Source organism: Xenopus laevis, chromosome 5L (assembly GCF_017654675.1).
Source record: "Xenopus laevis strain J_2021 chromosome 5L, Xenopus_laevis_v10.1, whole genome shotgun sequence".
Taxonomy (NCBI): Eukaryota; Metazoa; Chordata; class Amphibia; order Anura; family Pipidae; genus Xenopus; species Xenopus laevis.
The window spans coordinates 88,556,702-88,628,790 of record NC_054379.1 but is presented as its reverse complement, the minus strand read 5'-3'; the positions used below and the strand labels follow the sequence as shown (position 1 = coordinate 88,628,790).

At 39.0% G+C, this 72,089-nt stretch overlaps 1 protein-coding gene across 1 annotated transcript; it reads right to left on the bottom strand.

The window, feature by feature from the left end:
- Positions 1–18,219: 18,219 nt before the first annotated feature.
- On the bottom strand, positions 18,220–62,363 carry map3k7.L (mitogen-activated protein kinase kinase kinase 7 L homeolog; the record flags this gene model as incomplete). The annotated part of the gene is given in 17 exon segments (NM_001090890.1): positions 18,220–18,918; positions 19,800–19,915; positions 23,889–23,950; positions 24,435–24,549; positions 26,315–26,382; positions 30,691–30,771; positions 36,482–36,641; positions 37,085–37,236; positions 37,771–37,852; positions 38,169–38,299; positions 39,701–39,829; positions 41,323–41,447; positions 41,783–41,921; positions 45,233–45,278; positions 49,005–49,070; positions 51,912–52,022; positions 61,951–62,363. Coding segments are annotated over 17 exon segments (1,851 nt in total).
- Between the last annotated feature and the right edge of the window lie 9,726 nt (positions 62,364–72,089).

Below are 72,089 nucleotides of genomic sequence, written 5' to 3'. Positions count from 1 at the left end.
TAATCTAATCTGGATGTTCTGAGCCCCTTTATAAATGCATAATAATATTTTGGAAGTCAGTATGAACCTGTGACTATAAAACTGGCAAGAATGACGGTGACTTAGTTGACCAACCCAAATATTTAAAGAAAACATAGGAGCATTAGTCATTTTTAAAAAAAATTTAAACGTTATTTATGAAAATCCGAGTTTATCTCATTTTTTAATAAAAAAATCCATGACCAAACTCTCAAAGCTGATTTCACCTTACTTATTATTAAAAAAAGCATGATTTAATCAGTTTAGGTAAAAGTGAAAGCCTGAATCCCACGATTTTTTCAGAGTTCTTTCCCGCATTGCTTGATTTTTTTCCAACTTTTGCTTAAAGTCTATCTTAAGTCTAGCGCAGACCACAGACACTTCAAAATAGTTTAAGGACCTCTGCCACTGACTTATACACAACCTCGGCAGGTCTGAGATGGTGGATATAAAGTATCTGGCTTTTTGCTGCATGGGCCTTTAATACATCTTGAAAAATTATTTTAAAAACCCTCAGGAAAATTAGAGTTTTGCCCCAAAAAGCCAGACCAGAGTTTGGTAAATAACCCCCTTAATGTCCTCTAATATATAAATATGAGGGAAAGATTTAATTTTTTTGTTTTTCTTTAAATTAAGCATCGGCTTAGTAATACCAAATAGTGCAAACCAAATATTGGTTAAATTATAAGGGAATGAAGACAGTTTAAGGCGTCCATCCACTACTGTAAAATTAATCCTTATTGAGTTTAGTACTTTTATTCCACGTCAGTTGTTGCAGTTTCTAAAGAAACACATTTTGTATGATGAAACAAGATAAAGTACATTTGAATTTTCTGAAAACTAGAGATGTATGGAGATAAGAGTACTGAGAATAAACAAGTGTAGTTGGTAGTGTGATGTGGGCTTGTGAAGTTGTTTTTTTCTCTGAAGCAACCCATTGTGCCTTAGGAAATCCTGCTTAAAGCCTTGTGGCTTCCTCTTTCACTGAGAGTTTAAAAAGTTTTTCCAAGCTGAGCTGTATGTTGGTTCCTTATCTTCCCCTTATCTTCTCATCTTCATCTGCTGACTTTTACTAGTAGCATCTGTTTTAATTAGCACCCCTTTATGTGGTAAGGTTTCAGCCTTTTACCTGGGATAAATTAAGAACAGACAAACTGTTCGCTGTCTGGCATCGTAATATTCAGTGTGAAAATATGAAACAGAACATTTTAAAAGCTCTTGAACACAAAACACTTGCATGTTGTAAACTTACTGTACTAAATACAAACTATAGCCAAACTGTTCTATTCTTATATGCATGCTAGTATAGTTTATTGTAGTTCTAAATACAAGATAGAAAAAACATCTCAGCTGGTGACTGCCCATACCTCCTGGCAGTGGCATTCCTTCACATCGCCAGCCCCCCCCTGCAAAAAATCTTCAGTGGGACCAGGCACACACTCAATGGCCTTCTCCTGTCCGCTATCCCCCTACTAGTCCTGACTTACAGCATAAAAGAGAGTAGGAGGCAAAGTTTGTAGATGCCTGGAAGGGGAAACTACCATTCAGCATACCCCTGGATCAAGGCCTCCTTGTACTCTGGTGTATGGTAGTTATGCTGTCTCCTGGGTGACTAGGCCACTTCCCTATTAGTATCTTGTATGGGGAATGATTCATAATAATAATAATAGGGCTATAGGAGCTGAAAAGGAGAGTTGTCATCCTGTGCTACTACAAGTAACCAGTAAAAAAGTAAAATATTATCCATTGATGTGCTTTATGAAAAAGGTAATCTTATCAACACAGAGAGACGCTCATTTGTTGTGTATTGCCTGTGTTGATTAATGACTATGTATTAAATATTCTACAAACACACCATATCAATCAACATTCACTCCTGCTTACTTTACAGGGTTCCCAACCATGGATTGTCCACATTCACCAAGTTAAATGCACTTTAATAGAGGACATCACTCCTGAAAATTCTGGAGGGCAGCAGCCTAACAGCAATGTCTCAAATGGTATTCCTCTCATTATAAAGCTCATCACAATAGACACTGGCAATGTTTTTGGTGGTTATATTTCTGAATGTATGAAGAGATAATAGGAGACATTAACTTATGCCCATACGAAAATTGTGCCCCTTAGCAAGTCATTGATCTACCTTACTACTGCTACTGGGAAACATGCTTTGTGCATCATGAATAATTGTAATCTTAAATATAGTTACTGACAATTCAGTGATGTCACATTACTCACTAAAATGTGTGTATTATAAAAAAAATGTCCCCCTTGTTGTAACATATTAGGATATTGTATGTCATATTATATGTCACCTTGGAGTTGCATGACACCTTTAAAGCACCTGGGCCTTTGGTCGAGTATTTTATGTCATGGAACACCTAGGTGATGTATAATATCCTTTTTCCAATAGAGGGTACAGTATTCCCTATATATTTTACAATTCTATTTATTTATGGAAATGTTAATACAATATTATATCAGTTATCTGGAGAATATACAAATAGGCAATTATAGTATACAACTACTCCTTAAAATAATTGTGCTATGATAAATACAGATATAGTATCGGCACATGTGTTACTATTCCCCACAATTATAATAATTCAGCTGTATTATTTATTTCACTGCTGCTGGTTTTTGGTTTATTTACAGTTTGTTTTTAAATTTCTAGACAGCAACAAATTAATATTTCTTGTCAGATAGAATAAAAAGTACTATAGGATGGTACAAATTATTATGTGGTATTGGCATAGCTTGTCTGGCGACCTCACCAAACAAGAGGATCTGGCTGTTGGACAGTCAAGACTAAGAACAAGGCAGATTAGACTAAAAGCAGGGGCTGCCATCAGGGGGGACAGCTGTACCTGGACCTGTGGTTTTTAAGCTTTAAGGGGGCCTGGCTGTGCTGCATTTCCTGAATTAGCCAGGCACTCCTTCAGTCGCTGAAAGTCTCTTGGCCACAAATTTTTTTAAAAACGTTTAACAAGGACCCTGGCCCCCAATGTTTTTTTTAACTGATAGGGGAACCCTGGCCACCAAGTTTTAAGTTATAGGGGGGCCCTGGCCAACAATGTTTTTTTTTAACTTATAGGGGGTCCCTGGCCATAGCCCCCACAGTTTTTTTACTTATAAGGGGGCCCTTGCCACCAATGTTTTTTAACTTGAAGGGGGGCCATGGCCACCAACGGCTTCTGATAATTTGTAGGGGGGCTCAGGCCACCACAATTTCATTAACCTGTTGGGGGGTGTTTTTACTGTTTTAGCGCTGATGTCTTTGTGGCCTTTTTATTGTGGTAAGGGCTTGTCGGGATCTGGGGTGTAGCTTTGGGCTGGGGTGGGCAGGGCCCAAGGAGCCCAGAAAATTTTGTTGATGTTGAAAATTTCTGATGGTGGCCCTGGTTGTAGTAGAAATACAGGTATATTGCATGTTTAATCCTGCGGTGGCAAAAAAAAGTCATGGGAATACAAGAATTACAACAATCCAAAGTAAAGACCAAAAAGTGGCCTTTCTATGAGAACTGAGAATGTTTCTTTAGTCAAAGGCACAGTATATGTTACTTAAAGAGGCCATGAGGTAGAGAGTAAAGCTGGTCCTACACACTGATAAAATGTTGTATGTGATTTTTTGGTATGTGGATCAATATACTTGTACCATGGATATCAGATGGTTCATCGTTCTGTCAGGATTGACAATTTCATGTGCCAGAATATGGTGTATTGGCACATGAGGAAGTGCAGAACAGCTCAAATGAAAATATCAGATTTTTAAACCTGCTTGATCTAAAAAAGTGACAAATATGCATGAAGCAATATATCGGTTGTGAATTATCTGCCCAGTATAAACGAAAAACTGAAACTGTGTTGGTACAATTTAAGTGGTACGTGTATAGTCAGCTTTAGAATATGGACAATATGGGGAAAATGCTTAGAAAAGGAATAGAGAAATACAAATATACTGAGCTTCCATCTCAGAAAATAAAGGTGAATGTAAAAAAAACAAGAACATTTAAGGAAACCTATGATAAGAGAAGTTCAAGCATACATCTGTTTGTACTACAGCAAGAGAGTAAAGTTGTCACAGTGAGCCATGTCTTGGTGATTGAAAAGGACTTGTGAGCAGGAAATGATCTTGAACAGAAAGCAGTTTGTTCCAAATTACAAGCTCCCAAGGTATCAGGAGCAAGGCACAGCACTTGAATGAGGTTGCAGAAGTCTATTTCAGCAGGATAAAGGTTATAATATTGAAAAAATATCTATGAGCTAGGATGGATGCGACATGGTCGTATTCAGGAACATATACTTGAAGATAACAAATAAGCTGGTAAATAAACAAGCATGATATATTAAAGGATATGTATTCAGATAACAGCTTAGGTAAATAAAGCATTTGAATTAGTTGTATAAGAAAGGACTGATTCAACATGTTTTATTTGTGAAGCTATTATGCCATCATTATTTCCATGTTTGGTCCCTAACTGAACTTTAAAAGGATTCCGTCACGGTGAAACATGTTTTTTCTAAATGCATCCGTTAATATCATTCCTCAAGCAGCATCCTCTACCGAAATCCATTTTTCAAAAGAGCAAATATATATTTTAACATTTTATTTTGAAATTTACATGAGGCAAGCCATTTTTTATTTTCCCAAGTGCCCTCAGCCATGTGACTTGTGCACTGATACACTTCAATCTCTCTCTTTACTGCTGCACTGTAAGTTGGAGTGATGCCGAACTCACCCTTTTCGCCCACTCAGTAGCCTATCAACAGAACAATGGGCAGGTAACAAGATAACAGTCCTCCTGATACAGAAAGTTAGCATGGTAACTCCAAACATTATGTGCATAGAAGCACTGATACACTTATACTGCTTGGTTCCAGCTTCCTTTCATTATATGTTTTAACCAGTGGTAAGCCTAAGAATGTTACACAGTAAGGAAGAATCTGGACAGTCTGGTTGTGGAACTCATTGCGGCAGTTGGCTCTCACAAGTACATAAGTACTCACAATATCTCTTCTGAAGGCATCAGCTGCTTGAAACTGATAGTACAGTACCTTCATGTTTCTGAGCTGCTACAAGGACTGCTTTGGGCTCATAGCCCTGCTGGTAGAGGAACTTTATTCTCCAGCAGACCTCTGCACTGAAATCTGTTTTTCAAAAGAGCAAACAGATTTTTCATATTTAATTTTCAAATCTGACATGGGGCTATACATATTGTCAGTTTCCCTGTAGCCCCCAGTCATGTGACTTGTGCTCTGATAAACTTCAGTCACTCTTTACTGCTGTACTGCAAGTTGGAGTGATATCATCCCCTCCCCCCCCCTATCAACCCATCAGCAGAAATGGGGAAGGTAACCAGATAACAGCTCCCTGGTAGATATAAGAACAGCACTCAATAGTAAAAATCCATGTCCCACTACGACTCCTTCAGTTACATTGAGTTGGAGAAACAATAGCAGTTCCATAGTGCAGCACTGGCTCATACTGAAAGCACATTGCCAGGCTAAATGACCTGAGATGGTTGCCTACACAGTCCACACTAATATTATAACTAATAAAATACACTTGCTGGTTCAGGAGCTGGTTCGAAGTCGAAGGATTTACCGCATTTACTTCGATCGAACGATTCGAAGGATTTTAATCCATCGATCGATTTTCCTTTGACCAAAAAATGCTTAGAAAGCTTATGGGGAAGGTCCCCATAGGCTAAAATTGACGCTTGGTAGGTTTTTGTTTGGCGAAGTAGGTAGTCGAAGTTTTTTTTTAAAAAGACAGTACTTCGACTATCGAATAGTCGAACGATTTTTAGTTTGAATCATTCGATTCGAAGTTGAAGTGGTAGTCGAAGGTTGAAGTAGCCAATTCGATGGTCGAAGTAGCCAAAAAAAACCTTCGAAATTTGAAGTCTCAATATCTTCTTCAATAAAATGGAGCTACAACCCCACTAGTTGGAACAGCTACACAATAAATCAATATGGAAAGAGAATTGAATTTTTGTTTGTGTTGAGATGTTTGGAAATATGACTAGCCTAAGCATTATATACAGAATGCCCATACATTAGAACTGCACCATTTCAATAGTATAAAAAGGCAAACTTCTTTTTATATATTTATATATACTGTATCTTCAAGGTAACAAGCAGCCCAGTTTGAGCTACCTTTACTATTAAGATTATTTATACCCTATTACTCCTTAATTGATCTTGGTGTCTAGAAATGTGTAGGCATGCCTCTCCTTTTCCTGCTGGTTTCTTAGAAATACATGGGTACCTATATATTTATATAGTTTAAAGGGAGCTTAAATATTTTAAATGTTTAATATTTTGGTCACGTTTGTAATTGTGCTTGAACTGCTGTATTAGGTTTGGAGCCCAGTTTTATTTCTATGCATACATTAAACATTTTAGTGCTGTTAATGGTTTTTAATTTAATTTTTCAAGTTTTAATTGTTGCTGGGGAGATAGGCCCATTTATTCGAAAAGTTTGCCTTTGGTGTGACTCTAATGCATGGTAATGGTAAACAGATAAAGTGAAGAAATTGAATCAAGAGCTCACTCTTGTGGTGAAATGTGTAAGCACATGGATGCTAAAGGATTAATGGGCGTTCATTTAAATATATTTGTAATATCCTAGGAGAGGGGCTACAAGACACGCTGGTATGTGAGTGTTATTATAGGAAAGCACATGGGTCAAATTATAAATGAAAGGCAGTGTAGGCTTAACTGGTTTTATGGAGACTCTTATAACGAGCAAAATTCATTTTATTTTATGATTACTTATACTGTATATGTGTATAACTGCTAATGCTTAGAGAGGGAATAATGTATCAATTTATACTAATAAGGGAATTAGATATATAATCCACCGTATTGTAAAGGGGTTGGTCACCCTTAGTATGATGTAGAGAGTGATATTCTAAGACAATTGGTTTTTGGTTTTGTATATGTGGTTTTTGAGTTATTTTGTTTTTTATTCAGCGGCTAGGGTCCAAATGACCTATTGGCATATGATTAAGGGGTCTTATTGTTTTACAATGTTGCCACTGAAAAGCAAAACAATTAACTTCACCTTATAAGTGTTACCCTCATTCGGTATTAACCACTACCAAAGGGTTAAAGAACTTTCCGTAGAGACTTGTTTAGGTGGGTACTCACAAACATAGAATATCAACTTGCAAATAAAGAATCGTGAAGCACTTCTCCTGGTATGAACTGTAAATCGACATGCAGCAGCAAATAGTGTAAAAATACCTCTTTAATATTTTAAAATCAAGAATTAAAATGCACATTGGCAATGTTTTTTTTTTAAAAGCATATCTATGCATCGTCCTCCTGGAAGCTCCCCCTGTGTAAAACCGTCTGCACAAAAAGGTCCCAAAAGATCAAAGTTGCTTGGGAAGGTGTAAAGACGGCTTTCAGTGTCCTTTCCTCGTGTGCGATGCTGAGTGACGTCACCGCGTTTCGCCTTGCAACTTCCCACTTTTGGGAAGAATAATCTGTTCTTCCCGCAGACTAGAGCACAAGCCTCAGCCCAAGACACGGAGCAGCCAGGTGGCGGCACAGGCAGGACAAGGAGCTGAGGGCAAGCAGGAGCCACACAGGGAAGAGGAGGAGTGAGGGGAAGAGGAGTGACGTCACTGGAAGGCAACCAGCATTGCAACCATTACACATAGGGATGCAAAAAATACACTATTTTGGATTCGGCCGAACCCCTGAATCCTTTGTGAAAGATTTGGACGAATATTGAATCGACACCTAATTTGCATAGGGGGGTAGGAAGAGGTAAACATTTTTATTTCCTTGTTTTGTGACAAAAAGTCACACGATTTCCCTCCTTTCCCTTAATTTTCATATTCATTAGGATTTGGTTCGACTGGGCAGAAGGATTCGGACAAATCTGAATCCTGCTGAAAAAGGCCGAATCCTGAACCGAATCCTGGATTCGGTGCATCCCTAATTACAAATATTGTCCAAATTAGCCTAGCAACATTTGCATTGATTTGAATAAGAGACTGGAATATGAATAGGAAAGACCCTGAATAGAAAGATAAGTAATAAAAGAAGCAATAAAAATACATTTGTTAGCCTTACAGAACCATAGCAGGTCACTATATTCTTAGCCATTTTCCCTGTTGAATTATCAATGGGGGTGCAGAAGGAAATCACCAATGTATAATATGGTTTGTACAGAATAAGAGCAATTGTAGTGAGTACAACATGGTTGTGTACAGAATATGAACAATTGTAGCGGAGTTTGTCATTACTTCATATATAAGGATATCATAATAGCATAGGACAACTATGGGAGGATGTTGCAAGATACCCAGTGAATGGTAGAGGTTTATACAAATCAGCAGCACCTTCACTGAAGCCAATCATAAGAAAGGAAAAATAATTACACCTTCAGAAAACTAGGAAACATGAATTATATTTTCTCCCTTCATAAAGGTAAAATTAGAAGCAATGGCCCTTGAAGTTTCGTTGTAATGAATCAGACTTGGGGACAGGCTGAAAGAGTCCCTTTAAGATGACTATTACAGATACAGCTGCTAAATATATTGCTTTATTTAATGCCAGCACAAGCAGAATTTCAGCATCTCTCTTCAAAGATTAGTACTCATAGGGGATAAACTTTACTTAACCTAATTAATTTTAATCACTGACTTCAGATCTCCAACTGCGCAAACAAATACAAACTGGAACACATTAATAAATCTACAGATTACTCTGAGGGCTAATCACGCGCGGCACATGTGCTTGTCAGGCACTTTTAGCAATGAGGATAATTTGATTCTAAGTGCTGAACTTAGAAGAAAACTTACAGTGCCATTTAATAGTCAGGATTGCTTATATTTCCAAAGCAGTGCAATTCTGCAAGACACAGGGGTGGGGCAATTTCACTAACCTCCGAAAGTGCGCCAGCGACGGCTTCTCTCACAGTGCTACACTTCGCCAGGCGTAGATTCGCCAGGACAACGCTAATTCACTAAAATCCAAAGTTGCGTCCAGGGCGCCGAACGCTGGCGAAGTTGTGCTAGCATTACTGCACCAAGCAAAACTAAGTTATGCTAGCGTTGCCTAATTTGGATAGTTAAAGTTGAATGGACGTATATGTTGCAGCCAATACATTACTCTACACAAGCCCGGGAACCTTAATAAAATAAAATAGAGTTGTTATATTGCCCTACATATGAGCCCAGTGTATAGTTTATGTGCCATATGTTAGGAAATGTGGGGGGGAAGCGAGTTACCCCAAAAAAATTTACGATCTTTTGCAGCCTATCACCCTGAAAAAAGGAAAAGACGCTAGTGTTTTTTGGGACTTTTGGGAAAATGTTTCAACTATTTTTTGAGGAAGTCCTATCTACTCTATTGCACTTCGCCTGGTCTGAGGTGGCGAAAGGCAAGTCTGAAACAAGAGGTAACGTTCAGTAAAATCCGCATCTTAGTGAATTTGCGTAGTTACGTACATTTGCCAGTGTACAAATTCGCTAGGTGTAGGGAGCGAAGTACCGCTAGACTCTATCTCCTTTGCTAGCAAAGTTACGCCAGCGACCGTATTGTTTATCTATTTCTGTTCTCTAGTTCTGAGCCTTGAAACAATGTAGCAGAGTTCAATGCTCCTACAGGTCAGCTATATTGTTTCAGGAGTCAATCAAGAGAGCATTGAATATAACACTGCTTTCAGTAGCGATTGCATTTAAAAATGACCACTTGCATTTTTAATGAATGTATATTGAAAAGTTATTTATAATTATATCTTTTATTAGGAGGTGAAAGACACCTTTAAACACAAAACTATTTCAGCTTTCCGAGTTTGGACTGGACTTTGAAATTATTGACCAATCCCTCACTGCCAAAAGAGCATCCCTCTTTCTCCTTATGAGAGAAGGAAGATGGATCCCTGAGCTCTTACAATAACTGCAAACTGATGGGTTCTTTTCCAGTTTCTGCCATGCACTGGGTTGGTAATCTGGCTCCTAGCTCAGCGAGTAAATCAGGTCCCTGGTACCTTTAGACCAATGTGGTTAAACCATAACTACAGTGGCGATCCTAGACGGGGCGGGCCCTGGTGCGTGACGCACAGCAGGGCCCCGCCCCCTCTGTACGGCCGCATATGCCGGCATTCTCAGCGGCGAACGGACTAGGCCGGGGGGGCCCTGAGGGGGTGCGGGCCCTGGCCCGCTCGCACCCCCTGCTCCCCCAGTAGTTCCGCCACTGCATAACTAGTAAGGAAAACCATAACTAGTAAGAAAAACATTTACAATTTATGGCAAAGTCATCTCCCAGTGTTTGTTTTGAGCAAATAATTACTTTTATAATAATAATAATAATAATAATAATAAAACAGTACCTTTAACTTGATCCTAACTAAGCTGCATGAATCCATATTGGTGGCATTACTTATTAGTAAGGTTTGGTGATCCAAATGGAAAGACTCGTTATCTGGAGAACCCTGGGTCCTAAGCATTCCAGATAATTGATCCCACACACAAACCAATTTAACAGTGTATTTGCATTTGTGAACTATATTGCAAAAGCATTATTGTATATTATTTATTCTGCTTGAGCTAAGAATCCTTCCACTATACATTAAGTCATTGGTTTCAACATTAAATAAAAATAATTTGATGTAATTACTGTAGGTTTTGCTGCCGAGGAACATAATCAGACATTCACATGTCTGGCAGAACAGATATCCAACAGTTACTAGTCAAGGAATACAAATTGTGGATTCCTGATTGGCTCCTGGTTTTTAGCCCCACTGGGACAGGGACTAATGTGAACAATGCATAATCTTAGAAAAACACTGCAGAAATGTATTGGTATAATATAAATACCAGGAAATTGTTTTTAAGAGCATGAATATTTAAGAGCACCACTGGTGATTCTGGCCCCTGGAGATGCCTTCCTGAGCCACAAATATCATAGATTTTTTTTCAGTACACATTAAGGAGGAAAACCATTGGCTCTCTGTTTCTGGCATCCTCAGCATCACTTGGTCTGTATTAGTAGTAGCAGTTAGCACAACTTTTTAATTTTTTTCCTTTGGTGTATGTTTTCCTCTGGCACTTTCTAGCAGACAATAACCAAACTCAAAATATACTGAATTTCAACTTCAGCTGTACCAGTACTGTTTAATATTGTGAGTCTGACTCTAATGAGCCTACATCCCATCTACTAGGTTTTGCTAAGAACAGATGCTAATGTTAAACCACCTTAGATATATTTTCAGAACTAGCTTTAATTAGTATTGGTGCCCAATGTAATAGTACTTGGCCCAGCTCACTGCTGCTACCCCCCCCACCTGCTTATGTAAGGTCCCTTGCTCCTCATTCTACACATTAAGCCACTGAAAATCATCCCCCAACAACTTGCTTGGTCTGCTAGGGTGCTAATTGCTCCCCACTGCCAGTTTCCGCTGGCTTGCACCCTCTCCAGATATAGAAATGGTATTAGTATTAAGGTGGTCCTCTCTTTGCTGTTACTCTCCTGAGAAAGATTTCCACTAGAACATTATTGGTAGAATGTGTTTCCATTCAGCTACAAGAGCAGTAGTGAGGGTTGGCATTGATGGTAGGCATCAGGCCTGGTTTGCAGTCAGTGTTCTAATTCATTCCAGCCTTTGCAATCTGTTGCCAGAAAGTTGAAAGAATGGAGTTTTCACAAATGTCTTTGTAAATTATAGCCTACGGGCAATGCATTCACATTTTCCATTATTTAAGTAGGATAACTTGGTAAAGTGTCTTACATGCGACAATCTCAGTTCTGATGGATTAAAAGGTATATTGTTGTGTCTAAGAAAGGCAACGTTCTGCGGGTGACAAAATGAATGCCTTTAAGGCTTGCTTTCAGTTGATGCAGGGGCCCTAGCGCAATCCCCAGGCCAGTATTTATTCTCCTGCAAAAGGTACCATTGGCCTTATGCATTAGTTGTTATGCCAGAGGGTGAACATCCCACAAGGATGTGGCAATGCAGAGCAAGAAAGATGGCGAGTGAATTATCTCTAAGCCAGAGCTGTCAGCCCCAGGACATTAAAAACAGGGGGAACCTGCAAAAATGTTGCTGCCAAATGGAAGTGACGTTACTTGCGCTCACTCAACCAGAAAGTAACGTCACACACATGTGCAAATGCACACCTGAAACCACTGAACGCTACTGGTGCATTTGCTCCTGATCTGTGTTAAAAAGCTGTGGCAGTGCTGACAATGAAGCCTTTGGGGCTAGGAACAGACTCCTTTTTGGAAATTAGGTTTTGTGTCTTTAAATTTCTTGTAGCTCAAAGTAACAATTCAACTAAGTTTCAAATTTCGCTGAAACATACTAAGTTACATAGTAAGTTAGATTGAAAAAAGACACATGTCCATCAAGTTCAACCTGCCTAACTGCTAGTTTATCCAGAGGAAGGCAAAAAAACCCATCTGAAGCCTCTCCAAAATGCCTCAGAGGAGGAAAAATTCCTTCCTGACTCCAAAATGGCAATCGGACTAGTCCCTGGATCAACTTGTACTATGAGCTATTTCCCATAACCCTGTTTTCCATCCCTTGCTAAAAAGCCATCCAACCCCTTCTTAAAGCTATCTAATGTATCAGCCTGTACAACTGATTCAGGGAGAGAATTCCACATCTTCATAGCTCTCACTGTAAAAAACCCCTTTCCGAATATTTAGGCAGAACTTCCTTTATTCTATTTTGGAATGGGTGACCTCGCGTCCAGCTACTGGTAAATAAAGCATTAGAGAGATTATTATATGATCCCCTTATATATTTATACATAGTCATCATATCACCCCTTAAGCACCTCTTCTCCACTGTAAACAACCTCGACTTGACCAGTCTTTCCTCATAGCTAAGATTTTCTATACCTTTTACCAGCTTAGTTGCCATTCTCTGTACCCTGTACAATGCCCTTCTCTGTACCCTCTCTAATACAATAATGTCCTGTTTGAGCGCTGGAGACCAAAACTGTACGGCATATTCTAGATGGGGCCTTACCAGTGATCTGTACAGTGGAATTCATGCCCCTTTTAATACAGCTCAAGACCTTATTTGCCCTTGATGCTGCTGACATTGCTTGCTACAGCCAAGTTTATCATCTACAAGGACTCCAAGGTCCTTTTCCATTATGGATTTGCCTAGTGCAGTCCCATTAAGGGTATAAGTGGCTTGGATATTCTTACATCCCAGGTGCATGACTTTACATTTATCAACATTGAATCTCATTGCCAAAATATGTCAGGCGATTTGTTGGTTTGTGACCTGTTGCAATAAACCACCGTCTTTTTTACCGGAGTGCCGCCTTTCTATCCTCTTGCATATCATTTGCATATCATTTGCCACTTAGCTGCCCAGATTGCCAGTTTGTCACATCCTGGATGGAATTAATTGGGCTGGATAGTTTTGTGTCATCTGCAAACACTGATACATTACTTACAATGCCCTCCCCTTAGTCATTAATGAACAAGTTAAATAAAAATGGAACCAATACCAAGCCCTGAGGGACCCCACTAAGAACCTTACTCCAAGTAGAGAATGTACCATTAACAACCACCCTCTGTACCCGATCCTGTAGCCAATTTCCTATCCATGTGCAAACGACTTCATTAAGCCCAACAGACCTTAGTTTAGAAAGTAGTCGTTTCTGGGGCACAGTATCAAACGCTTTGGCAAAATCCAAATAGATCACATTTACTGTCCAGCATCTTACTTACCTCATCATAAAAAGCAATCAAATTTGTCTGACATGACCTATCCTTCATAAAGCAATGCTGATTTCTGCTCATAATGTCTAACAGAAATAGGGGCCGGTCTAAAACTCTCTAAGCTCTCTTAAAACCAGGGGGGTGTATGCATCTGGCCCTGGCGCCTTGTTTACATTCATTTTTATTTAAGATTTATGGATTATATCCTGAGTCAGCCACTGACTAGATTGAGCTGGAAACGCACTAGAGTCAAAGGGAAGGCAAAATGATTAAGGCATTTTAAGTTCAGCAATACAACCATATACATATACATTGTCGCATCTTATTTCTATTATGCTACAATTGTTCATAGAAAAAAAAGGCTCCCATGTTCAGGGACATTCTGGCAATCAATGCTGCCCCCCTGTTTTTTTCACCTGAGTGGGTAGTAGGGGCATATTGCTAGTGCAGAGAGTGCAATAACTTGAAGTTACAAGAGCAGCAGCCACTGTACAAGTTGGTACAGAAACAGACCAGCATGAGAATATACCCATATATACCCATATATACATCCATTTGGACTTAAAGCTATCGAATTGTCTTCTGATTCTACAACAATTTCACCAGTCATTATATTACCAATCTGAATGATTGGATTAGTTAGGAATGGGTTTGTTCTAGTTGTGGCCTGGTCATTACAGATCCGACCACACATACACACTGAGAATGATTTGTTTGTACAGACGTCACTGTGATTGGAGTGGATATTAATCAAGTTCAGTCTCAGAACTCTCTATCACTACCATCAAAACACAAGCCTACTTTTAGCATCTATTTTAAAGTAAAAAGAAGTTCCTTACATTTTAAAAAAAACTTTTAATCATGGCACTATATAATATGAGACAAAGAATGCAAAAACTATATTAGTTGTAAGGTTTGATAAATGGCTGGAACATATTTCTGATTTATTGACATTCAGGGCAGTTTTGCCTTCTTTAATGGCAACATCACGTTTCATGCATCTCATAAAGGCCAGTGGCCTAAGCTGTAGTTTTCCTGTTAGTTGATGTACCATCCAGCCATTCCCATCCTTATTTACAGCTCAGTGATTTTATGCTAAGTACACTGAAGTGCTGGCTGAGATTGCCTCAGGGAGCTATAACCATACATTCTGTTTATACAGCTGGCAGAGTTGTATTCGGATTCTATGAACATAATGATTAACAAATGATAGCGCCGATAGGCAACTACTGGATATGCTTAGCAACTACTGGCATGCACATGACCAATAGAATGGGAGCATCAAGTGTTCTCTTCAGCTGGGAGAGTCAGAAGGTATAGTTAAACAGATAAACAACAGCTTGCAGGGAGTTTTAAAGCTGTTGAAGGAAGCCAGTTTTTTAAACTTGCCATACATGACAAGATATGATTGGGCAGTTACATTTACAGTCAAGCCCGTTCATTGCAACTTATGACATTTCTAAAGTCAATACTAGAAATAGTTTTCAGTCTATTAAATTAAAGTAGTGGTTGACCTTTAAGGTAGCTTTTAGTCTGCTATATAATGGCCAATTCTAAGCAACTTTTCAATTGGTTTTCATTATTTATTTTTAACAGAATAAAAAGCTAAATAACACAATAATAAAAAACAAAAACCAATTGTAAATTGTCTCAGCATATCACTCTTTACATCATACTAAATGTCCTCAAAGGTGAACAACCCCTTTAAAGTAGAATTCAACCCTTAATTAAAAAAAACCCAACCCCATATCCTACGTAGAGCACCCCCCCCGCCTAGCTGCTAACCCGGGGAAATGCCCCTAACTTTTTACTTAACCCTCGGTGCAGATTCAGGGATCGCAGTTCACGTCAGCCATCTTCCAGGTCTTTGGTAATCTGAGACTGAGACCGGCAAAGCGGCGCATGCACAGTTGGAATAATTTTTCAGTTCGCAAGAACATGCGATGAAATAAACGGAAATTTCCAAAGCGCCAGAAGAAGACACGAAGACCCCGAAGATGGCTGCTATGAACTGCGATCCCGGAGTCTGCACCGAGGTGTAAGTAAAAAGTTACGGGCATTTACCCAGGTTAGCAGCTAGGCTGGGGGGAGGAGGGAGGGGGTCTACGTAGGGTGGGAGGGGTAGGATTTTTTTTAGTTAAGGGCTGAATTTAGTTTCATCTGCAACAATAGAAACAGTACTTTCAATGCCCAACTCCAGGTCAATAATAAACAAGTTGAAAAGCAAGGGACCGAGTACAGAGCCCTGTGGTACTCCACTAACAACACTGGTCCAATTAGAAAATGTTCCATTTACCACCACTCTTTGTAGTCTATCTTTTAGCCAGTTCTCTATCCAGGTACAAATACTATGTTCCAGGCCAACATTCCTTAATTTAACCAGTAACCTTTTGTGTGGCACTGTATCAAATGCTTTAGCAAAGTCTAAATAAATCACATCCACATTCACATCCCAGAATCGTGGTCTCTACGTACCTTCTCATAAAAAGAAATTAATTTAGTCTGGCAATATATTATTTTGCATAAAACCATGCTGGCACACACTCATAGTATTATGATTTGCTATAAAGTCCAGTATCTTATCCTTTATTAACCCTTCGAAAAGCTTTCCTACCACTGACGTCAGACTAACTGGCCTATAGTTTTGAGGCTGAGAACGTGATCCTTTTTTGAATAGAGGCACCACATTCGCCAGTCTCTCTGCACTATGCCAGATCTCAATGAATCCTGAAAAATTAAGTAAAGAGGTTTGGAAATCACAGAGCTAAGCTCGCTAAGTACCCTGGGATGAATACCATCTGGCCCCGGATCTTTGTTGATCTTAACATGTTCTAGTCTCTTTTGAATTTCTTCATGTGTGAACCATGCTTCATTAGTTGTATTACTAGAATTGGGACTATTAAGAAGGAAACCTTCACTTACCGATTCCTCATTTGTGTAGACAGATGAAAAAAATGAGTTCAGAATCTGCGCTTTTATTTTGTTTTCATCAACCAGCTGACCCCACTCTGATAGTAAGGGTCCCACCAATTCCTGCTTCATTTTTTTTTATTAACATATTTAAAAAATAATTTTGGATATTTTTTTACTGCTTGCTGCAATATCCTTTTCTATATCAATTTTAGCTTGCCTTATACCTTCTTTGCATGATTTATTGGCCTCCTTGTACCTTATAAATGTTTCGGCTGTACCAGCTAACTTGAAAGCCTTAAAAGCACGTCTTTTCTTACCCACCTCAACACCAACGCTTCTATTGAACCAAAAAAGTTTTGCTTTGCAATGACGTTCCTTGCTTACAAGTGGAATATACTGACAAGTATATTTATTAAGCAGCATTTTAAAGACTTCTTATTTTTGTTCTGTGTTTAACCCTGTGAAAAGCATTTCCCACTTAATATGTTGCAGAGATGCCCTTATACTGTCAAAGTTTGCACGTCTGAAATTTAGTGTTTTAGTTACTCCTTATAGAATTGCTTCTGCAACAGGATCTCAAAGGAGACCATGTTATGATCACTATTCCCTAAATGCTCACCCACACAAATGTTAGAGATGAGTTCATTATTGTTAGTTATTACAAGGTCCAAAAGAGAGAGAGTTATTCCTAGTAGGTTCTTGAACAAGCTGGAATAAAAAGTTGTCATTCAGCATATTTACAAACCTACTAGCTTTTTCTGTTTTAGCAACCCAATACCCCAGTCAATGTCTGGATAATTGAAGTCACCCACTTGCTAGGATAGATCTCACGCACAGTGCATGTTGGAAGCTTTATAGCAGTTTCGAGGGAAGGTTATGCTCGTGATACTTACTTATACACCTGTGTCTGTGCTGCTGTGGGACCTTCCAGAAAGCAAATACTATTGCTGAAGCCTGACAGTTCTAGAGCTTGGCACACCTTGTTTTAAACCTGCACAGAAATAGCATATTTTGTACTATATGCAAGACTCTTATAAATAAAAATTGTGCAAATAATGTTTTTTTTTACTCCTGACATACTCACTTTGTGCACAGTGAAGGGCGTTTGCCATTAGTCATTTACAGCAGTCAGGCTGGTTAGGAAATTTACTGGAAAGTCCTTTCTTTCATCAGTACTTTAATATATTTTTAATAAACTATCAACAGATGGAGGACTCCTCGTGCTAAACAGTTTACTTCATGGACTGTAAAAGCACAGTTGCATTAATACATACTTGTGTTTTTACTTTTTACTATGAGAACATATTTAAGCATTTAGCAATAACGGCGACTATCTGAAAGCGCTGGAGAAAAAGGAAATCCTCTTGTGGCCTGCTTCCACTAAATAACTGTTTCTATGAAGAGTTATCTCTCTAGATCAGAACCTTTCATCCGTCTAGGCACTTAACAGAGATTACCATGTTCTTCTAGGATTTCAATAATTCATTTAAAAATAACCCATGACCCAGCACGAAGGGAATGATTGTATTAACGGCATGGGTTCTCCCGTTCACATCAGTAACACAGTCACATCGACAGAAAACGTTTAAATAAATCCAATTTTATTCAATGTCTTTAATTCCATTACATTTATACAAGTCTTTTCACCCGCTGTATTATTTCTGCACACAGGAAAAAAAAAATCCTTTTTGGTGCCGTAGTTTTCCAACAGATGTTACCACGACATGGTACGGCACTAAAGGGGTTAATGCAATTGTAATAGTACCAGGGCATACAGAGAAAATTGCAGACATACAGAGAGTATATGGTACATACTTTTAACTAATGACAGCCACCTTGAACATAATTTTAGAACTTTCAGCTTGTTGCAGCAGCAATGCTTATCCTGCCAAGGGTATAGGCAAAAATATCACAGCTCTTCATATAGATAACACTAGTGGAGAGTCCAGAGTCATGAAGCATATAGAGTTCACAGTACTCCTAACAGCAGCTTCACGGTCTGAAGAGACTTGTCCATCCTCATGCTCCAGCAAGCAAGGAAGTCAAGTTTGCAGCCATCCTGCTCCATAGCAAAATGTTAACGGAGAAGAAGTTCAAGAAAATCAGGAGGTTCCTTGTCGTTTCTGCTGCTGACTTCGGATGACTTCCAACTGTTTTTTACATTGCTGATAATATGTGGAAAGGCTTTTATTTTCATCTAAAAGCTTTTTGTGTTCTTGCACCAGACGCGATGTGTTCTGCTGGTCTTTTTCATCCTGATCTAGTTCTGCAATAAGCTCTTGCCTAAAACAAACAACCCCACAAAAGATGTGTTACCATCAAAGTAAAAAGAGAAAGCAACGTAGAAGGAAGAAAGATGGCTCACAGTACAGCTGCCATTCATGCTATTGAGACAAAAACTCACCAAATAGAGAGGCACAGTTTATGGCCCTAAGGGGGTGGCGTTCAGGAATGTGCAGCATAAGCTAAATAAATAGGTCTTGCATTCAAATGTGTTGTGTCTTTACACTGTTTTGCTTTATTTACCCTTTTATGCCACTTGGAATAGGGGAAATTACTGGATAAAGAGGACTTCATTGAACAGGGTCACTACCGTTAAAGGAGAAGGAAAGCTACCGAAGCAGTTTATTGCCAATCGATTAGCCACAATAGTGCAAGCTATAACACTATATTTATTCTGTAGAATGCTTTACCATACCTGAGTAAACAGCTCTAGAAGCTCTCTGTTTGTTCATGCCATATTAGCTTGGTGTGACATAATCTACTGAGTCTTTCACTGCTCACTCATAGCTCTGGGCTCAGATTACAGCAGGAGGGGGAGGGAGAGAGGAGCAAACTGAGCATGCTCAAGCCCTAGTCCTGGAGGTTTAAGCTGAAAACAGGAAGTCTGATACAGAAGCCCATGTGTACACAATAGAAGGGAAGAAATGCAGTGTTTCTTTTGACAGAGCAGTTTTGAGGGTTTACTGGTGTATTTATATAAACCTTACTTAATTTTAGCCTTTCCTTCTCCTTTAAGAGACTAAAATTATGGATCAGCGGAACAAGATCAGATGATAAATATCGGCGTGTGTGTGAGTGAGTAACGGCAAAAGATAAATTATAACACCTAAATAGCATTTCTTTCCATATCTGAAGTTCTGTTATCTGTTGCTTCCACTTACTTTCTTTGCAGCAATAAAGCGATTTCGGTCTGCACTTTCATGTACTCCTGTGCCATTTTGCAGTGTTGTTCAAACACAGCCATAGATTCTTTAGAGTTTGGACACGGTGCTAGAGGCTGAAATAAAGAAGCCATGATAAAAACCCATCAACTCATTTCTCAATATATAACCTGCTAGAATGTGCCAGAAATATATTTACACATGCAAACATTAACAGTTCTGAATATCAACCCAAGCCTTGGAAAAACTTCTAAACATTGACTCAGACCTGCAAGACAATTACTAATTCAAAGCGGTCAAATAAAACTAGGGGTGTGTATGTATGTATGTATGTATGTATGTATGTATGTATGTATGTATGTATGTATGTATATCTATATCTATATATATAATTTAATCTTTGGGCTGCAGCAATAGGCTTGTACAGGCATATTAAATATAATATGCCTGTACACAAGATGATGGTCACAAGATGATCATGTTGTGGGCTAGGATATAATTCTAAACAAATTCAGGTAGCACATACTTCTCTCTACTCTCTTAGTCCAAAATAATGAATTTATAATGTACTGTTAAAAAAATATTTTGTTGGTTTCAGAAACATTACTATTGTTTCTATAAATAAGATGCTGTGTAGCCATGGGGGCAGCCATTCAAAGGAGAAAAGGCTCAGGTTTACATAGAAGATAACCTCTGTATAATGTAATGGGAACATTTCAGTTATCTACTATTGAACCTGTGCCTTTTCTCCTTTTTTTTTTTTAGACTGAATGGCTTTCCCATGGCTAAACAGCAGCTTATTTATCTATTCTTCTTCTTTCAATAGATTTTTATTTCGTTTTTCAAACAAAAAAAAGCAAAACAAAACAAAAAACAATCACAGTATCATATGTTTTACTCATAGACTAATATGGTATTGTATCCATATATACATAACATGCGAGTTATTCAGTGTAAATCTGAATAGTCTCCAATGTCCGATCCGGTGATGGTATAAAGTCCAGTTCTATCTATCTATCTATCTATCTATCTATCTATCTATCTATCTATCTATCTGTTTATTTATCTATTCTAAACTATAGTAGTGTTTCTGAAGCAAACATCTGTTGTACCAGTGCAGGGCAACACAACATCTTGTTTTAATTACTTTAAAACACTTTTCATTTTTTGGGGGCACTGTTCCTTTAATAAGTTGGGTGCCTCTCCCCCAATGTTCTTCCACACTTGGAAATTCTTGTAGAAATCAGAGATGGACAGCCCTCCACACTTATTAGAAAACCTTTATTCTCATCAGCAGGGCTAGGTTTTAGCCTACTTGAGAGTCTGCAATACCCTGTGGAGGTGAAGCCGGGTGGATTAACCCTACTACTATTTCTTAATTGCTACTATAATCATTTGTCTATACAGTGATTTAGACAATGTCAACAAGGGCTCACTGGAAGTATATAAGCGTATAATATTTGTAAAAATACAGTGACTCAAGTATAGTCTAATAGAGGAGGAGGCAAAGCAACTGCACCATGGAAAAGCCGTTCTGGGGGGGGGGGGTTTGCCATTAATAATCAAAGATAGACTGCTGTATATCTCAAAGACCATAAGTAAGTGGAGATGGTCCCACCCACTCTCTACCTCTGCAAACTAGAATGCCGGTCTTGTTGCCTCAGCGGTATCACAGGAGTGTGGAAGCGGCGGCCGGAGATCTGAGACAAGCACGTTGGACTAAGAGAGACGCTAAAGAACTCAGAACAACATATGTATACGCTGCATTGTTTTTAAGCGATTTTACTGAAGAAACTTTTGTGAGACTAATCTTATTTATTTATTAAACTTGTATAAACGCTTCCACACGTTACTTTATTTTACCCACTAAGGATGCAAGAAGATTAGAAGTCAACCGGAAATCTTACCATTATCCGAGTCTTTCACTAACTTACATTTTGTAAGTATGATCGCCTACCAGACTCACTAGGAACCGGAGTGTGGGTTCTTGTTGAACTATAACTAGAAAGCAGCGCACAACAATCCCCTCTGTTCTAAGGGAATTGTATTTCACAGGATATATTTGTTCTAAGGTGGCACAAAACACATTTTGGGTGTATGCAAGCACTTACAAATCACTTAAAAGTGCATGTGTAATAATTTAATTTTAAATACTACACTATATTATTCATCTGTTTTTTTCCCCTCAATGATGTATGGTCTTTGAGATATACAGCAATCTATCTGTGGAAAGTGTCTATTTGAGGGTGGAGGAGAGGCCTTTTTGCCGGATTGGGGAGAAACCATTCGTTTTAGAGGATTAAGTATATGTAACCAATCAATAATCAAAGACAGGGCTTGCAAAAATTCTTCTTGTAAAGCTTTGCATTATTCATAACTGGTCAGGACTGGAACCAGAGTCTCCAGTGACTGTCCCGCTATATTGTATTAAATTGGATGCATAAAGATAGATGATTTAAACTGGTCACAATTTCTATTTGCATGTATTGTTATGCTCTCATATTGGACACTTTACTGAAAGGAACATAAAACTGCAGCTACTGCCATACACCACACTCAGCATTCCTTGAACAGATCATATACTTTATTTATAAGTAGAATTAATTCACCACAGATTTCCCCACTGGAATTAAATAACAGGGACATAGTTTACTGTGTATATGAAAAACCACCTGCTCTGTATATTTGATTTTACAAATACAAGTAGGAGCTAGTTACTTACATCCTGCACAAATGATTTAGGTCAATCAATTGGATCAAACAGTGACTGATTCAATCAGTTGTAATCAAGAGTCTGACCTCCGCTCCTTGTCTGATCGCATAAAGATTAGGCGTGCGAAGTAGCACGCACCGGCAAGGGGGACGGGAGAGGGACAGAGGGGGGTTAAACACAAAGTTTCCCCTGGCCACAAAGCAGTGGGAGAGGAGTGTTCAGATTGTTACGGAAGTCAGGATAGGATTTGGGATAATAGTTTGCTGTTCTGGAATCTCAGCAGTGACAATGTAAATAGTTTATTCTATAAAAGCCTCAATTAAAGGAAAACTATACCCTCAAAATGAATACTTAAGTAACAGATAGTTTACATCATATTAAGTGTCACATTAAAGAGTCTTACCAAACTGGTATATATATTTAAGTAAATTTTGTCCGTTTACATTTCTTGCCTTGAACCACCATTTTGTGTGCTGCCTCAGAGATCACCTGACCAGAAATACTACAACTCTAACTGTAACAGGAAGAAGTGTGGAAGCAAAATACATAACTGTCTGTTCATTGGCTCATGTGACCTAACATGTATGGTTTGTTTGGCGTGTTTGTATGCACAGTGAATCGTACGATCCCAGGGAGCGGCTCTTATTTTTTTAAAGGAGAAGGAAAGCTACGGAGGCATTTTATTGCCAATAGATTAGTTGCAATAGTGCAAGCTAGAATGCTATATTTATTCTGTAGAATGTTTTACCATACCTGAGTAAAAAGCTCTAGAAACTCTCTGTTTGTTTAGGATAGCAGCTGCAGTATTAACATGGTGTGACATCACTTCCTGCCTGAGTCTCTCCCTGCTCTGGGCTCAGGTTACAGCAGAGAAGGGAGGGGGAGGGGAAGAGGAGCAAACTGAGCATGCTCTTGCCCAGGACAATGAGATTTAAGCTGAAGGCAGGAAGTCTGATACAGAAGCCCATGTGTACACTATAGAAGGAAAGAAATGCAATGTTTCTTTTGACAGGGGACTCAGAGCAGCATTACTTTGGGGGTTTACTGGTATATTTAGATGGACCTTTCTGATAAGGCTTACTTAGTTTTAACCTTTCCTTCTCCTTTAAATGGCAATTTTCTATTTATGATTACCCAATGGCACATACTACTAGAAAATCATATTATTATGAAAATGGTTTATTTACATGAAAGAGTTTTACATCTGAGCTTTTCATGCAATATATTTTGATACATTGTTTGGGGGTATAGTTTTCCTTTAAGGGACCAATTTGTTAGCTTGCAACTTAAATGCCTTATTGAATTGAATATTGCACACAATACCAAGAATAAGAACATGAGAATGTTTAGAAGAAAGTCCTTTTACTCAAACTGACCTGTAACTGATGATCCAGTGTAAGGTATGCCATAGGTATGGAGTTATCAGATCCATTTGTATCTATAAACATAAAAAAACAACATTTAGAAAATACTGTACATAAAGCAAATTATTTTACTAATCTTCTACTATTTTGCACTTTGAAATACAATGAAAACTATTTACATCCCCTGATTAAGTTTTCATTCATTTTATACTGTTTCGTGTGGTCCCACCAATATATAATGCTTAATGAATTTCTTACATTTTCCTGTATTTTAAATCACCTAAAAAAGGGTTCTACATTAAATAAGTTGACATTAGAGACCTACTTAATCTGCCAAGACGCACAATTCTGATCTGAAAGTCTCTAAAGCCTTTTAGGGCAATGGCACTTGGGACATTGTTGCCTGCAGGAATTGTATCCCCCCACAACTGACTGAAGGACAGAATACCTTTGTATGGCTGCCTATTCAAATGACCTTCTGTAAAATATTGCTATCACTTAATAAAAGAAGATGTAGTGCTAAGCAATTTTTCAATATAACAGTACAAAGAATATTACCTGAAGATTCATCGGGGGCCCATGGAAGGCCACGTGGGGGCTTGTCTGGGGTTGGTCCTGAGGTAGTAATCATCCTCACACTTGGACTAGACGATCTGCTACTGTTTCTGCTCTCCTAAGAGCCATCAAGTGAGAGGGAAAATATAAGGGTTAAAGAATCTAGTTATCATATCAACAGACTTTAAACAGATGGCACTAGTGTAAGTAAAACCGAAGTTGTGCTAACAGGGATTGTGAAGGTAGCGAGATGGTGATAGCATGCGCAAGTGCAAATACTTAATAAAAATTATACTGTAGAAAAGATAATTTCAGCACAAAACAAACTAAAAACAACTGACTGACGAACACAAGTGGATCTTAGTTTAAATGCATTTGTTCTTACCCAAGTATATATTTTAGCTTACAGTGCCTCTTAGGAGAGAAGTTTTTAGGGAGGCTAGTTTCACAATGGCATTTCTTGTTCTACATAACTGGAAATCACTAAGGGCTTCCTATTGAAAAGCTAATGTAAAACTGACGAGGAAGTTGGAAAAGATTTAATGGTTAGGGTAAATACTGATCCCACTCACCCGCTTAAAGGGATTCGGTCATAATTTTTATGATGTAGTTTTTATTTCTAAATTACCTTGTTTACACTGCAAATAATTCACTCTACAATATAAAACTTCATTCCTGAACCAGCAATTGAATTTAGTTGTAATATTGGTGTGTAGGCAGCCATCTCAGGTCATTTTGCCTGGTCATGTGCTTTCAGAAAATGTCAACAGTTTAGGATAGAACTGCTTTCTGGCAGGCTGCTGTTTCTCCTACTCAATATAACTGAATGTATCGCACAGGGAACTGGATTTTTATTATTGAGTGCTGTTGCTAGATCTACCAGGCAGCTTGTTATCTTGTGTTAGGGAGCGGCTATCTGGTTACCTTCCCATTGTTCTGTTAGGCTGCTGGGCGGGGGGTGATATAAATCCAACTTGCAGTACAACAGTAAAGAGTGACTGAAGTTTATCAGAGCACAAGTCACATGACTTGGGACAGCTGGGAAACTGACAATATGTCTAGCCCCATGTCAGATTTCAAAATTACAGATTTCAGTACAGAATTCTGCTGGAGCAGCACTATTAACTGATTCATTTTGAAAAAAACATTTTTCCCATGACAGTATCCCTTTAAAAAAAACATTTGATTGTGCCATTCCCTACCTGTGTGACAATAATGCTCTAAAACAGTGATCCCCAACCAGTAGCTTGAGAGCAACTTGTTGCCCCATGGATGTTGCTCCCAGTGGCACCAAAACAGGTGGTTATTTTTTAATTTTGCATTTGGAGGTAAGTTTTGTTTGCATAAAAAACAGGTGTGCTGCTGAACTGAGCCTCCTGTAGGCTGCCAGTCTACATAGAAGCTACCAAATAGCCAATCACAGCGCATAGCTGGAACTCTCAGGAGTTTGCACGCTTGTGTTGCTCTCCAACTTATTTTACATTTGAATGTGGCTCACGGGTAAATAAGGTTGGAGATCACTGCCCTAAAGCATAAATATGGCACAGTGACACTGAGGCCAATTGACTGTAGGTTGTAGCAGGTAGGTTGTTGTAGAGAACAACAACATGTATTGATGATGTATTGAGACTGATGTATTGATTAGAAGACAGAACAAGAGGAGGGAGGGAAGAAATCAGGAGCAAATGGTAGAGTTCAAAGTGTTAAATTGTATGTGCTCTGATGGACACTCACTAATTTACATATCTTCAGCTCATAGAAATTGGATTTCCCCCCCCCCAAAAAACAGAAAAGACGACTTCTTGGCAAAGCCCCATACACTAGCACAAAGCAGCAGGGTTCCCACATACAGGGATACAATACATGAGCTGAAGGATCCTTACCTGACTGGACTCTGTTCCAACAATAGTGAGGTCTTGTACAGATCTGCGCCTCTGCTGCCCGTTTCCTGCTGGATGTCAGACAAAAATGATTAACCAAACGCTGCTCCCACATAGAATTCAAGGAGGGTGCATCTGTGGAAGCTTGGAATTTGTTCTATACCATTGACAGAGGAAGAGAAAGGGATGGAAATGGGGCAGGAGAGAAACAGCTGCAGCATTTTAACTCGGGAGTTCTGCGTGGCCAACAGAAAGTATAGCCTAAGACAATAACCACTCCTACCATATGAATAGCTGCACTCTCCTCCAGCAGCTTCTGTCACATGTGTTTAAACAGGCAGCTTGCCTGTGTCCAGGGCTGATGACGGCATCTATTTCAAGGGTCTTACGTTATGGTGATTCTGCAGAAGGAGCAAGCTTATCTAATATGTAAGCAAAAACCTTTACAAATCTAGTGCTGTGCTGGCGTTTGCATGATGCCACTGAGTTTAAAGTAACAGCACACGCACACACATATTTTGTGTATAAAAAGCCACGTTTTTATCTGGAAAAGAGAAAGCACTTAATCCAGTGTTCTGTGCCACTTCCGAAGCATGCAGTCCCAAAAGTTAAGTGTTGGATATTGCCGAGCATGTTGGAATCATTCTGTCTCCCTTGTCTAACACCTGCTGGCAGCTCTCAAACTCTGACAGGCACACTCCTTTCCTCTATGCGTTAGTTTGTGTGGCAATAAAAGCAGTTTTTAGCCGAATGTGAAAATAAGTGTGTGTGTGTGTGTGTGTGTGTGTGTGTGTGTGTGTGTGTATTACTCATGAGGTCTCAGAGCTGTGTGCTCATACAGCCAATACGTAATGTTTATGATTCATCTTAAGACAAGAGATCAGTTGCCTAAAAGGAAACCCTGGATTTCAGTAAGTGACAGCTGATACAATGCTTAGCATTCCTTTGCCCTGATAGTGCATTACGTAAGCTCTCTGATAGTGGCCACTCAAACAGTTGCTGTGGCATCACCCGACAGGCATGGATGTCAAATGAACAGCCCTCCAGTTGTTGGGGAACTACCACAGTTGGCTAAGGTTACAGGGAGTTGCTGGCTTTAAAATTCTTCAATGGAAGCTTTAGCAGAGCAAGTTGCTTACATTTTCGGCCACCAGGAACAAAAGGTTATATGTAATGTACAGTACATATTGTATGAGATCTACAATAAAGAAGGCTTATTGAATGGGACCAAAATGAAGTCTGGCAAACCAAAACATTTTCAACTACTATCTATTGTAGCAGGACTTTTCACTTTATTAAAGGTGGTCCATGGAAACCCACATTAAACAGCACAGGGAACTAATTTGGTCTCCAGATCCGCTACAATGAAGGGTTATATACTTTAATACGAATATTTAGATCACAGGCCCTGTGAATGATGTGTGTTTCTGATTTTATAATGGAGTGCGACATGTGTGAGGCAACGCAGCAAAGAAAACAGTAAAGAGTATACTATGGAGTATAACACTGCCCTTTCCTTTTCAATAATTTTTAAGTCAAAGCAACCAAGATCACCCCCCACGTTGTCTACACCATATTCAGTGGGGATCACATGAAAGTGCAAGCTCCAGGGAACTACCTATGGTGCTCAAGGGAAGGCAGCAGGCAATGTTTATTGGTTTTCAGACACTGGCTTTAGGAAGTGTAAAATTCAGCAGGCAAATAACTCACCTAAGGGTGTGATGGGCTAGAAACACTTGTAAAGAATGAAAACACTTCAAGTGTTGCCCCATGTCAAAATGATATTCCTACATAATCCAATGATTTGGAATGCCCAACTGCTAGGCCACAGCATTGTACTTATGCACACAGCATGATTTAGTATGTTTCACTACATGAAAAAAAGTAATAGTACAGGTTTGGGTTCTGTTATCCAGAAAGCTCAAAATTATGGGAAGGCCATCTCCAATAGAGTCCATTTTATTAAAATATTTACACTTTTTTCCCTGTAATAATAAAACTGTACTTGATCCAAACTAAGATATAATCCATCCTTATTGGAAGCAACACCAATTTATTGGGTTTATTTAATGTTTACATAATTTTCTAGTAGACTTAAGGCATGAAGATCCAAATTACACAAGGATCCATTACTCTGGAAAACCCCACATCCAGAGCATTGTGGGCAACAGATCCCATACCTGTACCTATTTGTGTACCGACTTGAAACCTACATCCATTCTAGGCATTTTAGTTTGCCTTTAAGAGTGAATGCTAGCCAGGTAGCTATGTGTGTTGATAAATATAGGGTGGATGACTATGAAGCATTCCGTTACTTTTAGTTTATCGTCTCATATTATTTTCCAACCCAACTAGCAAGCAGGAGCCTTACAATGAAAGTGTTTGTGCTACATAATAAAGAATGAAATACTAACCTGGCATAACAAAAAGCAATAAAGCTGCACTTTCACACCAAAAACCAGGTAAAAAACCCACATCGAACAATTTTAATTTGTATTACCATTACTTTTTTAATGAGATTATGATGAATGTAGTCGCACATGGGATTACTGATCTCACACAGGGATGGAGGCATGCAATTTCAAATATGGAGGTTGTCAGCGAGATGCAAAAGAAACTTTAAGCAAATGTATTCAAATCACTCATTAGAAAGCCCAAATACTATTTCTGTAAAAGTCTACATTAGGCCTTTTAAGCCACAGAAGGTGCCTAGATTTTATTAGGAAAGTTGATTTAATTTTGCAGCACAGAGCCAAAATTAGCAGGAAGGATTTCAGTAGAAATATTTAGCATTCTTAATTAGAAACAGATAAACTTGAGAATTTTAAGAGTACTGCACATGCTGAGTGGAATGAGAAAGTAAGTCACAATTGTCAGGGTGGAGTGAAGTGAAAACAAATGACAACATAAAGTAAAAACGTATAAGAAAAAAAGATTTAAACAATTAGCATATTTAAAGTATAGCATGCTATGTTATTTATACACTTAAACACAGGAAATCCCGCTGCCGGACATGTAAACAGCAAATTTTGCACCATGCTTGTTGCTCCAATTATGCTTGTCTCAATTATAAGCGGAAAGAATGTCATTCAATTTCTTTGTTTCTTTTCTTTTTTTTTTACAGGTTACAGAGTGTAAGAAGCAGGAGCACCATTATTAATGGATTAATGTGCTGTATATAATGCTGCTATAATGTTACACCTGTGGTGCCACAACTGTTTAATAAAATATGCTGATATAATACTAGTGTAATATGGGGAACACTGTATCCACCAACTTAAATGTACAAGTATATAAGCAAGTGATGCCCTGTGTTAGAACCCCCAGCTGCTGAACTTTTAAAAAAGACAAAGGATTGGTGAAAACCCATCTAATATTGCTAAAAACTTATATTACCTTTAAAATGGCCCCTTTATTGGAGCTCTTCATAGATCTGCTACAGTGGCTGTCCGTGAGTTGTGGGCGTGTCCTAACGGACCCTGCCAAAAACATAGTAGCCAAGAACATCCCTGCAGTCACATGGGCAAAAACAGGCTTCAGTTCCCCATCAGGTGCACCTAAATGCTGATTGGTTCTTATCCTACAGAGCAGCGTGTTAAGTGCCATCGGCTCCCCTGCAAAGCCAGAGAATTCAGCAGGGAGCAAGTGGAAAGGATGGATTGGCTACTAGAGTTTTGGGGGAATTTTCAATAAATCAGCCCCAAACATCTTGTATATACCTGCAGGTCTATATTTAAAGGGATACTGTCATGGGAAAAAAAATTTCATTTTTTTTCCCCATGACAGTATCCCTTTAAGGTGGTAACCTACAAAAAAAGCAGGTCAGAAAGTTGAAATATGCATGGGATCATTAGCTAACCTCGATGTAGCTAGGGCCTTAGCTATAATGCAAAAAGTATAACATTAGAACTTAAGGTGGCCATGCACTGGCCAGTATTGTTTGGTATCCAGTCAAATGGCCCAACAAACTCAATGGACAGATACAGAACAAGAGGCCATAAATGATAAAAAGCTCCATTATATTCTTCTGATCTGAATAGATCCTCACAGTCTCATGCACCATAAACTGGCAGGAATATTCCAATACTTCTAATCAATGAACAGAATGATATCCATAACACAAACACATTGGTTGGCATCTCTGTCCCAGCATACACACATTTATATAATATAGGGTGCTGTTTGTGAACCACAAAGTTAACAGAATAGCAGGAAGAGATGCAATTAATGTCTCATAAATACTAAAAGGGGCTAAAATATAGCATTTCAAAAGACTTTCTATACACACCATCGTAGAAAAGCACATTGGAGCACAATGCATGGCATTTGTTTGATTTCATTTATTTTCGGCTTGAAGGGTAATTACCATTCTGCAATACCTGTAATGATGATCTCTGGGACATCCAGAATGTTGCCAAATGAAGCAGTTTTACGGTGGCCTCGTTTAGGCTTGACATATGCTGCAAAAACACATACACATGCAAACAACTACAAGTGGTATAAAAGCACAATAGGGCACAAAGTTAAACAAGGAGGATGCGTGCATAACGGAAACGTGCAAGCTAAGAAGCAACTTTATGTTCCCTTGTTAAAAACAAAAACATACCCTATATATAAGTAAACAAGATTTACTTTGCCTTAAATAGACAGAATGTATGATGACATAGCAGTGCGTGTGTGCAAAACTTTTAATACTGCACACAAACCTGCATAGGGGTCTCTTGGTTTATAGATCAGTCATGAGGTGCAGCACCCAAGGAAGACGTATCCCTGGGCTAGTGCAATTTTTATGGTGTATCAGCACCTGCCAGTAAGGGGGTGTGTGCTAGGGTTTGTTATATAGAATAACCCCCCTTCCAATAGTTTAACTTATAGCTCCCTTTTAACTTGACAGAGGCACTCTCAACAGACTCCCAATAATGATCCTATGTAGTGATCTATTTATGATCACTAGTGCTGTTGCTGCTCGAAACTAAGGCATCCGCATAATCACTCTCATGCATGTACACAGTGCAATTCTTAAGAGAAGGAAGGTTCTTTGTACACCATAAGCCATGTCCTTAAACTTTTCTGTCAACTTAAGTAAAAACACAGGCAAAATAATCGCTACGTATAAACAGGGCATGTTTTCTCTTTACCACAAACTATATAGAAGGACAAAACAATATTAAGATGGAACATCAACATATACACAGAAAATAGGTCAGCAGACAAATAAAGCAAGTGGTAAATGGAACCCCTTTGGTGGAAATGCCCTAAACAAGTTAGATCAGCATAACACAAGTAAGAAGTTATCTGCATGGAAAGTAAGAAATAAAAATAATGCTTTAGGCAATAAAATACTATAAGAAATACAATTATTTAACTGGAGAGCAAACCGGACAATGAATGTGGGACCTGGCAGATCAGAAAATGGAACCTATCCTTGTTTTTAGAGAGCTCACACCAATAATCATAAAGAGAATTGGGATTGGTACCCTACACATCTTGACTCTAGATCAAGTACACTCAGCAGGAATTCATAATCAAAACCTTTACTGTTTAGTACGTTTGGCTGAAAGGGACAGTAAATGAAATGACATAGTATGGACATGCAGTAAGTTATGTGTAGTACAATGTTTGAACATGAGATGCTATACAAGAAACGCTTCACAAAACACAGAATTAATCACTTAAAGGAAAACTATACCCCCAAAATGAATACTTAAAGGGATACTGTCATGGGAAAACATGTTTTTTTTTTCAAAACACATCAGTTAATAGTGCTGTTCCAGCAGAATTCTGCACTGAAATTCATTTTTCAAAAGAGCAATCAGATGTTTTTATATTCAATTTTGAAATCTGACATGGGGATAGACATATTGTCAGTTTCCCAGCTGCCCCCAGACATGTGACTTGTGCTCTGATAAACTTCAGTCACTCTTTACTGCTGTACTGCAAGTTGGAGTCATATCACCCCTCCCCCCTCCCAACAGAACAATGGGAAGGTAACCAGATAGCAGCTCCCTAACATAAGATAACAGCTGCCTGGTCTAGATCTAAGAACAACACTCAATAGTAAAAGCCAAGTCCCACTGAGACACATTCAGTTACATTAAGTAGGAGAAATAACAGCCTGCCAGAAAGTAATTCCATCCTAAGGTGCAGGCACAAGTCACATGACTAGGGCAGCTGGAAATCTGTTTGCTCTTTTGAGAATTGGATTTCAGTGCAGAATTCTGCTGGAGCAGCACTATTAACGGACGTGTTTTCAAAAAAGAAAAAACACGTTTTCCCATGACAGTATCCCTTTAAGCAACAGATGGTTTATATCAAATTAAGTGGCATATTAAAGAATCTTACCAAACTGGTACATATATTTAAGTAAATCTTGCCACTTTAACATCTCTTGCCTTAAACCACCATTTCGTGATGGTCTGTGTGCTGCCTCAGAGATCACCTGACCAGAAATACTGCAGCTCTAACTGTAACAGGAAAAAGTGTGGAAGCAAAAGACAGAACTTTGTCTGCTAATTGGCTCATGTGACCGAACAACTATAGTTTGTTTGGTATGTTTATGTGCACCATTAACCATACAGTCACAGGGGGCTGCCCTTATTATTATTTTTTTAAATGGCAGTTTTCTATTTATGATTACCCAATGGCACATACTACTAAAAAAGTATATTATTATGAAAATGGTTTATTTACATGAAGCAGGGTTTTACATATTAGCTGTGCAGTATCTTTTTATAGAGACCTACATTGTTTGAGAGGTATAATTTTCCTTTAAGCCCATTTCAAGTGAAAACCAGTAACTATGAGCTTGCCGACAAAACACCCTAGGGCTCATTTCTGATAAGTAGCGGCTATGCATGTCCACAAAATAGGCACCCATTGTCAATGTTGTGCCACTTTGATCACACACAACTGTAGGGAGCATAAGTGCATGCGTGTGTCCCAATTGTGCCACATCTGTACTCTGTTTACTAACGACTCATGGTACTTTCAGGGAAAGAATGTCGAGTTGTGTATACAAAAACATTGTGGACTGTGCCAATTGCTTGCTCTATGCCCTTCCTTAAAAAAAAAAAAAAAAAAAAAAAAAAAAAAAAAGGCGTTGCATTTTTACACAGTGTGGGCTTGTTCACTCTCTTTTAACAACTGCTAGGGAAACATCTAGAAATTCCCAACAAATAACCAAACTGCACCTTTCAGAGCTACACATGACAGTTTTGGAAACTGTTGGAGGTAGAAATTATAAGTCGCCACAATGTTTCAGGACAACAGAATTAATAGACAAGTTGAAAAACACCTTGCTAAACAGGATTTAATTTCTGAAATAGTGAACACCAGCACCATATTACACTTCCGAGACAGGAAGGAAAATGGATAATTATGACATGCATTATTTGTAACACTTTAAAGGGATTCTGTCATGATTTTTATGGTGTAGTTTTTATTTCTAAATTACACTATTTACACTGCAAATAATTCACTCTACCATGTACAATTTCATTCCTGAGTGTATTTTTTTTTTTTAGTTGTAATATCTCAGGTCATTTTGCCTGGTCAAGAGCCAGCGCTGCACTGTGGAATGGCTTTCTGACAGGCTATTGTTTCTTCTACTCAATGTAATTGAAGGAGTCCCAGTGGGACATGGATTTTTACTATTGAGTGCTGTTCTTATATCTACCAGGGAACGGTTATCTAGTTACCTTTCCACTGTTCTGCTGATGGGCTTTGGGGGGGGGGGGTGATATCCAACTTGCAGTGCAGCAGTATAGAATGACTGAAGTTTATCAGAGCACAAGTTACATGACTGGGGGCACCTGGGAAACAGACAATAATATGTCTAGCCCCATGTCGGATTGCTCTTTTGAAAACAGATTGCAGTGCAAAAGTCTGCTGGAGCAGCACTATTCTTGGATACATTTTGAAAGAAAAAACCCCCACATTTTACCATGACAGTATCCCTTCAACCTAAAAATCTGGGCAAGAATGTTAGAAGTAAAGGAGTACTTGTAAGCTACCCCTTCTCGATTCTTGGGAATTTCACTATAGCCTTTGACGGCTTTTCTGACAAGTTTCACTCTTGTTAAATGCATGTGTCATAAAGAAATCTTTAAATCTATAGTTCTTTAGCTATTTGAATTACAACTACCAGACCCAGCCTTCAGGCGTAGATAAAACTCAAGGTCATAAAAGTATGAACCCATGCAGACTTCTTGGTGAAGAACAGACTTTGCCATTTAAAGGGTTATGACTAATTGTACAGCAGGGTGATATTTTAGTTCTTGCATGTAAATAAAATGTGACTGGTCATCTTTACACAGTTTTTGGCATTAGGTAAACATGGCATTGCAGCACAAGTAGATTCTCTGGATATAGTCAAAGTTGGTCTGCTTTAGTACACTGGCTTTGAGGTTTAGCTTCCCTATGCTTGGGATAAAAGTTCTATTTGGTGTGCAAATAATATTGCATAATGTGACAAAGATTTCTCATTTATGGCACATTCAAAGCAACAACACTTACAAAAAGCAGTTATTGTTTTGTGGCAATATAAGAAATCATATGCATATGCACCCAAGGGAATACTAGCTTGTGGTGCAGGGAAATCTAGTTAAAGGGGACCTGTCACCCAAAAAAATTATTCAAAATCCTATTTTATCACATTAGTCAAGCAAAATGAACTTTAATTAAACTATATATATTATTTGAATCTTGCTTTCTTCTATATTATAGCAAGCAGGCAGCAGCCATTTTGTGCACACTGTTATTAAGACAAGCCTTGCATCATCTCAGAATCTTGTTTGTGCACCAGAATGGGGGACCCGATGTCCATCCCTATGCCCTGGCTACACAATTAAACGGTAAAGAGAACGGGGGAATATGTGGAGAGCAGTGACATCTAGGAAGTGCTGAATGGAAAGTGAAAGTAATTGTCTGCCCTGCCTCTATGCCCATGGCATAGAGGAGTGGCAGACAATATTTGATTGACAGCTGAGATTTTGAAATGAGTTTACAACAGCTATGAATGCTTTAATGAAAAATAGAAATTGGATTTCATGTTTAATTTGAAAAGGACTTTTATTATACAGATTTGTGTGTCTGGGTGACAGGTCCACTTTAATGGAAATGTTCCAAAAAGGCTTGACAAGACAAATTTTCAAAATTATTCTTGGCTTTGGATCAGTTGGTAAAAATGGTATTTTGTATATTGATTAACCAACATCATGTGAATATATGTGATACAAACATCTCTCTAAACCTTTCATAGGTGGAAGATGAGTGCAAAATCTGTTCATCAACATATACTATATAATGCCGTGCAAAAGTTCACATTTTAATGGATAACATAAACTAATCCTAAAATATTGTTCTGTGTTAATTTTTCATACACTGAAAATAACATCCTTCTTTTAATGTGAAATAAATAGCCTTTCATTCATTAGGGGAAAGTATGTACCAGCTTTGCACTATGTTTGGGAGTGATTGTGGTGCAATCTTCCGGACAGATGTGTATTTATCAAAATCCGAAATTAGCTCAATATTTTCTGCTACAAACTCTGATCAATTCCGCTCAGGTTTTTTGCGCTTATTTATTATTACATTTTCTTTGCGGGGGAAAAAAAAAAGATTTTCACGATTTTTTACGCATTTTTCACCTGAAATCTCAGATTTTTGCTCGAAAACTGCAGGGTATTACACGAAACCCAGCGTACATCAAAAAATCATTGGGACTTCTCCCAATGACTTATGTGCAACCTCAACATGAGATGCCGGATTTTTGTGATTTTTGCATTCGGAGTTTAGTAAATAACCCCCCTAAAATTCCAAATAGTAACACTATTCTCAGCTAGGATGGGTGCAACACAATAGTATAATTTTTCAAGAATAAAAACATGAAACGTTCCAAAGGCCAGTGTAACAGCTGTGATCTTAAATCAAAAATATGCAGCACTAAACTAGAAATTGTGATGCACAAGTGTCATTTTAATAAACTGAACAACCTGGCCAAAATCACTTGTGAGTAGTATGCAAAGCAGGTACAGAGAATTGTTATTCAGTTAAACACACTGTACACAAGGACATTCTGTAGCTCACAAACTAGTAACGATGACGACCAGGAGGAAGGTTTTTTTTTTTAAAATGCACGGCTTCCTACTTAACTACACCCTAAAAAATTACCTGTACTTGCAGAAATTCTTGCTTCTAATTCAGACATGTCCGCACTCATTCGTTTCCCCTCAGATGTACCCAGAGTAGATGGTGGTCTACCTCGTATTTCAGACAGGCTCTCTACACTGCTACCCCGAGAGGGAGGCAAACTCAATCGACCCGATTCACCCTGCAAATCAGAAAAATGGCAATTTATAAACTGGTTGAAATCATGGCCAAAGAGTGAAGATAGCTTTAACCAGTACTTGTCTTGTTATAATAACATATCTGCTTTTTATACGTATGCTAGCTTGGAAAAATGGATGCAATTTGTTTCCCATTAACATTAGAGTTACCTATCCCCCGATTTTCAAATTTCATTACTTTAAACGCAGAAAAGCTCTGGTCTTCTCTTACCAGAGACCTGAATGAAATGTTCCATAGAAACAGAAAATCACAAAGTAATATATGCAAGAATATGGCACTCCAGCACAGATTAACTGCTTAAAAATGTTTATTGCTACACAACATGTTTTAAACTTGTGATGCTCTTTGTCAAGTGTGAAAAACTAAACAATATCAAATAAAAGATAAACTAAAGATGAGAGCAATTAGTAGAGAACATCTACTTACCGTTTGCTTTGCTTGATTTTTCAAGTGTTGTGCAAGCTTTGATTCAATTCGTTTGATTGTGTCATTACTCGCACTTGCTTGGAAATCACCAGGTTCTATATGGATGTCACTCTTGTTACTAGTATTAGTCGATGTAATATCAATGCAGGAACCTATAGTGAAGAGTGAAAACACTTTGTAATTTCCACTAAATAATGGAAGAGCCTCTTTTACTTTGAGGGCATATGACAAACACTTCCCATTAATTTTAGCAGATATCACCTGCAAATTGCATGCCCCTGTGGGATCACTCAAGGCTGAAGCTCATTGGATACTGAAGCCAGGGATCGGGCTTGTCCAATCCTGATTACTAAAGGGTTTTGAACTTTAGCACTAGATACAAATCATCGTGACACAGGACTCTTTTGATTAGAAGTGGTTCCCACTGAAGTGAAAATTGCAAACAATTTCCCTAAAATATGGGCATGTTGGTTATGAAGAGGAAATCGTTACAACTACAGAACACACTGCAAAATAGTAGCGCAACTATAGAGGATGCAGACCCCATGGCCCAGTGAGGGGGGGGGCAGAATCTTTCTTTTTGCAGTGCCCAAAATATTGCACCACTGCCAGATAAAAGCAAACCATACTACAGCATTCCTAGGAGTGCTCAATGTGAATGTGCCAATAAAAGTCGTTTATCCTACCTGTACTTGTGGCAGAATTACTTTGCCCTTCATCTGAGTACTGACAAGGATACTGTAAGGAAACATCCGCTCCAGGAAAATACTGCAGTTGAGAAAAAATTAAGGTCAGCTTAGGTCATAGATAATTGAAAAATCTGCACTGACCAATGGCAACTAATCAAATGTTGACTTGTTTTATGGCAAATGGCTAAACAAAACAAATTTCTCCACTAGCAGAGAAACGGCAAAGACAAAATGTGCCTGACAGCACTAAAGAATGAATCTTTGGGCCTAATCTGAACCGCGTGCAGAGTGACAGGTGGATGCACTTGAATTATCAGCAGTTATTTTAAGAAAACCAAATGATTTTTTACAAGAGTTGCTTGAAGGCAAAATGTCTTCTGAAAATAGCAAAATACCTGCATTAGATGAGTCATTATCTTGACAATCTCCTCCATTGAAGGTCTTTGTGGGGGATCTTTGGACCAGCAGCGAGTCATTAAGCTTTCAATAGGCTTAGGCAAATTTTTAATTAATGGTGGGCGAGTACCTACAAAGTTTTAAGAAGAGCTAATGAAGTGGCAAGATTAAATACTTGTTATTATACAATAAAAGGGGAATTAGATATTGAAACAAAAAAAACATTTTAGTAAAAAGAAAGTTGTAATACTATTTTTTTTAAACCCTAACAAAATATAAACGACAAAATAATGTTTGACCTAATGAAAAAACAAAATTCGAAGCAACTTTCTAAATTAAAATTTGACAATGATTTAAACTTTAAAACCACTAAAAACATGTAATTCATTTAATTAATGATTCTTTCATTAGACAAATTTATAAAGCTGTTAAGCACCGTCTTACCAACAACCACAATCAAAAACAACATTGCTGAGCCCTGGGACAGTATGCTTGACTCTTGTCATTTTTCGCATTCAGTTTTATCTCCATTATGTGGATGACCCATTTCTAATTGCAACAAGCTCAGAATCAAAACGAACTTCCGTAATGAGTCACACCAATGCATTCGTTCCTAAACGGTGGGGCAGGCGATATTTGTGATTAAACGTTTTTTGTAGTTGTACGCAGTCTTGAAACTATGGCTGATATGGTGAAAAAAGTACCCCTTCTTGTAAAATATAAGGATATTATAAGTTACCGAGAAGTTACATGACCATATAAAAACAGGTAGGCCGAAGGTCATGGAACTCTGAGGTGACTTCTAATATCTTCATATTTTGCAACAAGAGGTAATTTATTTATTATAATATACAAGTTTCAGGGAGTCATGTGACAGAAATAACACTAAACTCGGATTATAACCGATGACATTTTTGCAGTGAGATAGAACAATATAAATTGCCAATAACTGTGCAGTACATGTGCTGTTACCTAGGTCATCCTGGTCACAATATTATATCTATCTATCTCTCTATCAATCTCTCTATCAATCTCTCTATCAATCTCTCTATCAATCTCTCTATCAATCTCTCTATCAATCTCTCTATCAATCTCTCTATCAATCTCTCTATCAATCTCTCTATCAATCTCTCTATCAATCTCTCTATCAATCCCTCTATCAATCCTCTATCAATCCTCTATCAATCCCTCTATCAATCCCTCTATCAATCCCTCTATCAATCCCTCTATCAATCCCTCTATCAATCCCTCTATCAATCCCTCTATCAATCCCTCTATCAATCCCTCTATCAATCCCTCTATCAATCTCTCTATCAATCTCTCTATCAATCTCTCTATCAATCTCTATATATATTTATTGTATTAATACGTTTTAGTCAAGATTTAAATAAATAAATATACACATCTCTATACAAAACATTTTTGCATGCATTAAATAGAAAAAAAAAGCAAAATCACTACACAAAGACTTATATTACACATGTACAACACATGAGTCAGAGAACTGTGAGCACATAACTTGTATACTCACCATTGTGAACAGCCCACATGATACGGAACGCTGGACCACCAATTTCATCGAAAGGTTTTCTTCGGGTTATTACTTCCCAAAGAATTATTCCCCAACTAAATACGTCACATTTCTCGCTGTAATTGCTACCTAAGGGACAAAACACGAGAAACCTATATCTTGGTATCCATGCGATAAGTATATACATATTGTGTAATAAATGTAACTAAGAAATGTAATCTTTTGCACAGAAGCCATCAATTGCTGTCAAGACACACGACAATTACATGAATACAAATCTAAATATTAAATTATAGATGATGTTAAAAAGACATGCTTATTATTCTCAAACTTTTCCACTTTCTTTTGATCTAATAAGGGAGTTTACCACTTAACACATTTTTGGTTAATATAGCAAAATGGGTGGTACGGACTGTATCAGTTTCTCTTTTTTATGCAGTTAGTGAATATGCCCTAGCACTGCTAGTACAGGTATGGGATCAGTTATCCGGAAACCCGTTATCCAGAAAGCTCCGAATTACGGAATGGCCGTCTCCCATAGACTCCTTTATAATTAAATAATCCAAATGATTTTCTTTTGCTCTGTTATAATAAAACAGTACCTTGTACTTCATCCAAACGAAGATATAATTAATCCTTATTGGAAGAAAAAACTGCTTTTTAGGTTTATTTAATGTTTACATGATTTTCTAGTAGACTTAAGGTATGAAGATCTAAATTACAGAGATCTGTTATCCGGAAAACCCCAAGTCCCGAGCATTCTGGATAATAGGTCCCATACCTGTATTTGTGAAGCACTGTCATGACATTATTCATCTGAAGACTAGTTATTGCTATCCTGTACGTAAAGTATGCATTCGGCATAGCAGAAGATCTATTCTTTCATTTTATGTCTAGCATCAGTTCTAGGGTGCTCAGCCATCTTAAATATCCATCTTAAAACAAAGCAGTCTATTGTATACATAATCATGACCTAAAAAGCCCTGCTAAATGGAACTAAAGGCAATGTTTAATAAAAACAAAAATACATACATTCTACAAAATTGTGACAGATTTTTTAAGTGCACATATAGGGTTGTTTACTTTTCAGCATGTTATAGAATAACAAATTTAAGCAACTTCTGAATTAGTCTTAATTTTTTCTTCTCTTATTGTTTTTGACTTGCATTCTTCCGACTCTTTCCATATCTGAAATGGGGGTCACGGACCCCACCTAAAAACAAACCCCCTTTTTATTGCTACCTTTTTTGTTCTCATCTTTCTATTCAGGCCCTCTCCTATTTATATTCCAGTCTCTTATTCAAATCAAGGCATGGTTACTAGGGTAATTTGGACCCTAGAAGCCAGATTGAAATTGAAAACTGAAGGGCTGCCGAACAAAATGCTAAATAAAAAAAACATAAATAATACAACATGAATGCCAATTGCAAATTGTCTCAGAATATCACTCTATATCATGCTAAAAGTTAATTTAAAGGTGAACACCCCCTTTAAGAGCACTAGGCTGTTTTATGCCTTCATAAGGCAGGGCTATGCAGCAAGGTAACCAGAGCATGCTCCTCGTCAATGAATGGTGCAAAAAAAGAAGAAGTACGTGGCTTATTTTCTATTTCAAAAAATACCTTCAAAAACTTCTGGAGCCATCCATGCTGCACTTCCTTTGTTATTAGTCATGTGAGTCTGAATATCACAGGCTGTACCAAAGTCACAAATCTTAAGAACGGTGCCTCCAGCTACCAGCAGCAAGCTACAAGGACACAAATACATACAAATCAAATGCTCTATAATAAATAACTCAGTACAAAGCCTAGTAACAAAAACAATACATCAAGTTTTGCCATGTATACTGCAATACTATGCACTGAAATTACATTCGGTATCTAGGACAAAATGACAAATTCAAAGAAAAGGGACAAATCTTGAATAAGTAAACCGTAAGCAATTATTTTTAACAAATGTGCAGGAAAATTTAGTTCTGGAGCACAATATACATAAGTATTACCTAAGCATTTCATAAAAGTTATTTTTGAGAGATCATTAAAAACTCTCAATTGACTTATATGGTGAAAAGACAATACTTACTTTGGTGGTTTGAGGTCCCTGTGAATTAGAGCCTTCGGCTTCATGCTATGTAAATATGCAACTCCTTGGGCACATTGTAAACACCAACTCATTGCATGAGCAGCTGTATAGTAAGGCAGCGGTTCAGCTCCATGCAAAACTGAAAAATAAAAATGATTGCAAAACATCCATGTAAAAAAAGTAGGACACATTTACTGGACTCAATGGTAACTAAAATACTTTAATCCATATTAGTGGCAAAAAAAAAAAAATGCTACTTTGTCACTCCCACAATAAATGATTCTCCAGTAATAATCCTGGGACAGAAAATGTTGACACTAAAAACTATTGGTTTTCAATGCCTGTCACGAGACACACTCAACATACTTGTGTTCATACATGAAAGGGAAAATGTTCCATTAGAATTAATCTCACTATGCACGGATTACTGTGGAAAATACATAATCAGATTTATAAACTGCAATACCAAAAGATGATACCATTTTATGCCAACCTTTTCTAACTTGCACAACTAGAACATATATTTGCCAAATTAGTCTTCCTCACCAAGGTTCCTTTCTGTTTACTTGTTATTTCAAAATAACTTGACCCCAAAAGGCTTGGGCAAACCACCATTCACTCTGCTAGTAAGCAGAATAACTGAACAGCAGATATGGAAAAAGCTTACAGGAGAAGGAAAGGTAAAAAACAAATAAAGTTGTATATATTAAGCACACAATGGAGAACTACTTACAAGAACTGTGCCTCTATATGTCTTTCCCTTCAGCTGTATTCAAAGATCAAAGTAAAAAATTTTGCTGTGTGCATGTAATACAGAAGACAGCCCTCTCCCTACCAAATCCAGCTTTATTAGGGCTCGCACATGCGCAGAAGAAATTCTGCAAGCCCTGCGCACTCACAAGGATCTTGTGGCTTCCCTGTGAAGCGATGACGTTGAGGTCACATGATGCAGCCGTTCGTCATCGCTGACCTATGCATTCCTCTTTCTCCATTGCTTGGTAACACAGGGAAGCGTTGAAGTTCCTGCACAGCGAGCGCAGAAGTTGAGGAGCAGAGCTCAAGTAAATCAAGCCAGCATTCCGGTCTGTCTGACGTACGTTTGCATCCCCGGGTGACAAAGGAGGCGCATGCGCAGTAGTGAGGAAGCGCAGGTCGGAAAATGGCGGCGCCAAACTTTAAACTACTATAGACAAAAATAGCAGCACACTGTTAAGTTGCAAAAGTGCTCAAGTGCATAATTTATTTAGCCCACAGCATACAAAGGCAACGTTTCGAGCCAACCAGGCCCTTTATCAAGCTTGATAAAGGGCCTGGTTGGCCCGAAACGTTGCCTTTGTATGCTGTGGGCTAAATAAATTATGCACTTGAGCACTTTTGCAACTTAACAGTGTGCTGCTATTTTTGTCTATGGATTGATGTGACCCGAGGACAGGATTGGGCCTTTTAGTTCAGCACCTGGCACTTCAACTGTGTTTGTCTGAGAGGTGAGCGCTCCAATTTTTGTGACTGTCCAAACTTTAAACTACTGTGAAACTTCTGAGCGCTGGTGCAAAAAAACAGTATCGATATTGCAGTTTTTAATGTGGCGTTTCAGGAGGGGACCTGATGGCAAACACAATGAAGTAGGTGTTGTTTTTTAAGTTTCCTTCTCCTTTAAGGAAAAGCAATTTTCAGGTCACCCTGCAATTTAAAAAACTCTATCATGCATAGATGTGGCACTTGCTTCTAATGACTTCAGGCAAAAATATTTTAGTATCCTCCGCTGGCATTCCCAGACCATGCCTGACTTGCCTTCACACTTAGGGGGTTATTTATTAAGGTGTGAATGGCAAAAACGTAAAAATTTTGATTATTTATTATACCCGGAGGATGGAATCTGAAAATATGACCTGCCAAGGTTGTATATATATATATATATATATATATATTAACATATGCTGAAAACAAGTACAAAAGCTACCCAGCCTGGTACAAAATGCACAAAACTAACTGCTGACTAAACAACTCCATGAATCTTTTACTTAGGCTATACTTAAGGGATCTTTTCCACCCACATTACACAGCTTTAGAAATGCTCCTATTTAAGGAAGGACAAAGTCCTGAAAGCTGAAACTCCTACCGCCCAATTCCACTTCCCAAAACCTTCCCAATTAGCAGAAGTAATTACCTCTATTATCCACCCTGACCAACTAAGATTTAAGCCTACTAAATCCACAGCCATAAACCTTAGACGTGTACACACACATCTACAAATTTTTCACCTTAAAGATTCAAGAATACTAGTCACTAATGACATTTGGGTCTGGCCTAATAAATCTCTATCAAAATCTCTATCAAATCAACTTCGGATTAATAATATAATCACAAGAGTGATCCCCCTCTCCTGTTGGACCTGGCAGGGTTTCCCCTTATCGCTGCTATTTTTTTTTGAGACTGGACTCGTAGCTCTCAAAACACTTTAATCAGCACAAATAACTGACTTTAAGACTAGTACACCTGAGGATACATTATCACTCTTTGCTGAAGAACTAGTTATTATTAGATGACTCTGCTTGCTCACGTGTGGCGGTACTGGAGGCCCTGAGAAACTTCAAATGCAACATTTCTGTCAGCTTTTATTAATAGAAGGGACCTTGGCATCCGACATTTATTCATTTATTACCTAGCGGTTAAATTATATCATGAACAAAACTAGTTCCACCAAGATGAAGAAAACCCTAATGCCACTCTCCTGAGAATCTTCTCAGGCACTCAAAACAGTAAGGACTCTCTACTTTGCATGAAACCCCAAATGAAATCGAATCATTCTACTCAATTCTCCACATCAACTATTTTGGGGGAACTCCCACTTGAGGGACCTGCTAAACTGCTTTTAATGGCTCTAGTTGAGAATGTGGCCCTTGAAAGACATACTGGTGGACCACAAATTTCTCACAATTTACCTACTTACACACCTGACAAACCATCAAAAATGCCAACATTTTGGGTATTTTCAATTAAAGCACAATCCTCCACTCTAGAAATTATTTACAACACTCCGATTTGAATAGGATACCCTCTGGCTCTTAATAAAATAAACATGGTCTCGTGGATTATTCCACAGTGCCCAAAAGAAAATCCCATCAATGGATTTGGATGACAGGGAAGAGATGGGTTGTACAACTTTCTAATCTCTAACAGAGTATAGACTATTGTATATTACTACAAGGAAAATATGGACATTTGGGATGGATCCAAAAGCCAAGTGGCCAAAATATCAGCAACCCAATGCCACATACAGGAATATGATCTGGAAATGTCTAATATTCTCTAAATACTATGTTTGCTATATAACTATACCAGGTAAATGCACATCAATCAGATGTGTCATAGGAGTTTGTTTTACCCTTCAGTGCTACATTACAACTTGACATGAGTAATCACATTGGTAATCATACAAAGGCATCTTACCATTGTACAATGAACCTCCTTCTGCATACTCCATCACTAAACATACCTAAAATATAAACAAAAATAACTATTGGTTAATGAACAGCAAACAATATATAATACCTGGAAAAATAACCCAATAATTACAAGTACTGTACTTTATTTTTCGATAAATCTTACCTTTCTAAAGAGAGTATCACTTATTTTTCAAGATGCTTATTTAGAATTAAAGGGGTAGTTTACCCCTTATTAAACATTAGCTCAAAGACTATAGAGAGTGTGTGTGTGTGTGTGTGTGTGTGTGTGTGTGTGTCCCCCAAACAGGACAAACTGGGAAATTAAAGATAGTCCATATTTGATCCTTGCAAGGTACATAATTAGAGAACCAGTAAACAAGCCACTCCCAGTGACCCACAAAATAACTAACTTTTTTATCTGTGCAGTAGTAATCTAATTATTTACTTTAAAGAATCAATCACATAGCAAATTTCCATAGGTAAAACATATGTTCAGCACATGCCCTATTCATTGAACTCAAGTTAAACGTGGTTGGGGGGTACACTACCCCTTTAAACAAGAAGTAAAAAGTATCACATGCACAGGTTATACAGTACTAGCCAAGAGATGCAGCAACTACATAATAGTAAGTACCCATTTATCTGAAGCTATCCTTAGTAGCCCCTTTTCTTTCTCATCTTGGGCATCGTTGTCCTGAGTTGCAAACACAAATTGGTAAGGGTATTCGGCACTCCAACGAGAGAGATCCACTTAGGTTTCAAAATTCAATCAACTTTATTAAACATGCTTAAAAACCAATTCAAAAGTGGGACAGGCAATTGGCTGGCTTAACATGTTTCCTGGCTAGGGTTGCCACCTGACCGGTATTTTACCAGCCTGACCGGTAAAAATGATGGTTGATCCCAATGTTATTTATAGGGAAAAAAGATAAATATATAGGAAGGCCGGTATTTTTTTTCCAGAATAGGTGGCAACCCTATTCGTGGCTGATCTCGCCACTTCCTCACAAGCCTGAGGCTTCCTTACCAATGTGTGTTTACTTTTATACAATTATCTCCAAAGTCAAAACGGAGTGGGGATTTTCACTAAAGACTCAGCAGCCACAAGGGTAAGCCTATAAATGTACCGCAGTCATATTCTATTAAGCAGCGGTCCTGTCATAAGGGCCTGCGCAGCACATCCACAATGTGCTCTAGGCTGCTGAAAAGCTAATATCTGGGGGCAAAACAAAATATCAGAGCATAAAGTAATACCATGTCTCATCTTTTCAACCATTTAAAAGGTTAGTGTTTGATACATACTAACATGAATTGGCAATCAAGTAACAGAAGCCTCTTCATGCAGAAGCAAAGCAATTCTTTATGAAGTTGCTCAGCAATACATTTTTTTGTGGCTGCAAACACAAGTTAGTTTAGGAAATGTTAAACAGTGCATGACAGCATGCAGGGGAAACCCGTAGCAGGAGCTAATTCCTAATACCATCACTTGCATATGCCGGACATCCTTGAACTGAAAGGATGAAAGGAAAATTAAGCTGTTTAGCAGTTTAAAGAAATTGTCCAGTACAACATTAAAAACTGTGTAAATAGATAGGCTGTGCAAAATAAAAAATGTTTCTAATATAGTTAGTTAGGCAAAAATGTAATGTATAAAGGCTGGAGTGACTGGATGTGTAAAATAATAGCCAGAACACTTCTTCCTGCATTGCAGTTCTCTTGATTTCCACTGATTGGTTAATAGGCTTGCTTTTGAATCTGAGCTGAATGCTGAGGATCAATAGCAAACTCAATGAACAGTTACCTCCCATGTGGTCCCCCTTCAAGTCGCTGACTAACTCAGAGTTAGAGAGCTGAAAAGCAGGGAGTAGTGTTCTGGCTATTATGTTAGACATCCAGTCATTCCAGCCTTTATAAATTACATGTTTGCCTAACTAATTATATTAGAAACATTTTTTATTTTTCACAGCCTATCCATTTACACAGTTTTTATTTTTACACTGAACTGTTCCTTTAAAGGCTTCACTAATCTGAGCAAGCTCGATGGAGGAAGGCTTCTGACATAGGGCTGCTGAACATACTGCAAGTTAACAAAATGATACTCAATTACCTTATTTCATAGTATATTTTTGAGAACAAATCCAAAGAGTAATAAATTACTTAAAGGAGAAGGAAACCCTGTAGAAAAAAACCCCGTACCACCCCCCACCCCACGGTAGACTCCCCTTCCCTCCTCCCCCAGGCTAACTGCCCCCCGAGGAAATGGCCCACACTTTATACTTACCCCTCGTCACAGGTTCTGGCAGCGGACTTCACGGCATCCATCTTCCGGATCTTCTGTAAGCTGACTGGGAGATCGTCATTCTCCATCAATTTCGGTGCATGCGGATCTCCCAGTCAGCTTACCGAGGACCTGGAAGATGGATGCTGTGAAGTCTGCTGCCAGAATCTGTGACGAGTGGTAAGTATAAAATGTGGGGCATTTCCCCAGGGGGGCAGTTAGTCTGAGGGAGGGGTGTGTACGTGGGGTGGGGGTACAGGTTTTTTTCTACAGGGTTTTTCTTCTCTTTTAAAGGGATACTGTCATGGGAATTTATGTATTCCAAAATGCATCAGTTAATAGTGTTGCTCCAGCAGAATCTGCACTGAAATCCATTTTTCAAAACAGCAAACAGATTTTTTTAGATTTAATTCTGAAATCTGACATGGGGCCAGACATATTGTCCATTTCCCAGCTGCCCCCAGTCATATGACTTGCTCTTATAAAATTCAGTCACTCTTTACTGCTGCACTGCAATTTGGAGTGATATCATCCCCGTAGTCCACCAGCAGAACAATGGGAAGGTAACCAAATTAACAGCTCCCTGGTACATATAAAAACAGCACTCAATAGTAAAAATCCATGTCCCACTGTGACTCCTTCAGTTACATTGAGTAGGAGAAACAGCAGCCTGCCAGAAAGCAGTTCCATCCTAAAGTGATGGCTCTTTCTGAAACACATGATCAGCAAAAAGACCTGAAAAGGCTGCCTATACACCAATATTACAACTACAAAAAAATAAAAAATACACTTGCTAGTTCAGGAATTAAATTTTATATGGTAGAGTGAATTATTTGCAGTGTAATTTAGAAATAAAAACTAAATCCTGAAAATCATGACAGAATACCTTAAAAGGGGTTGTTCACCTTTAAGTTAACTGTCTTTTAGCATGATGTAGAAAGTGATATCCAGAGATAATTTGCAATAGGTTTTAATGTATTATTATTTGTGGTTGGAGTTATTTAGCTTTTTATTCAATAGAGCTCTGGGTTTCTATTTCAGATTTCCATAGCAACCATACACTGATTTGTATGAGACTGGAAAAAAATAGTAAAGGACCGGAATAGAAAGATAAGTATTAAAAAGTAACAATAAAATTACATTTGTAGCTTAACAGAGCTTTATTTGAAAGCTGGAAAGAATCAGAAGAAAAAGGCAAATAAGTAAAAAATAAATAAATAATGAAGACCAACTGAAAGGTTGCTTATACTAGGCCATTCCATAGCATACTAAAAGTGAACTCAAAGGTGAACCACCCTTTTAAGTGCACAACAAGTATTAATATCCTAAGCACTAGTATTTGTTCAATGAGTCACCTGTTCAGTCAAGTTGCATATTGTGTGCACTGTGTCCATACTGCTGGAATGCTTGTCACTATTTAACTCACCAAGAGTAACCTGTTACTTCCCTGTATTGTAAGAAGTGTTGCTACATTTCTCTCACATGCATATTAACTTACCGGATTTAGGCAGGCTCCATACAACTTGACAATATTGGGATGGTTAACACGAGACAACTGTCGCAGCTGAAATTTGAAGGGTCAACAAAAAATTTAAATATCAGACATAATCTGCTCTGGGTTTTAGGGCTCTTACATACGGGCGGTTTTTCCCTGCATTTCGCTTTCATCCGTTCAGGCGCAGGGGAGCGCAGGAGTAGACGCACTCAATTATTGCAAAGGGGGCTGTACTCACACAGACGGATGTAAGTGCCAAACACAGGTGGGACGCAGCATGTTGAATTTCACTTGCGTTTGGCGAATACATGCGTCTGTGTAAGAATAGCACCCTTTACATTAATTGAGTGCATCTACTACTGCGCTCCACTGTGGCTGAATGGAAGGGGAGCACAGGAAAAACCGCCCGTGTGTAAGAGCGCTTAGAGAAAGTTCTTAGATTAACCAAGTCATTCTTAAATTAAAATGAAACAAATTATTTAAGAATTTATTCAGTTTAAAAAGTTTCATATACATTTGCAGATGCGATCCAAAATAGGAGAAAATGTCTAACATGCACAGCCACTCAGTGTCTGATTAAGATTCCTAAGGCAAAGTTGTGTTTTGCTAGGCAAGGCCAACAACTGTTGCTATAGAGTATATGCTTTAAATGTCAAGGTTAGCATCCATGGCTTAGTTGTTCTGATATTAAAATCAGATTATACTTTGTCTACATACACTGAAACCTAAATTTTACATCCCCTGATTTTAAGTTTTCCCTCATTTTACACTGTTTTGTGGGTCCAACCAATGTATAATACATAATGCATTTCCCTGATTTGACATTTTACACTGTATCTGCATTTCTCTGTGCATGCAAAGGTTTTACGGTTTGTTCTATAACAGCTATGGTCAAGGTGATCCCAGTGGTGGCCAATAAAAGAGCAGCCAAGTTTGGGAGTTTTATCCTTGAAAGCAGCAAGTAAGTTGCAGGTAAAACTTAGTCCCTGAGTAAAATGTATAATGAAGCATTTGAAATCTAAAAGAATGTGATGAAAGCCAAACCAGGGATGAGTTTGCAGGAGTTGGCCAGTATAACTAAATTGCAATATATGGACAAACAATCCCTGTTTTGTTCAAAGGGTAAGGCATTTTTTAGTAGCTTAAGGCACAACATGTATCAGTGTCCTTAATATATTGATAATGGGTTGAGTGCAGAAGACTTTTGTATTTGTCTATATGAATTTTGTCGTCACACACGGCATGTTTCGGGCAAATCCGCCCTTGTAAAAGTGTAAAAAGGGCAGATGTGCCTAAAACATGTTGTGTGGACTACAATAAATTTGCATATTAGCAGTTAACCTGTGACTTTGTCCTTCTGTTCTATACTTTGAACTTACATTGATCTATTGGGTGCCTGGACAGAGCACCATTGGGACAGTAATAGGACTTGCTGCACTTTGCTGTGTGTATAAACCTCACTGCTGACTATTATTGCTGCACAGTGTGTTGGAAAGCTTAATGCAATAGACAGTGGGAAAGCCATGTCTCATGATATTCCACCGTACCAATGCAAATATGCAATGAAGAATAACAGTGGAGTCATCTGACACAAGCTGTTAAGGAAGATTAACATGAAGTTAACAATATGAGCTCTCTATTGTGCTAAAAAATCTCCAAGAAATAAAATGATGCTGGGGAACAATAAGTGTAGCGAGAATATATCTGTTTAACCGGACACTAGAAAGGCCAGGAGAGCGACTTCAATAGGGACAGCATCGATTTAAATATTTAAATTCAACTCAATGGTGTGGCTACATGAGAGGCACATGCATGGATTCCTGGGACTCACGGCCAACACAAAACTTTAAAAAATACACACACAGGGGTACATGTGGATGGAAAGGGTGGCATTATAAACATGTAGTTACAGGGTACATTGTTTTTTAGGGGGCAATAATGAGTGGCTTTGCATTATTTTACATTTTTATTTAAAGGCCATGGGCCTTTATCTGAAGCCTTTTAAAGGAGAACTAAAGCCTAACTAAAGAAGTAGGCTAGAAATGTTTTACATTATGTTTTGGGCTTTTATACCAGCCCAAGGCAACCACAACCCTGTACCAGTAAAGATCTGTGTCTCCAAAGATACCCCAGTAGCTCCCCATCTTCTTTTCTGCTGATTCACTGCACATGCTCTGTGCTGCTGTCACTTACTGAGCTAAGGGACCCTCTCACAATTTACAGTACATATAGAATATAAGGGCTGATTATTAAATTCTGATGCTAGTTGCACTGGTTTCTGAGCTGCCATGTAGTAATTATCATCAGCTTATATTAGAGACAAACCTCATTTTCTACTTGATAATTTGCAATGACCCCTAAGCTTAGCTTCTCAACAGCTGCTCAGAGCCCACTGAGCATGTGAGTGTCGCAGACACTTTCCAAGATGGTGACCCGCTGTGACAGGTTTGAAGTCCTGGATCATTGCTGCTATTGAGAAGCTGAAACTTTAGGCTGGTGCAATAAGTTCAGTATACAAAATATTAATTTTTAGGGTTTAGTTCTCCTTTAAGGGGAATGATACAGGGGGCATTGCTGCTGGTGTGAAGGGCCATGTATTGAAATTAATCCGCCTTATAATGCCTACTCAAATCATAATCAATTGAAAATAACTCCTTCTGCATTATTGTGCGATGTTTGTGATTTGACTGGCTAGTATACAATAAGGTGAATTTTTTTCTGAACAAAGTTATTTTTGGGTATTTTGTCTCCTGCACAAGAGATGCTTTTGCATGGTTAACAAAACAAGTACGATTACCCAAAAAGACACTAGCCCAGCACACTGTTTCACATTAAATAAAAAGTGGCAAGTGTGCCACTCCTAAGATCACTGTAAAAAAATTAGACCATATTAAAGAATGAAAACCATACCTCAACAATAAAGGCTTTCCTTTCAGATTCGCTTTCAATTTGTTTGATTGCCACATCTTTTCCTCGCCATTTAGCTTTGCAGACAACACCAAAGGTTCCTCTTCCAACTACCTATTACAAGAAACATTTTGAAGAACACGTGAAAACAAGTTCAATGTATTTATTACATCAGCATGGCTCTGTCTTTTAGACTTTTAAAAAAGCAAAATGCAACTTTTGGGGCTGGGGCAATAAATTCTGACGCCCAATAAAACTCTTTAAAGGGGCGGTTCACCTTTAAATTAACTTTTAGTATGTTCTAGAATGGTTAATTCTGAGCTACTTTTCAACAGGTCATCATTTTTTTCAAGTTCCTGAATGATTTCCATCTCCTGACTTTTTCCAGTCACTGACCCATCTAATAAACAAATGCTCTGTAAGGCTACAAATGTATTGTTATTGCTACTTTTTATTACTCGTCTTTCTATTCAGGCCTCACCTATTCATATTCCAGTCTCTTATTCAAATCAATGCATGGTTGCCAGGGTAATCTGAACCCTAGCAACCAGATTGCTGAAATTGCAAACTGGAGAGCTGTTGAATAAAAAGCTAAATAATTTAAAAAACACAAATAATAAAAAAATTAAAACCAATTGCAAATTGTCTCAGAATATCACTCTCAGCATCATACTAAAAAGTTAATTTAAAACTCTTATATGTGAAAAAAGTGAATGTTCTTTCCTATTGCATAATAGGTTAAGTTAGGTAACAGATAAAGGACTTTCTAGTAGCCTGTTATTTCTAAAACTGCACAAGGTAACTTAAGTATTGCATGCACTCTATGTGTACTAGACAAATTACTAGAAATATATGCTTTTATTGCTAAAGTAAGTTTTTATCACCGACTTTACTGTTTAGGCCAGAGTGTTTTCAATTCCTGCAGTTCTTCCTGAGATGTAACCTAAAACATCCTGTACCATGGGCTTCAGTTGTAATTTTTTTTTAAAAAAAGGTTAAATTGTTTCTCTTTTGGTTACATTTTTTTTAAAAGAATACCTTTAGTATAATTTCTCAGCAGGGTTCAAAAGTATGCCATAACTCTTGCAAGCTCAGGAGTCAGAGCCAGGATGGAAGAAAATCGAAACAACCGGACAGATACTTCTTTCAACTGCAACTACATTTACACTTAACTTAAAACCAATAAAAAGGTAGAATGAATGGATAATGGGAAGTTGCATTTTCTTTCACTATGCAAAATAGGATTCATGTAGAGAATCCCTTTAATTGCAATAAGGGCAGTGATGTTTCAGGTTGTCTAGGCTAAGACATTGATTATGATGAGCATTTGAGAACTGTAATAAACCGATACAGCTCTAGATCCATTAACAACAATACAAATGCATTTTACTACAGAGAAAGAAACCTGCCAGATCAAGAAAAAAAAAATAAGGATACAAGCCAACAGATGACCACTTTTGAATCTTATTATGGACAGAATTTTAAAATGTAGTTCTTAGAGAACTTGCACATCCAGTATAGTATACGCTAATCCCTTGGTTATACTCCTTTGCAAATTTCCTATCTACCTGGCTGTACCAGGACTCAGAAAATACATTATATGGAAGTGTCAAAGGAGGTGTGAGGATCCAAATAAACTACATCTAGTGTTCCTCTCCTTGATGAACTGCTCTGGTAACCCTGTCAAAGAAACTGAGATATGTTTGACATGATCACTCCTTAGGGAATCTATGCAGCTTTTGATTATGCAGTTTGCTGGATACAAGGCAATCAATTATTCTTCCTCTCTGCAACATTTCCATTAATTTACTTACCAGACAAATAAAACTTTACTTCTATGTGAGGATCACATCTGTCCCTTTACTGTCCTCTGAGACCTCAGCTGCCATCTGTGTCTAGTTAAGCAAATGCTGCAAAGCTATTTTCTTATTAATATTCTAGGGATACTGTATGTTCCTTCTTCCTAGTGCATTCACTTTATTTTGACGAAGATAACTTGCTCTATATCAACACAGGATGGCATCTAGTAATTTCTGACATTCTATTTGATGGGGGATATTATTATTACTAAAACCAGCTATAACCAAAAAAAAAAACAAAACGTCAGAATAGCCCAACTGTTCATGGTTTCATACTTATATGGATTTTGTTAGACTTGTACAGTAGGGATGAATAAGTAGCTCAATCTGGTTGCTAGTGTCTAATTTAGTTTAGCAACCAGTCTGTGGTTTGAATGAGATACTGAAGGGTGAATAGGAGAAACGGAATAAAAAGGAACATGTACCGCGACCTTGCACTCCCTAGAATCCCTGGCTAAGCTTCCCTACCGAGACGTAACGCCCCATTATTGCATCACCACCCCTAAGCGCACTGTGATTACGGTGTTCCAGAAATCTCTATGTGTGCCGTGGGGACCCTCGCAGGCGTGGTCCCTGCAAACACCTGTGGGGGAACCCTGCACTTCCCCACTTCTCAACGATACAAGTTATCCAGTCAATGGGCTGACAAAGGTATTAAAACATTGAGGGACATAGTTACGGATTAACACTTTGGGATTCTTAGACATGAGTTTGGGCTGACCCCCGAAATGTATTTTCATTATTTACAACTTAGGCATGCTTTCTACTCTCAGTTTCCCTCTAGACCCCTGCAGGTATCCAAAACCACCTTGGAAGCTTACCTACATAGGCAAGATCTAAAAAAAACCTCTGCCATGGTTCTATACCCTGCTGTGGCAAGCTAACCCTGATCCATTGGCCAGGATGAAAGGGAAATACCTGACCTTGAGGATGAAATGTGGGTGGATGCATTAAAGCAAGTCCCATAAATTACAATGTCAGTTAGGGACAAGTTCATTCAAATTAAATTAATCAACCGGGCTTACCTAACACCTTACAGGCTGGCTAAACTGTACCCCTAAGTATCAGATACATGCCCCAAATGCAATCTAGTGGTAGGCAATTTCTTCCATGTTTTGTGGGAATGCCCAGTCATAAAAAATTTGTTCTGTTGTTTTAAAGTACATTTAAAGGACATTCAATGCCCGAAGGTATGTTTACTCAGGGTGCTGGAAGACTTGGGACTATCATCATACCAATGGTTATGTTATCTCCAGCTGCTGTTCTATGTGAAAAAAGCTATATTGTTGACTTTGAAATCCACATCAGCTCCAGCATTTACCCTCTGGAAAAAACATTAACAACGTGTTACCCAAACAAAAGTCAGTTTACTTGTATGCCCAGCTAAGTTCACTGCAATATGGAACACTTGGTTGAATGCTCAATCCTTATAAATTGGTTTGACTCACAAAGGCTTAGGAAGCTCTATTTCTTTCGATCACTACTTTTCTTCCTACGCCTTACCTGTTTAGTTGTAACCATTAAAGCATCGAATAAAAACTTTAAAAAAAAGTAACAGTAAAATTATAGACTCACAGAGCAACAATATTATGTGATGACTCCTATTTGAAAACTAGAGGAAGAAGAGAAAGGCAATAACATTAAAAAAAGCTATAAAAAGTACAAACTAGAGACCAAATGAAAAAATAATAAGATGCAGTAATTATTAACACCACTTTCATAAGCGGATTGAAGCATGGGGAATGCAGATCCACCAGTCTGAAAACAAGTTATATGGAGCAGTGAATAATGCAACATTATAAAACAACACAGTTAAACCCTGAAAAAAACCTCATACAATCTGGGAAAAGCTTAAACCCGGGGGTTGGTAAAATCTGGTCCAAAAGTATGGCCTAAAATGTGGGGAAACCGTCTTAAAATTTGGGAAATTCTCCCACTAAAATGCATAAAAACAAGAAAGGACTATAAACAAACAAAAAATCCCCATAAAATCCAGGAGAGTGCAAAATGATTTGACTGTAATAGCAAATATTACAGAAGACAGGTAATATTTTCTACTGATTTAAGTAAAAATGGAGATGCCCTAATACCAGTAATAATCTTGCCAGAATTAAATAAGTGTTTATGGAAATAAAATGGTCTAATATAGTCTTTATATTGATTAGTAAGGTCAGGAAAACCAGCACTTCCACTTGGTTTATCGACCTGAAAAATGCAGTAAAAACCATTTAGAATAAGATAACAATAATGGGGTTATTTTGTGTTTGTGATGTTTCTTCCTACCTTGATGAACTCAACTCAAATGTTTGCTTATTTAAGAAAAAAAAACTGAATGTAAAAAACTTCACTAAATTCAAAAAAAAAAAAAAACTCTACCTCAAATTCTTGGAGTTTTCGAGCGCAAAACTTGAAAATCGTGAAGGCAAAAAACATTTTCCAGTGGTTAAAGGGACCTCTGCCACTGACTTCTACATGACCTCGACAGGTTTCAGCTGGAGTATTTTTGGATTTGGGCTTTTAGGGGAATAATAAATCTCAAAAAATATTAGGTTTTTTAAGTGAAAAACTCAACTTTTTTTTTTTTTAGAGAAAACCCAACTCAACCTTTGATAAATAACTCCCTAAGCATGCTACGATTACACCTTTCTACTCACATAAAGCAAAGTGAATTTTTCCAAACAACTAGGCACAAGATAAGGACCAGTAAGAATAATAAAATTAAAGGGTTTTGCAAAGGACATCCTACTTCAGGCCCCAGGCTGTGTTTGCCAACTAGAGACATATATAGTGGAAACAAATCTGGTCCATGTTGCAACTGCACATACTTGTGGTCGCGGACATGGGCCGAAAAGCAAAATGTGATGCAGCAGAAGTTGGTGTCCATCAAGCAGAGCTGTCGGAATCAATTTAAAAAAAGAATTTGGGTTTCATGTTTAATTTGAAAAGTACTTTTATTATACAGCTTTTTATGTCTGGGTGATAGGTCCCCTTTAACAGCTATTCTACAGCTATATGTGTAGTGAATCAGCAGATAAAAACAATGGGGAGGTTATTGGGTCAGATTTTGACTGCTAAAGGGCTCTGGTGGCCTTGGGCTGGCAAAGAAGAACAAAACATAAGATGTGGGAAATCAAGTCGAATTATTATTAACTACGAGGGGTATTTACAAGACTCCTCCTCAGGCTAAAGCTGTGCCTGTCAGTGCAACTACATGAAGCTGCTGCAGAAGAGAGGGGGATCTGCTTCTTTCTGCCTGGAAAACGCAGGTGGAGAGCAGTGGAGCTAACGCTCTGTGTAACTTTGACCTTACACTTTGCTCATGGCGTTCCTATTACGCTGTGCTTTTTTAGTGCAATGGACAGTATGTACATGCAAATATGTAACTTTAAAGGATCAGTAACATCAATTTCAAAAACCCACAAAGACATGTTAAACTTTTAAATCGCTAAGTTGGTAAGAAAGAACTCCACTTGCGCTCCTCTTCAGAAAAGGTGACAATCCATTATGCAGCGCTCAATTTCTCCTCCCTGGCTATCTCCTATAATGAAAGCAGGGAGGAGAAATTGAGGGCCGCACGATGGATCGCCTTTTCTGAAGAGGAGCGCAAGTGGAGTTCTATACTAACGATTTTTTTTTTCTTAAAATTGATGTTACAGCCAATGTATATATCAACTTAATGACAATACCACCTCTGACTCCCAAACTAAATCAACCCACTTGTTCCTTTTCTGCCCCAACATGAAGACATCACTGTTTCTATGTAGGTATCCTTACCCAATCCAAGCACAATAAGAGAGATCTGCTGTAATAATCATAATCTGTCTGAGGGTTTAGTGAGCCTTTGTGTAGTGTGTAGCAGGCATAAATCATAAGGTTGGGGAAAAATAAGCACTTTCAATAGGTCAAAATGTCAGACGCATGTTACATGCATTTTTCCAGAGCTGCTGTTTAGCGATTTAGTGCATGAGAACCAGTGATCAGCATACTGTCAGACAACAGTAGTCTGGAAAAACGTTTCTATGCTACACTGCAGAGGAGGGACACAGGAAGGAGGGAAGGATAGAGGAGGGAAGGACAGAGGAGGGAGGGAGGGCCAGTGGTGGGTAGGCAAGACCTGCACAGGGGAGTTAATCTTGGCATGGGGTAGGCAGAAGAATCTTGAACAGGCACCTGCCCAGTACCCCCACAGCATTGCGCTCCAGGTGTCCCTTCTGCCTACCTCTAGTACCTCTAGTTCTGGCCCTGGCTCATATCCATTTAAAAGTCAATTCAGAAAATCCAAATGTTCAGAACCAGCCTGTATCTAATCAGCTGAAACAACCAGCTGGTGCCTAATTAAAGATAAAAACATTCAGAATGACCCTACAGCCAATTAGAGGAATAAATATGCAGAGGGGAGATACAGGCAGTGCTACAACAGCAGCAAAGTATTAATAGACACTGTATTAATAACAAATGATTCTGTTTAATATCAGGGGAGAAGTCATTTATGGATACAATGTAACAATTAAAATCAATATCTGTTTATGGCTTTACTTTGTATCTCCCAGACCATCCAACTGCTTTCGCTACATATTCACTTAGTGCCTTTACTATAGAATGAAAGGCCTTTGGGCAGTGTCATATTTTACACCCACACACAAGTGCTGACACAAGCTGGCCAGGCAATTTTTCCACTCAAGTGTATGCATGGCTGTTTCAGGGTTCTTAAAGGTGAAGGAAAGCTACCGAAGCAGTTTATTGCCAATAGAATAACCACAATAGTGCAAGCTATAACACTATTTATTCTGCAGAATGCGTTATACCTGAGTAAACAGCTCTAGAAACTCTCTGTTTGTTTAGGATAGCAGTTGCCATATTCGCTTGATGTGACATCACTTCCTGCCTGAGTATCGCCTTGCTCACTCATAGGCTGGGCTCAGATTACAGAAGGGAGGGGGGAGAGAGGAGCAAACTGAGCATGCTGAAACCTTAGCCCTGGAGGTTTATGTTGAAAACAGGTCTGATACAGAAGCCCATGTATACACAATAGAAGGGTAGAAATGTGGCGTTTCTTTTGACAGAGCAGCATTAATTTGAGGGTTTACTAGTGTATTTATATAGACCATTCTGATAAAGCTTACTTAGTTTTAGCCTTTCCTTCTCCTTTAAAGTGCCCCCCAAATTGCTGTGTGCGCCATAACCATGTACCATAAGAGGCAACAATAGGGAAGTGAACCTTAGAATAAATACATGATTTTTCAGGTGAATGTAAATACTGTAACTGGATTCTACTCATCTATCCTTGGGCAAGACAAAACAGAAAGGCAATCTTCACATCCCTGCCATTATGAATATGCAAAGCTACACTCCTACAGCAAATAGTCATGACAAATCTAGCATTTCAAAATAAATACACATGCATAGCACTCATTATATTCTCTGCTGGTCCCCAGAAAGGGTTGCCACCTTCTCTGGAAAAATCATACCAACCTTCCTATTTCTGTTATCGGTTATCTTTGTAATAATATTGGCAGCACATATCAACTGGCAAGGTGGCATCATTAGCCTCATGAAGCGACAAATTAGTATGTACAAAAATGACTGATGAGTCAAAGATATAAAACTCCCTTCATGGTTTAATAAAACCTAGCTCATGGATTTATAAAAGTATACTGCATGTTGCTGATCATGCAAATGAATTTGGTTCAGATACCATCACCCATTCCTGAATGATGTACTCAAGCAATCTTCATGGGCAAACCACATATATGCACCAAGTAAAAATGTCAATATAACTAGCGTTATGAATCGCTTTCATCTGAGCAGAGGTAATACTTGTGGGTGCAGGTAGACCAGCAACAGAGGAGCAGCCAGGGGGGGGGGAGTAGATTTTTGGCCTACGTTCCTCCACAGCCGAGATCCATGTGGTTTGTCCTTAGCCTTGGAGGAGGGGGTTAGGGTTGTGCCAAATGTTAGGCTCCCCAGGGATTATAATCAATTACCAGATACCCCAGGCCACTGCACTTGCTAGCAGAAAACTGCGCCGGCCCAGGGCACCACGGACTTCGTCCTTCTTTGTGTAGGATGAGCAGTTGAGTGAAAAGTCGAGATTTAAACAATAATGCTAATTTTTTCACTCTAGTGTGAATGTGTCGACTCTGGGCGAGAGAAAAATGAAAAAGATTGCTCTATGGTGCTAATATAGAAGACGTACCCCAGGTTGGTGCAGTTTTTTTGTTATAAATATTTTAAAGAGAACAAGGTGCTCCAGAATGAGATATAAAGTGACTCACCAAATAGTGAAAGTGGTCCGGGTGCACCAGCCCCAGACCTCCAGCTTTAGGGAGTGGTACAGCAACGAATATAGAAGCAGAGCTGACCGGCACTCAAAACGGATCCACAGGACCAAAGGAATTCAGTTAAAAAATCATTTTATTTGTAGAAAAATTAAAAATATATCAGCATCTCCATATACCCTACGCGTTTCGCACCCCTAAGGGCACCTAGTCATGGGCAATTGTTTTGTTAACAGACGCCCTGGCCCAGGGTATCAGGGGGTGCCTAAAAGTTGGTACTCCCCTCAATGATTTTAACTTTCCTTCTCATTCAAACTGGTTCTTCACAAGTGTCCTACTTTTCACTGTGTTCATGCTTGGCAAATAATTTAGTTAAAAAAATTCTGTAAAAAAACTATGAGTGAACTGGTTTTGTTATTTCATTAAAATTAATCAACTAAAAAGCAGAACAAGAGGTTTCCTAGCAAAACCAGTATCATTATGGCAATGAATGGAATAAGCACACCGTTGAAAAATACATGGAACAAATGCCTGCATGGCCTCTCCGTTACATCTGATAAAACAATCTTATTTCACATGTACAGGTATGTTGCGTGGAACCAATGAAGTCCTTAAACGGGTTGTTCACCTTTGAATTAACTTTTTAGTATGCCTTAAGGTGGCCATACACGGAGAGATCCGCTCGTTGAGGTGGGCAATATCGGGCTGATAAGATCGTGGGCCCTAGGGCCCAACGATCAGATCCTAATGAATGGGAACGGCGGTCGGATCGTGGGGCCGCATCAACGAACAGATGTGGCCGCGATCTGACGGGATTTTTAGTCCCATCCGATCGAGATCTGGCCGACTTTCGGACAGATCTCGATCGGGGAAGCCCGTTGGGGGGCCCCATACACAGGCAAATAAGCTGCCGACTCGGTCTGTGTATGGCCACCTTTAGAGAGGCATATTCAGAGACAATTTGCAATTGGTTTTCATTTTTTATTATTTGTGTTTTTTGAGTTATTTAGTCTTTTATGCAACAGTTCTCCAGATTGCTATTTAGGCAAATTCCCCTAGCAAAAATGCACTGATTTGAATAAGAGGCAAGTATATGAATAAGAGAAGCCTGAATAGAAAGATGTGGAATAAAAAATAGCAATAACAATAAATGTAGTGCCTTACGGAGCATTTGTATTTTAGATGGGGTCAGTGACCCCCACTTGAAAGGGTCAGAAGAAAAAGGCAAATAACTCAAAAAGTATAACTTATAAATAATGAAGACCAATTGCAAAGTTGCTAATAATTGGACATTCTGTAGCATACTAAAAGTTACCTCAAAGGTGAACAACCCCTTTAAATGGGTCATTCCCTTTAACTATGGTACTCTAGGCCAGTTTGCTACTGTAATTCATTTCTACATTGTTTTGCGGTTTAATTATTTTACTTTTTGCTTGGCAGCTCTCGAGTTTGGCTACCTTGTAACAAGGCAGTGGTTGGGGGGACAGAATGGAAGATGAAAAGGAAAGAAAAGATTAGCCATAAAAGTAACAACAATGAAACATGGTGCCTTACAGAATATCAAATTTTGGGGTAACAAAAACAATCACACAGCATTTTTAAATACCAGAATGGAAAATGGCAATAACAGGCTGGAAAAAACATTAAAAGAAAAAAACATAAAAAAGAAGCAGCTGAAAAGGGGCTTAGAATAGGCCAGTCAATAGTAAGAGTTAATGTCTATACTGCTACATTTGTCTCCATTGCACTTCACCTGGCAAAGAATGAATAAGACTAAATATTTACAACCAGTGGGGAAAGTCCAACCTGCAGTGAGTAATGTACAAGTATTGGAAGTTACTGTTATGAGTTGCAGGTTGGACAATTCTTTTCACCCCATTTGTCCGTGTCACCCCTCAGACTCACCTCTTCCACCTCAATCTCCTTGTAGTCGATCTCCTCAAAGTTCAGCACCGGTGGAGTCTCAATCATTTCAGCAGAGGTGGCAGACATGCCGCGCCCTTACTCGAGAAATCGGGGACCCCACCGGCGGAAGCCGGGGTACACAGCTGCAAAACACCGAGCCCTGCACCCAGCGGGCTTAGCAGGAGCCACCGTAATACTTGGAAGTGACGGGCGGCCCCGGCCCAGCAAGGACCAGGTAACCCCCTTCTGGGCTGCTGGGCCTAGCCTGCTTAGAGCCAGGGCCTGTGATGGAAGAGCGAAGGGCTCTCTCGCTGCTACTGTGGCCGCAGAAGCGCTTGCCAACTTCCGATCCGACCATACAGGTAGAAGCACATACGCACAGGCCTCGTACAGAGCGGCGCCGATAGTGGGGGCTGGGCTTCGGAGTGACGTCACGCACTGAAGCAAAGGGAGGCGTGTTCAGGAAGAATTTTTTTTTTTAATACAGAAACTTTATTGAAATGCCAAAACTGAGATATCTGTAATCAAAGATGATAAAAGGCACGCTATAGCAGTTTCCCCTCCTCCGATAATGTATTTTTCTTTGCGGTCTTATATAGTTTTAACATGAGAAAATCTACATTGAAATTGGCTGTAATATCTATAACGTCCCTTGGTTCAGATACAAACATGTATGACGTATGAATTTGCCAACTTTTTCAATATATTTTTTTCACTCATTTCCAGAAATATTTTATGAGGGCCTTCTCTCAATGTATCACTTATATAGCTATAGGAAAGGGATGTATAAAAGATAATGTAATCTTTCTCGTTTAGCGTGGAATTGTTCAGTGTAAAAATAAAAACTGGATAAAAAGATAGGCTGTGCAAAATAAAAAATGTTTCTAATATAGTTAGTTAGCCAAAAATGTAATGTATAAAGGCTGGAGTGATTTGATGTATAACTTGTCAGTCAGAACACTACTTCCTGCTTTTCAGCTCTCTTGGTTTACGCTGACTGGTTACCCTGGTTACCAGGCAGTAACCAATCAGAGACTTGAGGAGGGGCCACATGGGTCATATCTGTTGCTTTTGAATCTGAGCTGAATGCTGAGGGTCAATTACAAACTCAATGAACAGAAATGTACCATGTGGCCCTCCTTCAAGTCACTGACTAACTCAGAGTTATAGAGCTGAAAAGCAGGAAGTTGGATTCTGGCTGTTTTATTAGACATCTGTTCACTCCAGCCTTTATATATAAAATTTTTGGCTAACTAACTATATTAGAAACATTTTTTATTTTGCACAGCCTATCTATTTACCCAGTTTTTATTTTCACACTGAACTATTCCTTTAAGCGCATAATGACCAGTCCTGTGGATTTTAAATCCTAATTTCTCTTAACTCTAAATGGTTACATGAAAACAGGGTCTCAAAATAATGACTCAGGGTTAGTTGAAATCTTTGCATGTCTGTAGGGTTGCCATCTGGCCTATATTTAACCAGCCCATCAGGTAGGGTTGCCACCTGGCCGGTATTTTACCTGCCTGGCCTGTAAAAATGATGACTGATCCCAATGTTATTAATAGGGAAAAAAGATAAATATATAGGAAGGCCGGTATTTTTTTCCAGAAAAGGTGGCAGCAGGTAAAAAGGTGGCAACTCCAGGCACAGTTCTTGATTGTTCAGCTCCACTGCTTTCCCCTTAATATGAAGCACTTCAGTGCTAACCACATATGTATGTAATGATAAATATTGCTTGCAGGGGGTTGTATACTGGTAATTATTTTTCACCAAGGATAACCATCGAGTCGCTTCAGTCTCCCTCTTTGCCCTGTTTAGTTCAAGAAATAAAACGTATATAATTTTTTGTGATTAAAATAGGCAAATAGTTTGTTCAGCATTCATTGAACTCATGTTGAACAAGGAGCATGTAGATTATTTAGGCAGTATCTTGGCTTTGGCCAACAGCTTTCTGATTGGCCAAGTTGGTTATCAAAGCTGGCCAATCACATTGGTTAGAGTATAAGGTAACTAAAAAAAACATTTGCTGTTAGTACTTGAGTTTGGTATTTCTCATATAAAAAATTGTCACTGCTTCTGATATTATTATAATCATCATTATTAACATGTATTTATAAACTGCCAACATATTCAGCAGTACAGTAAATGGGTATATACATTAAACATTCACGAAAACATACAAAACCAACCGATAATCAATACAAGAGGTAAAGCGGGCCCTGGCACCAGGGCCTCATCAGTGCTACACAATTAACAGCTAGTTAAACGAGAAACAAACCCCTTATTAAAAAAAAACCTTTAGACCATGGGCCCACAAACCAAACAATTTTTCCTATTCTCCTCATGCAACCTCTTTATTCTCCTAATATTTTGTTTACATACTACTATTGCTCTATTCATTCATCTGTTCAACCTCTTTGTTCCTACTTATAAATCAGGAATGACCATGAAATTAGCTAAATGCTATCCCTGTAGGCCAGACGAGATGTCATAACTGAAGACTAAAACAAAAAAGAGCAAAGACTGGGTAAAAACCTAAGAACAGTTAAAGGAAAACTATCCCCCTTAACAAATATAGGTTTATATAAAAAGATATCACATAAAACAGCTGATATGTAAAACCCTGCTTCATGTAAATAAACCATTTTCATAATAATATACTTTTCTAGAAGTATGTGCCATTGGGTAATCCTAAATAGAAAATTGCCATTTTACAAAATAAGGACTGCCCCCTGGGATCGTACGATTCACTGTGCACACAAACATATCAACAAACCATACTTGTTCACATGAGCCAATTAACAGACAGAGTTCTGTCTTTGCTTCAACACTTTTTCCTGTTACAGTTAGAGTTGTAGAATTTCTGGTCAGGTGATCTCTGAGGCAGCACAGACCATCACAAAATGGTGGCTCAAGGCAAGAGATCTAAAATGGCAAGATTTACTTAAATGTATAGACAAGTTTGGTAATATTCTTTAATAAGCCACTTAATATGATGTAAACAATCTGTTGCTTAAGTGTTCATTTTGGGGGTATAGTTTTCCTATAGCTACAGGGATAGCATTTAGCTAATTTCATGGTCATTCCTGACTGGTGGATTGTGGGTCTGCATTAAAGTCTGCTTGGTGTTACTGCTTGCTACATGTCTAGCGTTTAACCCTTAAGTAGGCTTTTTCAGCAGTACTTATGGATCTACCAGGGATAGGCCAAGAAATGGACTCAAAAAAGACTTGTAAATATGGACACAACACAATGGATGGACTACAAGGTTATAAACCAGACTTGATTGAATAACCGGAGGTTTATGTAATCGTTTGTTCACAATAGTGTGTACGCTAATGTATACTTTGTCACTTTAAGATAGAATTGGGGGAGGTTCCTGGTGTGTGGAAGAGGTTATATATACCTACAATACTTTGCACTATGCACACTTGATAAAGGGTCTTTACCCAAAACATGTAGTGTGTGTTTTACACTTCTAAAAGAAAAAGAAAATTTGCAGTTTGAAAGTACTGCCTTGAAGCTGTTTATTCCATTGCTCTACATTTCTTCGGATTACTTTAGGGGTTGCACAGACTCCTGGAATGTTTACAGCTATATGAATGGTTTACAGGTAGCGTTGGAGCCAGAACCCTGTTTTTCTTACTGCTTGCTTTGTGTGTGTCAGGCTCTGCTGGGTCCGGACTGAGAATTAAAATAGGCCCTGGCATTTCAGGTACACAGAGGCCCAATCAGCCCACATAAAAGCCCAAACAGTCCCCACCACCCCACTAAATACTGACTTTCTATGAGACTTTATAGCAGCCCCTCTGGCATTTGCCAGAACCCACAGATTGCAAGTCCGGGCCTGGATTCGAGCCAGGGACCTTTGGGTTTCTGGCTCAATGTCTTAACCACTGGGCCCACTACATATTACCTGGTTTTTGTAGCCCCAGCCCAGCAGCAGCCTGAATGGTTTGCAGTCAGCCAATCAGGACTGACTCTGCACTATTTACGGCCAGCCCTCAAAACACTTCTTGCCTGAACATTGGTTCCCAAACTAGCAGTGTAGCATTGTCCATAGCCAAGGTTTCCAACTCTAGCCCTTTTCCCTTGATTCTACCTTGCCTTGATCTGCCTTGTCTTTCCCTGCCTTGTCTTGCCTTGCTTACCCTACCTAGTACCTTTCCCTGCCTTGACCTTGACATGACCCTGCCTTGCCTGTTTTTGATTCCTGCTTACTGTTCTACCTTGTACATTTCCCTGCCTTCAACTTGAACTGACCTTGCCTTGCCTGTTGCTACCTTCTTTTCACTTTCTTATTGCTCTGGCGGGGGGGGGGGCTGATTCCTGCTTCCTGTTCTGCCTTGTACCTAACCTGTCTAAAACTCCCCATAGACGCGATGATTCTTCTTGCCAAACGACCAATTTTAGAGAAGTTGACCAATCCTTCGAAATTACCGTGCGGTTAGTGGGATTCAAACGATCGTACATCTTGTGATTTTTCGGCCGACATCTGAAATTGATCGGCCAGGTCAAAAAATCTTTGTCAGTCCCAGTCCAATCTATCTACAGTATGTTTTCAGGGCCAAGCAGGCAGCTCCCCTTTGTTTTCCTGGCAAATTGGTCTTTTTAGTTGATGGTCAATTCGTATGATCGTGCAATCGCTCTGAGAAAATCGTGGTCTCACGATGAGAATCGGATCTTTTAAAAATCTCAACATCTATGGCCAGCTTTAAATCCAGTCCTCTAGCTATCCAGTCCGCTTGCTATTCTGCCCTTCTGCTCCTGTACTCTCCTGCTTTCCTGTCCTCCTGCTTTCCAGCCCTTATGCCCCCATCCTCTCTGCTCCCATCCTCTCCTTCTGCTCTAGTCTCCTTCTGCTCTAGTCTCCTTTTGCTCTAGACTCCTTTTGCTGTAGTCTCCTTTTGCTGTAGTCTCCTTTTGCTGTAGTCTCCTTTCGCTCTAGTCTCTTTCTGCACTCTATCACCAGTTTGATCTGATATATGCCTGCACCATCCTGTCCCATTCTTTCAGTCTGCTCCTGCTCTATGCCCGCACAGTCCTGTCCTGTCCTTTCAGTTTGCTCGTGCTCTACGCCTGCAACATCCTGTCCCATCCAGTCTGTTCCTGTCCTGACTCTTCATCCTGTTCCACTCTGCACTTGTTCCAGTCTGACTCATCACCCTCGTCACCAAGTTCCAGCCCTTTTCCTGTCTTGTGTCCCGTGGGTTCAGCCAGATCTTGCCTAAAGGACTCACCTACCTCATCAGCCTCCACAGCGCCCCTACCTAATCCTTGACAGTGTGAGCTTCAAAGGGTGTCATTATTGAGATTAATTGTCCCTTGCATTGTTTTACCTGTGATTCAGACTTTTAGCCCATGCAGTGCTTGATAAAATACTCATGGCAGTCTGAAATGTTGCTGAATTTTCAGGTCAGAGTCCATGTCCTAATAAAGGCGTTTTAACCAAAGAATTTTGTGGCTGGTGCTGTTTGTGAGTATGCTAGCCCATGCAGTGTTCACACCTAAGATTCATACAGTAAATCCCTATATTAACACCTCAGACTGTAAAACCCTGCATTGTTCATACCTCTTACTCAGACTGTAAATCCATGCAGTGTTCACATCTCATATTCAGGCTGTAAGCACCTGTATTGTCCCTACCTCAGATTCAGACTGTAAACCCATGCATTGTTCTACCTCAGATTTAGACTGTAATTCCCTGGATTGGATTGTTCAAACCTCAGATTTAGACTGTAATTCCCTGGATTGGATTGTTCAAACCTCAGATTTAAACAGTAAGGCCCTGTATTGTTAACACCTCAGACTGTAAATCACTGCATTGTTCACACCACAGATTCAGGTTTTTAAACCACTGCATTGTTCACAAATCATATTCAGACTGTAAAACCATGCATTGTTCCACAAGATTGTAAACTCCTGTATTCAGACTGTAAGACCCTGTATTGCTCAAACCTCAGATTCATACTGTAAATCTCTGTATTGTTCACACCTGATATTCAACCTGTAAGCTTCTGTATTGTTCATGTTGTGGAAATTTCCAGAGACCACTTGAAATAAAAAGAAAGTTTATTTGACACCAGCTCCGTGGATTCTGAATTTATCAGGAGTCAGAACACTGCTCAAAAATACAGAGTTAATATAGTCTTTTCATTGTCAAAGCACACAAAGACAAGTTCATAAGAAACTGCTCTTGGGATATCACATTATAGTTCTGAACTCAAGGCCATGGTAAAACTCAGACTGTAAACCCCTGCATTGTTCACACTTCAGACTCAGGCTGTAAAATCCTGCATTATTCACACCTCCTATTCAGACTGTAAACCCCTGTATTGTTCACTCCTCAGACTCAGACTGTAATCACCTGCATTGTTCCCACCTTAGATAAAATAAGCATCTACATTGACATAAGCAGTACATCCCTGCATTGTTCACCTTTCAGATTCAGACTGTAAATCCCTGCATTGTTCACCTGTTGACACTTCAGGCAGGCTGTAGGAGTGGTGCTGGGGTCACTTCATGTGGTACAGGATGTACTGTTCATCTTAGAGTGGTTCTGATCAGCTCCTTTATCCTGCTCTATGGTACCTGCGCCTGCCCTGCTTGGCCTGTGCTTGCCCTACTTTGCCTGCCCTGCTTTACATTGTCTGTGTATACTCCATACTCTGCCTGTGGGAGATGAGCCTGGGCGGGGGCAGTTTGACCTATGGGTTCATTAGCATTCTGACATAGTTGGGGGCTACCTAAGGTGTCTAATTATGTGCTGGTGGTTGCTGTGTTATTCACAGGGTAGGATGCAGCATATGGATTGTAGGTTATGTTTTAATATGACATAATACATTTCTTTCACATATCAGTGATGAAAGATATCACTGCAGTGAGCACCAACCATTTTTTTTGGTGTGCTATTTTTACTGGCTTCCTTTATTGGCCCCTCCACCATGTAAGCCAGAAGTTGAACAGCTCTGGACTAGAGCATAACAACAAAATAACTGGTAGCAGGAAAAAGCTGTCTTAAAAGACTTTGGTTACTGGATTTCTAGCAACTGGCCTTAATGAATGTACCAGTCAATACTTATGCAGTCCAAGGTTTTAGACTGGGCAGGTCCTGACACCCATTAGTTATCAGTGTACTTATAGCCAACATGTTAAAGAAGAATACATCCTGAAAGGATGCTAATGGAATAGGCACATGGGAAGTGTGTGGGTGAGGAGGGATGAGCGATTAATTTGACTATTGTGTAGCATCAAAATTGCAGGTTTTAAGCTTAACGAGATTCTGACACCAGAAATTAAACTTTTTTACATCTATCACAACATTGCCTTTGAAAGCTACTTATAATGTTGCCATAAAGTATTTAGACAATGTTTTTACATGTCTGATGCCCCATGTTCCTGTATGAGGGATCTGCCATATTTGTGCAGCAGGAGTCCGTTAGCATTAGAAACTTTGACTGACAGGCCGAGATGGGACAGTCAGGTTTAGAAACTTCAACTAACAATTGCTTACAAAAACAAACCTCTCAGCAAAAAATGATCAACATGACTTTTAGGGGCACATTTACTAAGCTCGAAGTATTTTTTTGGGTACTTCGACCATTGAATAGGCTACTACGACCTTCGACTTCAATTCGAACTAAAAATCGTTCGACTATTCGACCAGTCGAAGTACTGTCTCTTTAAAAAATACTTTGACTACCGTATATACTCGAGTATAAGCCGAGGTTTTCAGCACCCAAAATGTGCTGAAAAATCCTACCTCGGCTTATACTCGGGTCAGCTGCCTTACCGGTAAATTTGTAGAGATCATGAATCCCACATGATCTATAGCTGTGCCTGCACTCCGGATGGGCCCGCAACCCATCCATGGGACCCCAATCCTAAGGAGCCAACGGGGAACATCCCCCTCCCAGCCAGAAACAACGCCACGAAGAAAGAGCAGCAGCGCAAGGAGTGTGTGTCGCGCTGCCAGCTGAAGTGCGGGTGGTGCGCATGCTGACGTCATCATCTCAGCGACGTGACAACTCCGGGCCGTAACAACTCCGGGCCGTAACAACTCCGGGCCGCCCCCCCCCCCCGCAAAAAATCTTGGAGGGGCCCGGCGCCGGCTGCAGGAAGCAGTATCCCCGGCTCTCCCCTTCTGCCTGCCAGAATCTCCGGGCCGCCCCTACCCCAGCGATCGATTAATCTTTGAAGGGGCCCAGCAGCAGAGAGCAGCTTCCCCTCCCACCCACTAACAACTCTGGGCAGCCCGGCCCCACCGGTGTAAAATCTTTGAAGGCGTTCGGCGCCTACTACAGGGAGCAGCTTCCTGGCTCTCCCCTCCCATTGGAGCAAATTTACTGGTAAGGCAGCTGTCTTCTTAATATATCTATTTCATCTACCAGAGGTTTTTTTTTTATCATTGTACGATGAATTAATGTTTTAAGCATCATGGCTTGATTTTTAACATTAAACCGACTGTTTGATATTTCTGAGACTCTCAGGGGGTGCAATTTGGACCTTTGTTTGACGTCAGCTAGAAATGGAATTCATAAGGTTGCCTACATAAACCTCAGGAGCCCATGCAACAATCTTAACACTGTTTTAGGCCCTAAACAAAAGGTATAATTGCTAGTGGAAAGTATATTTCATCTCAGCTGAAAAATGTCTGTAATATAAATCCACTGGGGGGATTTAGTTTTTGCGCTGTAGTGATTGCAGCATAAAGGGTTATAAATGGGAACTTTCTGTTAATAAAAGGAATGAAATGTAGTTTTATTTTGCCAAAAATTACCTGCTTGTCCATCGGTCTTAGTTGTGTCTAGGCTTATACTCGAGTCAATAAGTTTTTCTGGTTTTCATGGGTAAAATTAGGTACCTCGGCTTATACTCGGGGCGGCTTATACTCGAGTATATAAGGTACATACTTCGGCAGTTTAAACCTACCGAGGACAATGTTAGCCTATGGGGACCTTCCCCAGCACTTTTCTAGCCTTTTTTCAATAGAAGGATTTGCGCTAAATCCTTCGAATACGATATTAGAATTTGAAGGATTTAAATTCGAGGGTCGAATTTTAGGGTTTATTAACCCTCGATATTCGACCCTTGATAAATGTGCCCCTTAATGTACATTCATATTTTGAAAAGTAGTTTTTTAGTGTCAGCATCACTTTAAGGATTCTAGGTCAGGTGACATTTCATTTTTATTTTAATGTAGTGCTTTCACTCCAGTTGAGTCTTTTGGCCAGTGTATGCCCTGATTCCAAGCCTACTGAAAGTAGGAGGTCAAAAACTTTTTAATTATCCTAAGCCGCTAGGAGCTAGGATAGAGTTCGAGAAAATGCAGCAGTCCAGACTACCCTTCAGTTGTTCAACCCCTTGTGACCTCATTACTACTTATCCTGCCAACCTGTGGTAGTGGAAAGAGGCAAACCATGAATCACCCTTTTGCAATTTTCCTACATCTTTACTTCAGTTTCATCATGTACCCTACTCTATGTTGCTTTTTGGCCTGAACCTTTCTGTTCTAAATAAACCAACATACAAAGACACCTGCTGAGAGTTGTTTTCTTAAGTTCTCATTTTCAGCAATGGGAAGTGATTCTCAGCTTTTGATTAGTGATGGGCGAATTTGCGCCGTTTCGCTTCGCCGAAAAATTTGCGAATTTCGCGCGAAATTCGCAAAACGGCGAAAAATTCGCGAAACGGCGCCGGCGTCTCGTTTTTGACGCCGGCGCTCGTTTTTGACGCCGGCGCCCGTTTTTCTGACGCCGGCGCCCGTTTTTTAAAAAAAAAATTTTGACGCCGGCGAATTTTTTCTGCGAATTTTCGCGGGAGTTTCGCGAATTTATTCGCTGGCGACGAATCGCGCAAATTCGCCGTGAATTCGCGCCTGGCGAATAAATTCGCCCATCACTACTTTTGATTTCCAGTTCCACTAATTGTAGCCCAAGATAAAAAATACCTGTTGTACAATATACATTATATATACATTATATATAAATAATATATTATGTATGTTGTGTATATTATCTATACATTATATATACCATTACAGGTGTTGAAAGCCTGCTTAGGATGGTACAAATTGCATTTTATGAACATTAGGAGGACTGCGGATTTATCAGCTCTATCTCAGCTATTATGTATGC